Consider the following 72,089-nt stretch of genomic DNA (forward strand, 5'->3'; position numbering starts at 1 on the left):
TCTGCTCACTTTGCTGAGGCTCTGTGCAGTTCCGCACCTGTACTTTAACTAACCCTATTGACATACTTCCAGTCCATGGTTGCACATAGACTAAGAGCTTCAGCCAAAATAGTGGAGGTGTACGGTTGAGGAACACACACCTTGCCTTCAGGAGGTTCCGAACAATTTGTTTGGGTCAGACTAACTTGGACTCTATACTCAAAACCAAGTTTCACATACATTTGAATGTGGATAATACGGAGGAGGGTTGTTTATTTAACAGAGTCAATTGGATAGGTGGGGGTGTAACAATCATCTGCATCATCATTAAGTCTCGAACTCAAATCATTCCAATTGGACTTTTCATAGTCAGCTTTGGTGAATGGAATTGGACTAAGCATAGGAGAATGGATTGACCTTGGCATATTTTGACACAGCCAGCAATTACTGAAATTACGATCACGTGCATAATCAATCATAAGACTAATAGCCGAATTTACTTTTGGCTCAACAGGCTGTTGAGATTTGTCTTTAGTCAAGTCTTGCACAATCTGTTCAGTTTTAGCATCATCTTGGTCTTTGGCCGCTGCAAAAAGGAAATAGGGAGAAGCAAATTCATCTTCATACCTTGCATCAGCTTTACAAAATTTAGGTTTTCCCTTTCTTTCTGGATAACTAATATCCCATAGTTTACAGTCAGGGGAAGAATCCAGTTGTTGTTTAGTGAAACACCATAATTCCAGAGGTACAAGTTGAGGAACTTCGAGTGTAAATTTTACCTTCATCCTTCCTGGCTTAATTAACTCCGTCTCCACCAACCTCTTATCATAGGTGGCCCACGTCCACTTTCTCTTCATAAAGATGTCAGGTCTTGCAACATAGCAATCATTTTCTTCACATCTGTCAGTGGGACACTCAAAAACAACAGAGTTCACAGTTCGTTTTGTACGAGACAGAGCTGAAGGTGCTGCACCTCCAGTATTTTCTGGCTCCATTTTAGCAACATCATCACCTTGTTTTTCAGTTTCATGTGCATTTTTGTTGCTACTGAGCTTCAAAAAATTAATTACTCCGTCCTTGCATTCAGAGTCTATTACCTGGTTTGTTTCTCCAGGGCTCTCCCGCAGAGGGCACCCCCTCTTTGAGGACTCTGTAACTACGACTGTATCATGAGCAGAGAAGCCTCCCTGCTCTCCATCTCCTGAAACTTTCAGACCTGTAACTTGGCCCAGTCCACCTAGCAGGAGTGAAAATATGAGTAATCGTCTGATTACCTGCAATTGACCTGCACATCCTCTCCGGCAGCTGGGGGGGGCAAGTCTGCACCTTGTGGCATGAATCCATTCTGCCTTTCCTTCAACCTTTAATGCTGTCCTGGTTGTCAGCAGCACCTGGTACGGTCCTTTCCACCTAGGAGACAAAGACACTTTTTCCAGAGATTTGATTAGTACATAGTCACCCTCCTTAAAAGGATGAATTGGTTCCTCTGATGGTTTGGGGAGCCTCTCGGATACCTGCAAATGATATTTTCTCAAAATCTCTGTTAGTTTTTTCACATAATCAGTCATGAACTCATCCGTCCAGAGCAAGGTAGTTTTGTGTGGAGTTAAAGGGGGGCTTGTCCCTGTGGACATTGGCCTCCCCATCAACACTTCATGAGGACTAAGTCCTGTGGTTGCGTTTGGTGCACTTCGAATTGAATACAACACCAGAGGTAGGGCGTCAGGCCATTTCAGACCCGTCGCCATTACCGTTTTAGTCAGTCTTTCTTTGATAGTTGTATTCATTCTTTCAACTTGTCCTGAACTTTGTGGGTGATAAGGAACATGTAACTGCCACTTGAATCCTAAAATAGCTGACAGTCCCTTTGTGATGTGTGATACAAAAGCTGGACCTCTGTCACTATCTATTCCCTGTGGCACCCCGAATCTTGGGATTACTTCCCTTAGAAGACACTTCACAACAGTTCTGGCATCTTCTTTCCTGGTTGGGAAGCATTCAACCCACTTTGAAAATCGATCAGTTATGACTAACAAATACTTGTAGCCTTGACAACTGGGCATATGTGCAAAATCTATTTGCATATTTACAAATGGACCTGATGGGGGTTCTAAATGGTCATGTCGCACAGTGCTGTTCTGTTTTCTGGTCTGTTGGCATATCAAGCAACTTTCAACAAGAGTTTGTGAGACCTGTGTGATACCCGGTGCAAACCATTGTGAGCGAATAACATCATTGATCACCCCTCTTCCGACATGTGCTGGTCCGTGTGTAACACGTGCCAGAACATGTAGGAGAGCTCGAGGACAAACTGGTCGACCATCAGGGTGGAGCCACAAGCTAGACTCCGCATCAACTGTACAACCTTTTCTCAACCAAAGACTACGCTCCTTATCATCAGCGTGATTTTGCAACATCACAACATCATTAACGGAGGGTAGTGAAAATGGATGGACAGGCTGTGTGGAGGCACACTGACGTACCATGGAGGAAGAGGAAGTTGCTGCTTGTTTGGCTGCGAAATCAGCCATTGCATTTCCTCGTGAAACAGGATCATTTTCCTGACTGTGAGCAGCACATTTCACAATTGCAAGCTGGAACGGGCGCATAATGGCGTCTAGCAGGTCATTTACCAACGCATGATGTTGTAATGGCCTGCCAGACGATGACACAAACCCTCTCATTTTCCATAATTGACCGAAATCATGAGCTACACCAAAAGCATATTGTGAATCTGTGTAGATGGTGGCAGTTTTACCAGAAGCGATAATACAGGCCCTAGTGAGAGCATATAGTTCTGCTGCCTGCGCTGAAGGAGCAAGATTGAATCAGTTCGACAAGCTTCCTCGGATGGAGAGGGTATCAAAAGATCATCTGCGTACTGCAGAAGTGTTGAACCCCCTGGGAAGTGGAGGTCATCAAGGTCTCTTTTTACCGCTGCTGCGTACACTGTTGGACTCTCAACATAACCCTGTGGCAAACGCCGCCATGTATACTGTTTGCCTTTGAACGTGAATGCAAACAGATACTGGCTATCTGGATGCAATGGTATAGAGAAAAAAGCTGAACATAGATCAATGACTGTGTAGTGTGTTGAATTGGATGGTAACGAGGCTAAAATCGAATTAGTGTCTGGCACAATGGGAGCTGTGGGCACGACAATATTATTAATAGCCTGCAAATCTTGCACAAATCTCCATTCATCTGGACGATTTGGTTTTGGGATGGGCAAAATGGGTGTATTGCATGGACTGGAAGTTTGCACCAGTACATTTTGATCCAATAGAGATTGAATAACTGTTTCAATTCCAGTAATGGCTCTATGAGGCAAGTTGTACTGTCTGATAGCCGGCAATGTGACATTTGGTTTGAGTGTGACTTTATGAGGTGGAGCCGAATTCACAAAACCTACATGATTTTTATGTTTTGCCCATAAATATGAGGGAACCTCTGATAATTCTGATGGAGGCCCATATTCTGCAGGGTGAGGTGGCTGAAACAAAACAAATGTGCTCTCTGGTAACTGAGTGTTCTCACTTAATGATAACAAATACAGTTCCTCGCCCAAGTTTATTATTGTTTGGTTTTGAGAGGCTGTTACAGCTCCTCTCAGTGCTTGGCATCGAGCTACCATTTTACCAAGATGTTTTGCCTCTTTTCCGGGCGCAACAGCAACAGTGATGTGTGGAAATGAATCTTTAACATCAAACAGTGTATGTTGTGTGTCAGACAGTCGGATTGGAATAGCGCACCCCTGCGGACCAACAAACAAACATTGCTCACTCTCCAGCCCCTCTTGTTTGTTTAGGAATTCATTAGCCAATACCTTATACTGTTCCAAAGGGTTAAAGGCTGCTGTGCAATGACACGTCAGGAGAGGCCTCATGGCAGACATCAATGATGCACATGCTGGTGATGTTGTGGCGATTTTCTGAATGTTGGGCACTGTGAACATAGAAGACATGTTAAAATTTGGCAATGTCCAACAGTACAAACAATCAACAGAGGATTGCAAAAACTGAAATGCTTGGGCTGCTCTGTGATCAGGTAGAGTTAAAAACAGCCCTTCAGGGGTGCAGTGAATTGTTGCATGGAGCTTACAAAGCAAATCTCGCCCCATGAGGTTAATTGGGCTCTTTTCAGATATCAGAAAAGAGTGCTGTACATTTGTGCCTTCTACGCTTATCTCAGCTTGATGTGATAATGGCTCTTCATTAGGAATGCCAGAGACTCCGACTGTTGTGATAAATCTAGAGGTCGGAGTGCACACATGCTCAGAAGATTTTACTGTGGAGATAGTTGCTCCACTGTCCACCAAAATAGCAACATTATTACCATTAACTTGAACTGACATCATTGGATCCTCAGAGGGATTTTTGGAAATTTGAATAGTTGCAGCTTGAATGTGAATTGGTTGTTCTGATCCTATCTCTCCATGGCCTCCCTATGCTTGATTGTAATATGTCTGCGATGTGTGCGCAGCCGGCTGAGGTGTGTGTGTGTTAGGAGGAGGAGGATGGGGAGGAGGAGAGTAAGGGTTCGGCTGTTGAGAATATTGGGGCGCCTGTTGGGGTTCGTATATGAGGCGAAGCTGGTTTGGATTTATGGGATTACTTTGACACTCTTTGGCCCAGTGTCCCTTTCTTCCACATCTGCGACAATTTGATTTCTTTTTGTTGTACTTTCTGTGTGTGGGCTGCTCTCCACTCTGATACGGTGCCTGTTGCACCATCTGTTTAGACCTAGAAGTGGATTTTTCAGTAGTGAAAATACCACTCCTGTACATATCCATCAGCTTGCCTTTTGTTGTTTTCCAACCTATTCTTTGCCAATCTGGGGCTGACAGTTTGTATGCTGTGGAAATTTGCGGTTTCATATTTTGCAGCAAAATGTGAATGGCAAAGAGAGCATTCTCCTCTCGTTTCATTCCAGCATTATTATCCCACACTTGCATAAATCGCTGAAGAAATTCAGGCACACCCTCATTAAGACCTTGAACACAGTCAACCACTTCTGAGAAATCACACTGCGTTTTAGCACATTTTGTTATTGCTGTTTTAGCTTCATTGTTCATCCAAACACTCATAGGTCTGACTTGCGGCCACTGGCCATCCTCCGTTGCATCAGGGAAAACAAATTCATCCTTACACAGAGGCCAATGAGTGCCATATGTAAATTCAAGCAACATTTGGACATCAGGTATCAGACCGTTATACACCTTACATGTTTGAGACAACCACAGCCAGTACTTCTCAGCCTGTGTTATTGGATTTGGAGACTTTCTGGCTAAATCCAAAATTTCAGCAGGTGTCCATGGTTTGCAAACAGCTGTCTCCCCAATCATTATTTTAGGAGCATTAAGGAAACCTGACCCTGTGTCAGCCTGTTGTCTCTGTCTAGTAACTCTGGGTGATGTATTTGTACTCCCAGGTTTTCTGATTGTGGTACGGCAACGGGAACCTCTAGCACCTCTTGAAGCTTGTGCTCCAGCTCTCTCAATTTTCTCCCCGTCTGTGTCAAATTCTGATTCACCTTCACAGCTCTCATCTGATGCATTTGAGTCTCCAGCCTCAGTTAAGAGAGCTATCTTTGACTTTTTAAGCCAGTCTTTTGATTTCTTTCTTTCTAATCCTGATTGTCCAAGGCTACTCTTTTCTTTCGGCCTCACAGCCTGTCCTGTGTTATCTCTCTTTTCCCTTTCTTCTGCCTCCAGCTTCTCTCTTTCCTGTCTGGCCCTAGCTTCTGCTAGCTCTTTCTCCTGTCTAACTCTATCTGCAGCTTCTGTTAGCTCTCTCTCCAGTTTGTACCTTTCTGCTAGCTCTCTCTCCTGTCTAACTCTGTCTGCAGCTTCTGCTAGCTCTCTCTCCTGTCTGTATCTTTCTGCTAGCTCTCTCTCCTGTCTAACTCTGTCTGCAGCTTCTGCTAGCTCTCTCTCCTGTCTGTATCTTTCTGCTAGCTCTCTCTCCTGTCTAACTCTATCTGCTAGATCTGCAACTCCTTCTCTATCTGCAGTTTCGACTAGCTCTCTCTCCTGTCGAGCTCTTTCTGCAGCTGTTACTCTTTGTCCCTCTATCACTGCAGCTGTCTGCAGGAGGAAATCTGTATCGGCTGTGGCTTGCCGTAAGCTGGCCTGTTCATCTGTGTTACTGTGTCGGGCAGGATTTGTTTTAGTGAGCTTGGGATAGTTGGAGACTGAATGTTTACTTTTCTGTAGCTCTGGACGTGCAAATTCAACATCTTCCAAAACAGTTAGCAGTTCTTGCTAACTTTAGCTTGACGCTTTGCCCAATTGTGCATCATAGCTGTGGCACATGCACGCAAATTATCACCATGTCTTTGCTTAATGTTGGTCAACTCATTAGCTCTTGTCTGCAAAGCCGCTTCTAGCATAGGAATATGATGCGTCTCAACACGGGCAGCAATTTTCTCTATGGCAGCTTTCAACTCAGCAGAGCACTTCTCAGGCCTTTTCTCATCCACATGCACTCCATATCTCTGACGAGCCACAGTTATCCACACTCGCATGCATTCTCTCATGTAAGCATAGTTCCAGGATGGATTACCCCTGTTTGTGTTAACATTCCTCTCAGCCATTTGCAGTTTCTCTTTCGCAAACGACCCCTCATACGGCCACTCTGTGTCTGTCCAGTCATTCATGAGGGAAGAGAACGGAAACACAAAATGCCATCCTTTTAACCTGCCCACAACTCCTGCTGGCACATATGGAGAAAACATGTCTTGAAACTGTCTTGCTGGATCAGCTGGTTGTGCTGAACTTGTGTGTGCCTGTGGATTATCAGGTTGATTTGTCTGTTCCACATTTTCACTGGTGTTTCTTACTGTTTGACAATCTCTCTGTCTTCTAAATTTTGTTGAATCAATTTGTATGGTTTTAGACTCCAAACTACCACCTGCGCTGGACGTATCATTGCCCATTTTTTTTTATCACTTTACAACATCAGATAAAACATACGATTTCAACAGCATCTAGGACTCCAACTCCTCTTTTACAATAGCAGCAGTGTTGGTTTGAAGCTTAGAATATACATGTATACACAAAATTACCGGCGCCAAGGCTCAAACCGAGCCATGTTTCCCGAAGGACACAGAGCAGATAGTCCGCAATCTTGATTTAAGCGAGGTAGAGCCAATTACTATCCCCGAAAACGTCTTTTCTTACAGCTTAAATCTCATGCGGGTCCCTCTGTGTCGAGCTCAGCCCGAAGCTGGCCCAGAAACCAAAAACAGCCACAATGTGGCCCTACGAGGGGTCGAAAACACCCACCCCTCCTGACCCTCCAACACCACACACTCTGCTATTACAACCAATCGTTGTCAATCACACTGATTCGGATACAGTATCCATGTTTTAGTCAAATGGATATTTCGTCTGTGATCAGTGCCAATTGATGGGCTTTCTTACTTTTGTCAGTTTTCAAAATTAAAATCAAAAAGGTTCTTTTATTTTGATCTCGTCAAACAACGACATGGTAAGGCATAAATTCATAAAATTTGCACTTACCCAGTCGTTGTTATGTTGAGATCCTGTTCGTGACGCCAGTTTGATAGAGATTTTAATTATGCAGCCCATATAACAATGGAGAGAGAGTAGACAGGAGTCCAGGATGTCTTGTATTGAAAAAGGTTTATTTACTTGATCAAGGAGAAATGAGCGAATGATCAGTACACATTACATGGCCTGAAGCTTCCTTCAATTCTGAAGTTTCTCTCCTCCGGGGACAGACCTTAAACCACACAGATAACGTCCAGGGTTGAGCCATGCCCAAATATGGACAAATCCAACACATCTACAATATACAGAATTTAGTGTACTGGTCTATAGACAAAACATTGCTTAGACCTCACTCAGGACCTTTGTCCTACATCCAGCACTATATCAAAACTCTGACTGCAGTTGCCTCTACCCCATTCAGGGAAAACAGTCAAACACATATCTGACCTCGGCTGCTATAGCAACACTATCAGAATGCCTCCTGCTTTCCCCAAAAGGAGCAGACTCACTGTTTACCACTATCTCAAGGGGAGACAGTGTCTGTACTTATCATTTGGTGAGGCCTTGCTATGACCGCAAAGCCTAGTTTGACCCAGTGCATATTAATGATGGAAAATTCCCTAACAATATGTACAGCATATACGTCTGAAAATGTTGGCATGGGTTTCAACACAGTGTGGATTGGGAATTTTGTGGTTGCATCATACTTATCTTGGACATGGTCGTGCGCAGTCTCATGGAGCGGCTGTAACTCCGGTGGACGTTTGTTCGGCCATGCCTCCAGACTCGGGCTTTGGCTCCCTGGTGCAGTTTCCTTTGTCCCCAGGTTGCCTGGTGATTGCAACACTAGGCTGCACATTACTCTCGCAATTAACCACATCATTTTCGTCATTGTTTTTCAGTTTTATACTGCCCTTTGTCTCTTGCTGGATTTTGGTGCAATGGTTCAGATGATACCACGTCGTGCTTCCTTCGACCTGGACCGCTGTCGGAGTTGCTCTCACCACGGTGTATGGCCCTTCCCTTCTTGGCTCGTGCCACTTCCTTCGGAAGACCTTTATGTACACCTGGTCGCCTGGAATCACCTGTCTCTCGACCACCTGGTCCTCCGGCTCGTTTGCTTTTTCCTGCAAGTATATAGATCTATGGATGGCAATTAATTGGTTCATATAGTCAGACATTTCAATTTGCAGCTGTTCAAGGTTTGGTCCCTTGAAAGCATCTCTCAGGTGTGGACAGGGCATGGCCCGCCCTGTTAGCATTTCATGCGGTGTTAGATGTGTGCTTCTGTGAGTTTGCATGCGGTAGCTCATTAGTGCGAGTGGCAATGCATCCACCCAGTTAAGCTTTGTGCTAGCACAGATCTTACTGATTTTTGCTTTCAGGGTTCCGTTGATTCTTTCAACGATACCCTGGCTGGTGATACACACTTCCGAGTCTCTGTTTGACTCTCAGATACTGTAAGACTCCTTTCACTACCTTTTGAACAAATGCAGAACCGTTGTCTGAACTGATTTCTGATGGAATGCCAAATCGTGGTATCACCTCTCTGGTGAGAAACTTAATTACGGTATCTGCTCCAAGAGTTTTGGACGGTGTTGCCTCAACCCATCGGCTAAAGCGATCGACTATTACCAGCATGTATCTTTTCCCATGCATTGGTTTTATCATGTCTACATAGTCCATGACGATGTGTTTAAATGGACCTTCTGGGACGGGGATGTGTCCAGAAGGTGTTTTCACCCCCTTCCGAACATTGTTCTCAGCACAAATTTCACATTGGTTCAGTACTTCTTCAACCATTGCTTGCATAAATGGGGGCCAATAACCTTGTTTCCCTATCTTTTTTAACACTTCACCTCTTCCACAATGCACTATGCTGTGGGCTTCTGAAATCAGAATGGTTAGCAAAGTCACTGGCGCAACAATAAGTCCCTCATGGGACCTCCAAAGACCGTTCTCATCTTAAGCGGCTCCTCTTTCGAGCCATAGATTATGCTCAGTTTCACTTGCTTCTTTCTGTATCCATATAATGTCTATTGGTATGAACGTAAGTTCCAGTAACACACTTTTTGTTTAATTTTATTTATTTATTTTTATTTAGAGGCTGCTTTAGTAGCTTCATCCACGGTTCCAGTATCTACTAACATTGGAGTTAGCCTGTTCTCTATTTGAACCTGCAGCATTGGTTCTCTGTCAGCTGCTATGGTGACCATTGGCAACTGACCCTCCCCTTTAAGATTATCTGGGCTCCCCTGGTAACCATGGGTCGGGTCCGCCCAAGGATTGGCTGGACTCGTCCCCCCTCTCTGAGTGGCTCTGAATCTCCCCCTCCCATCTGCTCGTCCGGGGCTTGCCTGTGGGCCGTTTACTGCTCTGCGATGGGCGCTTGGATATTTTGTTTGTTCTTGGTTTGCAATTCATAAAGCTGGAGCTGTGCCAGCTTCCTCTGGATGTCTTTATCCTGCTCTCTTATTCTCTGTTCATCCTTCCTGTACCTTTCCACTGCGTGGGTTACATTATCACGAAATTGTCTGTGTGGCATGGTTGTTAATGCCACCACATCCCTCAGTCTGCTTTGGACTGGTGTGGGGAGTGCATCAATGACAGAGTCTCTGAACAGCGTTGTCAGCACTAGGCTCTGTTCAATGTTCTCAGTTTCTTTTCTCCACCTTGCCAGGTGGTTGTTTAGGTACGTTGCAGGATTGTCAGTGTCTTTAAGAGGTTCCCCCCTTAGTGCCTTGGGGTCGACGCGCAATGGATACTCTCTTCTCAGAGCCTTCCACAGCCCACCCTTATAGTGATCAAACTCAGTTCCATCAGCCCTATTGTTTATCATCCACCCACAGTCATTCTGTTTCAACATATTTTCCATAACTGGCACGCCCATGGTCTGGGCAAATACGGCTTTTATGTCGCCGATGGCCATGAGTTTGCCAACAGTGGCCTGCTCGAACGCCCGTATCCATTTAGACGCCCCATCATGAATATCTGGGAGGTTAGAGATCAGGCCCGTCAGATCGAGGGTTTGCCACGGTATGTAATTTCCCTCTTTCCCTTTCATTAAAATTGGAGCCATATAGTTCTCATTATTGTATCTGTCTGTTTTTTTCAGTAGCTTCCTGTCTCTGAGCGTCTTTTTTAATGGTTCTGTGTCTACTTCCTGTTCCCCATCCCCCTCACATTCTAGCTCTTCCTCTAGCTTTTCCAACTCATCCTCAAGCTCCATAATCCTGTCGCGACTTGAATTAGCTCTGTTTGGCATATTAATCCAAAAGGATTGGCTTTCTGTGCCTTCTCTCCTCCCTTTATAACAGTCTAAAATCGGTGGAGCGCTGCGTCGTGATTTCTTATCTGTGCTGCTATGTTTTGGAATCAGAATTTTCACTGGTGTTTTATCCAGCATGATTTCAATTTCCCTGCATGTTTTTCCCTCTGCCGCGCTCGCACTGGTTTGTGGCTCACTCGCATCTGGTTCTTTAGGTTTTGGATTTTTGATGACTCTGCTGTTGCCTTCCCTTGAACCTGTGGATTTATCCCTATCCTCTTCTCTTAGCCTGCTCTGTGATGTGCTTTGCACGGTTGATTCATCTAACTCACTAGAGCTGCTCTTTTGCGTTTTCGGAGTGGGGTTTTTGCTTCCACTCAGTGTGGGAGGTGCACCCCCTCCCTGCCCGTATGGCATGAAAGGCGGCATTATCTCCATGACTGGATCTGAGATGGTTGCGCCAAATTTAATCCACCCATCTAAGCTTGGATATAGTCCAGCTTCCTCATCTAAGTTAAGTTGTTTGCCTAACTGGCCCTCCTGTGCTTCCTTGATTTGTTTTAGTTTTAACAGCCCTTGTTTCAGATTGGTTCTGTAGTTTTTGCCTTCATCTTTGAACAGTTGTAGGACTTTTAGTTCCAGTGCTCGTTTTTTCTGGCGTTTGTTTGATTTGTCCTTGTATTTGTAGTCCTGAATCCTATTCTGTAAGAGTTCACACGTACAAAGGTCAAAGGTCCCATTCTGTGGCCAGGGGCACTGTAGGTCTTTGGTGCGTTTTTCAAATTTCTTTGAGATTTTTTGAATGTCCTTTAGCATGTCGGAATTTTTGTTACTTACAATCGCGATTGGTGTTGTAAGCATAGTTTCAGATTGTCACTTACTAACTTGCGTGTAATTGTTTAAAACAGATTTAACCTGTTGCTTTATTTTATCAATCTGATGCTCTTTTGAGTTTTAGAGTTTTTGAAAAAATGAAAAGTTTGCTTCTCTACTTTGAGTGCGCTCGCAAGGAGGGGCTGGGAGGGGCTTTGTAGCCTGCAGCTAGTTATTTTTAGAGTGGCTCCTGTCTGTGTCTCAGGCTCCTCCCCCTACACTGTCCTGGTCCCACTTCCTGAATTTCGTCAGTTGCTTCACAGCTGTTGGACAGTCAACTTCTTCACACACTGACTTAGCTCTTTTTGTACTCAACAGAAACACTTCTTCTGACTCTTGCCTTTAATCTTAAACATGAATCTTATCCTCCACACTCTTTACACGGCTACTACGCTTTTCTAACCAGTCCAGCTACGTAGCTCATATTATAATGCTCCTAACTAAGGGTTAACTTTCCTCTGGCTTAACGCCCCAAGATACACACACTGTGGTCGGCGCTCTTGGCTATCGGCCAAGAGTCTTACAACATCTGCAGATCACGTTCATAGAGATTCTTACAAGCACAGATTATACACACACAAATTAGACACATTCACTTAAATCTCTTGTATTTGTGTAGCTTAGTATATGTCTATATTGGTTTATTTATATTTATGCGCATGTAGTAATTGTAGTTCGGCTGCAGCCTTTTGGTCAATTTGGTTATAACTTTCCTCTGTATTGTTTAACTCTATTCAAATTTCAGCTGGGTTATTCTTTTACTGTTTGAGCTCAACGTGCACTTAAATTTTGCTTTATCAATTTTTCATATTTCACTTCATCTCACTTTGGCTTGAACAAGATTCACGGTACCACACACATGAACACAAAGACAGACACAGACACGCTCGTCACTTTTCGGACTGCTTTTGCTGATCACTGTCAGCTTTTACACAAAAACACAAACACGGACACGCACGTCCCTCTTTGGACTGCTTTTGCTGATCACTATCAGCTCTTAACACAAACAGCACGTCACTTTAGACTGCTTCAGCTGATCACTATCAGCTCTTAACACATATAAACCTTGCTGGTCTCTTCCAGACTCAGCAACCTTTTTCCCTTCAAAACCGACGGTCTAAAACCGCATGACTGCCTATTCCAAGGCTACCAAAAACCACTGTTCGGTCTATCGGCCGATTCACTGCTTTCCCTTCGGAACCAAAATTTGCGGTATTCCTTCTCACCGCACGTTGCCTTACCCCAGGCGTTTCACAAGTACGCGGTCCTCTTGACCCGTCTAAAAATCTGCCTTTCTTAGGCTCTATAACGCGGTCCTCTTGACCCGTCTCAAAAACTGCCTTACTCAAAGGCTCTATTTACCCCAGCTGCCTGTCAATTTCTGGCTGTTTTGTTTTAGACACAACGTAATCCAATCATAACCAATTGCATTTACTCTCCTAAGTAAGCATGTATTTGGCAGCTGTTCTGTGCACAGAAGTTGGTGTTTTCGGCTTCTGCTCTCTTTCCCCCGCCAAATTCTTTTTCAGTCTGTGAGAGAACGGAAATGTCTCCCAAGGGCTCGGTTGCGCAGAGTGAATTTGTTCTGGGTTTTTTTTGTTCCCTTAGAGGGGTTTGCTTCAATTCAGAATTAGTGTAAGGAATTTTATGAAACAAAAATTGCCTTACCTGTTAAAGGGCCCTTCACCCCGCGCAGGGACGCGCTCCCCGGAGACACCTCGAATCGTTGTTTCCCTTCAGAGACTACTGGAGTGACGCCAATATGTAGTAACTTTGATCGGTTACCTAAACTCAGTAACCTTAAAATATGAGACGGAGAACAGAAGTCGTCGAACAGCCAACTGGGATCTTTATTGTAGATACTCAATACAAACAACAAGATAGACCACGAACGGTAAAACAGCAAAACAGCCCCGAGGCGCGCCCTTACAGACCCTTTATACCATTGATTGCGTATGGTGTCGTGCGTCATTGTGTTCGTGCACCAGGTCAAGTTGACCTGGCATGTTCAGGCTAATATTCAGTTCCTGGAATCCTATTCTCAAGTGGTGGTGGCCAGATCTTCCTGGAAATGCTAGATATGGTGAAAAACAACTCCTTACAAGGAGTTGATGTGATCAACATGGTAAGGCCTGTTAAGCAATCTCATAACCTTTCGCCTCTACTGGTGTTTTCCACGTTCCCCTTTCTGATACACACAAATGTAGGATTTGCTCCTACACCTCATACTCTGAGCAGCATTCCAGTAGAGGTGCCACAGGAGTCTTATGTATGGAGTTTATTCCCTATCTTAATTCAAGAGCATATTAAATGGATTTGAGAGCAGTATTTATTGATTTTATTGGCACTCTTTCAACCGGGTTTATCCACTCCTGACCTGCGGTGCTGTAATAAATGTGGTTTCTTTCATTTTTTTGACCACTGTTGGTCAGTGTTTTGGTTTATGCTTTTGGTTCACTGTCAGTGCTCAGCTGTTTTAAGAGAGAAAGCTCTAAAAATCCACTCTACAAAACCCCCAAATATTGAGCTATTAATTATGTTTGAGGAGAATTTAGCAGCTACAGAACTGAATATTTCCCTCAGGAGTTGTTAGAGAGCAAAAACAAAGAGAAAAGAGAGTGAATATTGGACGTACAGTCACCGGTGTCATGACTCCAAATGAATGATAATGTTGATCATTTACTGCTGATGTGAAAATAAACAAGTGTTTTATGTGACACAGATGATTGTTTTGTGTTTGAACAGGTTAGAACGGGTTAGAAGGGTCGAAGAACAGCGAACGCACCCGTAAACAAACAGGGACAGTCTGATTGGTCAATACTAGCCGGCCTTCTATTGGTTGACAGCTTTGATCCACAAAAAATCCGAGAGCAGAGCAGAGATCCGCGAGCAAAAACTACTTGAGTGCGAGAGGAAGAACTCGAGTGCGAGCCCAGGAAATCTGTTCGAGCAGCGTTGTAACTGAGTGCGAGGGAGCAAATTTGAGTGCGAGAGAAGAGTTTTGAGAGAAAATTTCAGAAAATCTGAGCATGAAATCAATAAATACTGCTCTCAAATCCATTTAATATGCTCTTGAATTAAGATAGGGAATAAACTCCATACTTATGCTGATATGGTGAAGAGGGAACATAAACAACCAATGCCTGATGCTAACACTAACAAACGTGATTGTGAAATAAATGTTCCTAATGTGCCAGGGGTGTGTTATGCAGATGTTCAGGGAGACAGCAGTGATGAACCATGTGTACCAGGACCATCTCATGCTAACAGTGTAGAACAGAGACGTCCTTGTGATGAGACACGTGTGCTTGCCACTCGCAGCCAGGCTTCTGCTAAGTATGGATATTCCAGAAATCACCAGTGTACATGCAACTCTCTCACATTTCTAGCTTTCCTTCATGAGAATGAGAAAGTCACTCGTGCAGACCTGGACTATGTCTTGGATAAAGGTGATCAAATGTACAGGAATGCTAGACTAAGGTTCCCTAAGAGCATCCATCTGGCTATTGATGAGCTCCCAGGAAAAGCATCTGCACGTAGAGGTGTGTACAACGTGGTCTTTCAAGACTCCAGGTACGGCAGACTTGCAAACCCCCAAAACGCGTCTGTAAGAAACCTCCCAGACTTGAAGGCGGGTCTTCTGTGTTTGTTTTCAGACGTCCAGTATGCGTTGCTAATGATGAGTGCATTATGTATTGCAGTATTCAGAAACCGATCAGGCAGATATGGGTTCTTTGATCCACATTCCAGAAGAGCTAATGGTTTGCCACTAAACATGGGCCTGTACAGTGTTGGTACTGCTGTGATGCTCACATTTAAACATCTTGATGATATGGTTGACAGGCTTGTAAAGACTCATGAAATTTTGAGCACACCACTCTCCTGTTTCTATGAACTAACACCTGTGCAGTTTCACAATCAGCCCATGACCAGTAGGAGTGACACAATCCCAGACACAGACAGAACAACTCAGGCTGCTGCTGTTTCCCCTACCACAATGCAGAGTGATGCCCATAAGTCTCATACATCTGTGATAAACACTGATGTCATTGATGGGTCAGAGGAATTCACATGTCACACAGCTGCTGTATCACCCATCGAAGTCCACGATGATGTCCATGAGCCTCTGTCACTCACTCCAAACATGAACACTGATGATGCTGATAACATGCCACAGAATGTGTCCATTTCGGTAACAGCCATGAGAAAACAAAATGTTCCATTCATGTTCAGCAATGTCCAAACAGAACAAGAACCATTGATGAATACTTTTGTCAGTGATGTCTCAAACAACATCTCACAGGATATTGCATGTAAATTGACGAAATATGACAAAAATCGAAGGACAAAAATAATGAGGAGATTAGTGGTGTCTGCAAAAGCTCAAACTACTGATTACAAACTTGGGAAAAATGAAAAATGAAACAAAAAATACAAATACAGTGATGAATTCAGACAAAGGAGAAAGCAATACATCAACATGGGTTTACAAAACAGACAGTGGATTTAAGGACAAGCAGAAGCAGTACATTACCTCTCGCTACAGAAAAGACAGTGGGTTCAAGGACAAGCAGAAGGAGTACATTACCTCTCGCTACAGAAAAGACAGTGGGTTCAAGGACAAGCAGAAGCAGTACATTACCTCTCGCTACAGAAAAGACAGTGGGTTCAAGGACAAGCAGAAGCAGTACATTACCTCTCGCTACAGAAAAGACAGTGGGTTCAAGGACAAGCAGAAGGAGTACATTACCTCTCGCTACAGAAAAGACAGTGGGTTCAAGGACAAGCAGAAGCAGTACATTACCTCTCGCTACAGAAAAGACAGTGGGTTCAAGGACAAGCAGAAGCAGTACATTACCTCTCGCTACAGAAAAGACAGTGGGTTCAAGGACAAGCAGAAGCAGCACATGAGGCAGTACATAAACACTCGCTACAGAAAAGACACCACATTTAAGTTCAGACAAAAACAACATTTGATGCGGGAAAAGTATAGAAACAACCTCTCATTCAGGATAGTGCATAACATGAGATGTGCAATGGGAATAAAAAGAAAATACAGAAGGATGATTAAACAAACATGTCAGATTGATAACACTCTGATTACTGAGGCAATATCAGTTTTCAAGTCACAAATAAAGAATGGTCCCACTTATGTGTGCACAGTCTGTCACAAAGCCTCATTTCCCAATCAAGTACGACCATGCACAAGGTCAAAATATGTCAAAAATTCAGATGTGGTTGCCGCATGCCTGACTGGAAAGTATGTTCATAATTGTGATGATGGCTGCAGAAATGAACAGTGTAAGGTTCCTGATGAGAGAAAAAGAGAGTGGATCTGTTACACCTGCCATAATCATCTTAAAAATGGAGACATGCCGACTCTTGCTATGGCTAACAACCTGGAACTTGCTGACATTCCACCCGAACTATGTGATCTCAACATACTGGAGAGGCATCTCATAGCCAAGTGCATACCCTTTGCCAAGATCGTCCCTCTTCCCAAAGGCCAACAGAGAGAAATACGTGGTAATGTTGTATGTGTCCCATCTGAGGTACAAGAGACAGTCAATGCTTTACCCCGAATGAGAAGTGAGTCTCAAGTCATGAGAATAAAACTTAAGAGACGATTGTGCAACAAAGGACATCAACTATTTCAGACTGTAACGTGGTCCAGACTTGTACAGGCACTTCATAAATTAAAACAAATCCACCCACAGTGGAGTATGAGGACATATCTATCACGCATGAGGCTGAGTTATGTGACCCAACACTTCCTGATGAGAATGATGATGATGTAAATGTTAAAATGGAGGATGATGATTATGATGAAGATAATTTGATGGAAATTGACAGATGTGAAAGTATTGCACTTCATGAGACAGAAAATGATCTTGAAAATGAACAACAAAACACTGACATGCTACCTTGTAATGACCAATCACAAGAGCAGAGAAACAAAGCTGATCAGGAAGATGACATGCCTAATGGTGGTATTGCTCTAGAGCAATTACTTTACTTAAGCCACCTGATGTTGCAGAGGAAATATTGTCTTTTGGTGAAGGAATCTACTGTGTTGCACCTGCTGAAAGAAAGTTCCCTACTGGCCAAAATACATTGGATGAAAAGAGACGCATTAAAGTGACACCCAGTGGTTACTTCAAAATAAGGCTTTTCAGTGTTGATGATCGCTTTTCCAGAGACACAAATTACTTGTTCTTTGCACAAAAAGATCTTTTTGCCATGATGAGACAGCCGGGAACTCCTACATTCTTTTGTACATTTTCTGCAGCTGAAATGCGTTGGCCTGAAGTAATTGAGGCAATAAAAACACAGCAGGGTGAAGAAGTTGATTTTGATGAGCTTTGTCATGATCTGGACATAGATGAGAATAAAATATATGCCAACCCTGAAATCACTGCAGCCTTAAAGACAATGAGACAAGTCAACTTGGATGACACGATGCCTCTTCTTCATATAAAACAAACATTGAGCAGAAATGACACTCTGATCATTGTTCACCATAACACAGAAGGTTTGCCATCTCATGTGAATGACATCAAAAGCCATCATGAGCTGTGTCTTGCAGATGTCTTGTGTCTCACAGAAACTCGCCTACAAGGCTCCTTTGTTGCAGAGAGTCTCCATTTAGAGGGCTACAATATGTTCAAACGCAACAGACACTTGTCCTACACAAAGTTTCCACACATAGCCAACAGAGGTGGTGGTGGAGTTGCTGTTTATGTGAAAAACCACTTTCAAGTGCATGAAAAACAGTACATACATAATGTAACTGACCTTGAGTTTTTGGTTTTAAAGGTCGAAGCCCCAGTAACTGCAATGATTGCAGCAGTGTACAGACCTCCAGACTACAGCTTGACATCATTCCTATCAAACCTGGAAAGCCTTTTGGAGTCACTGGAGATCATGGATTGTCACCCCGTCATTGTCTGTGGCGATTTCAATGAAAATCTTTTATCCAATGCAAAGAAGCCAATACTAGAGCTCTTTCAGTCTAGGAAATACGTCCAACTCATTACTGCTGCAACCACAGAGAGGAACACATTGCTGGACCTCATTTTCATCTCTCAACCACAGCATTGTCTCCATTCTGGTGTCATTAAAACCTATTACAGTTATCACAATCCTGTATACTGTGTCATGTCCTCCAACAGTTCATAAAGCCCATCTCATTTCCAATGACACGTTTGAAGCATTTCAACAATGAAGGGGTTGTTTCATCTCAACAGCACAACACTGAAGAAGGAAGCCTTCCTCAAAGTCAACAATGACCTCCTCTTCCCCTCAGATTCTGATCACCTCAGCATTCACATCTTTCTCAGTATTGCTGCAACTTTTGAGACCATCAACCACACCATTCATCTCTCCCACCTTGTATCCTGTATCTACATCACCAATAATGCCCTGGCTAAGGTCATATCTTACACACAGACAACACTTCATTAACATCAACAACTGTCTCTTCTACATTGCTCATCTGTCCCAAAGCGTCCCCAATATTTCGGTTTTTGCTCTGTCCCAAAGCGTCCCCAATAGTTCGGTTTTAGCTCTGTCCCAAAGCGTCCCCAATAGTTCGGTTTTTGCTCTGTCCCAAAGCGTCCCCCAGAGTTTGGTTCTTGGTCCTCTGCTCTTCATCCTCTACCATCCCCTGGTAGAGGATGAAGGATGGAGTGAGGGAGGGAGGGAGGGAGGGTGGATCAGAGGAACCCCTAACAACTTAATATGACTGTTGTAATGTGCCACCTCCCCGGCACCGTGAGGATCAGCTCAAAAAACATCATCATGCTGCTGCACGTCATATGCTGCACCATTTTAAATATGAAGTGGACATATCACTGCTGGACCACACAGACACTTCTTGCCAGTCCTACTCACTCTTCAGGGCCAGTGCCAAGTTTGCTTCACAAGACAGCATGAGGTAGTGTTTTTTATTTAAAACTTCATATTAGCTTTTTGGTGTTTTGATTACGCTATTGTTCCTTCTGACTTTCATAGGGTGTTACTATAACATTGTCATTTATATTAACTTCTTCCTTCAGGTTAAGGCCTCTCCTCCTCCATGTCACTGTTGAGACACTGCCCTCACACCAAACATTGACCAGATAATTGGAGGCTGCAGTTCTACAGCAACGGGAAAGATTAAATAGTGGCAGCCCTATACATCTTCATGTTGACAGTCTATTCCATTGACAGTTTTTTTAAATGGACAGATTCAACAAACAATAACATTACAGAAGGCATTTGGGGTGGCTGTGGCTCAGGAGGTAGAGCAGGTTGTATCTAATCAACCGTTTATACTGTTTATATTTGTCATGTCTTATTATCAACTTCTCAAATATCTGTAAAGCACTTTAAAATGCACTAACCTGTATGAACAGTATCATATAAATAAAGTTTGATTGATTGAATTCTAATGACTAAGCTGAGTAAATTGTTAGTAATTATTTTCTGTGACATTATAAATACTTTTACATTGCTTACTTTAAATCAAAGTAATAATCTAACTTTATACAACAAATAATTATTACTGATGAAATCAACATCTATAAAACTTAGCTGAATCGGTTTACTGTGGAATATTGCATTAAAGAGATATGGCGGTTCATAAGTGGTATGGTGGTGTTTTACTAATATCCACAAGGTAATGCTATTACTGCCATGATTGCAATGAAAACTTGTATACCACATTTCACTTTAATAAAGACAACAAAATGGCAGAAATATAATGTGATAATGTTACTTTAGCACTCACTATGGGTAGAATTGTATGAAATGTTGCACACTTGTGCAATGTGAGTACAAAGTACAAAATTCCTTAACTTAATTGCAACACAATTCAGCATTGAAAAGTTATTGCCTATTAAGTGCATCAAGCTGTTCCTTCAAAAATTTGGTAACCAACTACAATTAAATGGTAAATGACACCCCAAGACAAACTCATAAGTATAGGTCAACTCCATCTGAATATATGGTAAATATCAACTTTGATGAAGATGAAAATATGTGTTAATCCTATTTTGATAGTCTTGAAGAAAATCACTCAAGTCCTTGTTCCAAGTTTGCTGTGGTGGTGGTGATTTTATTAGTATTCCAGAATATGGTGAGCTTACTGACACAGAGCAGGTCTGTGACATTAGACTGACCCAGAGCAGAAGAAGTGGAAACACTTTATACAGTAAAAATCAAAGCAGCGATCAACAAATGGTAAACAAAAAGGTGGGAATGATGGGCATTTGCATTCAGACCTTACAGTGTGACACAGACAAGATCAAGGGTCAACTCAGTTGGGTCAACAACAGGAGTGGGTACTGCATTCAGACAGATTCAAAAAGGTTGAATCAGCAGGGGTCAAAATCAGAAAAGACACACGGTTGGTATCTTGTTGATGAAGGGGTTGCTGCCAGATTTCACTTGATTATTAACTCTCTATCCAAATTTGTATGTCTTCTTCGATAGTGCCCATAGTTTTTTATTATTAGTCAAAATGTAAAACACACAATAACTGACCATACGGTGGTGCTATTGGTACCATGTTTTGATTTGTTAAGCATTATCACATAGGACAACTGTCCATGAATGGTGAATACTTTAACACTGACAATTTGAGATATCCACCTCAAATGATTCATCCGATAGACTATCCATTATACATTTCAATACTTTAAAAAAGTATAATAAATCATGGAAAAAAGGTTAAAATACCTTATGGACATGTATGTTTTTAAAAAAGGAGTTTTAAGAACAAACAGCATGTTAATAGATAGATGTCACAAAACCCTTGTTCACCATGGAATGTTCAATTTAAGAGATATTGAACTTAATAAATCATATGTTGGTGTTTCACTTATGGCCACAAGGTGGGGCTATTGGCTCCATGATTCACTATGTCGTGCACATTGACATGGAGAACTGGTGTACTAAGTTTCATTTCATTGAAAAAAAACAGAATTACAGAAATAAGATGTTATAATATTACAGTAGCGCCTCCTGTATATAGAATTGTATAATTTTACATAATGGTGCACTATCACTATATGTACAAAATTCTCAAATTTGGTGTTGATCCGAATCGGCATTGAAGAGTTATTGATCGTTAAATGCATCAGGCCACGCCCCCAAAAGTTTGCTAACCAATTACGGACAAACGGTAAGGGTTACCAAAAAATGAAGATAATAGCTGTGTTCGGGGTCCTCTAAACATGTTGTGTACCAAGTTTGATGAAGATTGGATGGAAAATGTGCCTAAAGTAGTAAAAAATGTATTTTTCAAAAAAATCAAAATGGCGGAAAAATTTTCTGGACGCAAATGGGCGTGGCCTATATCAGTCTACTTGGTACCATCCAAGGAACACACTGTGCAAAGATTGTTTGAATACGCCTTACAGTTCATGACTTATAAGCCAAAATGTAAAACATGTAATAACTGACCACATGGTGGCGCTACAGATCATTCTTTACAATATGTGAAGCATTTGCTCATGGGCCACCTGTAGTTGAAGTTTGAACACTTTAGCACTTTTACTTCTTGAGATATGAGCTTTCAAACATCGCTCCCATTGACTTTCCATTATAAATTTTAATGTTTTAAAAAATTATATAAAATCAATGGAATATGTTAGAGATATGAAAAGTAATAGCACACATCTCCTTATGGATATGTACAATTTGTCATTGAAACGAAGTTGATATGATAAATCGTGTAGGACTAGTTACGCTACGAAAAACGGCGAAATAATAAATAAATAAACTAGAAAATTTAGCAATTTCATAAGAAATTGCGTGTGGGAGCTGCAAACTGGCAGACGCATCCCTCGCAAACTGCCAGATGCAGCCGCTGCCACCATTCCTGTTATTGCTACCTTCACTGCAGATTTCTGTTGGAGCAGCAATTATTCAACATTTTGTGGCGCCACCTACAGGTGAAGTTTCATTAAATACCACAAAGGTGTTCAATATCCCCATCTGTACAATTCTGCTGTCATCATAGAAGGTTGACATTAAAAGATATGGAACTTAATAAGTCATATGTTGGTGTTTCACTAATGGCCACAAGGTGAGGCTATTGGCTCCATGTTTCACTATATCGTACACATTGACATGGAGAACTAATGTACCAAGTTTCATTTCATTGAAGACAACAGAACTGTAGGAATATTGTGTTATAATTGTGTGGGAGCTGCAAAGCTCCCACACTATGTTATCTTCGCTCTTTATTTATTATTTCGCCGTTTTTCGTAGCGTAACTAGTCCTACACGATTTGTCATATCAACTTCGTTTCAATGTCAAATTGTACATATCCATAAGGAGATGTGTGCTATTACTTTTCATATCTCTAACATATTCCATTGATTTTATATAATTTTTTAAAACATTAAAATTTATAATGGAAAGTCAATGGGAGCGATGTTTGAAAGCTCATATCTCAAGAAGTAAAAGTGCTAAAGTGTTCAAACTTCAACTACAGGTGGCCCATGAGCAAATGCTTCACATATTGTAAAGAATGATCTGTAGCGCCACCACGTGGTCAGTTATTACATGTTTTACATTTTGGCTTATAACTCATGAACCGTAAGGCGTATTCAAACAATCTTTGCACAGTGTGTTCCTTGGATGGTACCAAGTAGACTGATATAGGCCACGCCCATTTGCGTCTAAAATTTTTTTCCGCCATTTTGATTTTTTTGAAAAATACATTTTTTACAACTTTTGGCACATTTTTCATCCAATCTTCATCAAACTTGGTACACAACATGTTTAGAGGACCCCAAACACAGCTATTATCTTCATTTTTTGGTAACCCTTACCGTTTGTCCGTAATTGGTTAGCAAACTTTTTGGGGCGTGGCCCGATGCATTTAACGATCAATAACTCTTCAATGCCGATTCGGATCGCCACAAAATTTGATAATCTTGTACACATGGTGGCACTGTACCATTATGTAAAATTTGATACAATTTTACCAAATGGGGGCGCTACTGTAATATTATATAACACAATATTCCTACAGTTCTGTTGTCTTCAATGAAATGAAACTTGGTACATTAGTTCTCCATGTCAATGTGTACGATATAGTGAAACATGGAGCCAATAGCCCCACCTTGTGGCCATTAGTGAAACACCAACATATGACTTATTAAGTTCCATATCTTTTAATGTCAACCTTCTATGATGACAGCAGAATTGTACAGATGGGGATATTGAACACCTTTGTGGTATTTAATGAAACTTCACCTGTAGGTGGCGCCACAAAATGTTGAATAATTGCTGCTCCAACAGAAATCTGCAGTGAAGGTAGCAATAACAGGAATGGTGGCAGCGGCTGCATCTGGCAGTTTGCGAGGGATGCGTCTGCCAGTTTGCAGCTCCCACACGCAATTTCTCATGAAATTGCTAAATTTTCTAGTTTATTTATTATTTATTTATTATTTCGCCGTTTTTCGTAGCGTAACTAGTCCTACACGATTTGTCATATCAACTTCGTTTCAATGTCAAATTGTACATATCCATAAGGAGATGTGTGCTATTACTTTTCATATCTCTAACATATTCCATTGATTTTATATAATTTTTTAAAACATTAAAATTTATAATGGAAAGTCAATGGGAGCGATGTTTGAAAGCTCATATCTCAAGAAGTAAAAGTGCTAAAGTGTTCAAACTTCAACTACAGGTGGCCCATGAGCAAATGCTTCACATATTGTAAAGAATGATCTGTAGCGCCACCATGTGGTCAGTTATTACATGTTTTACATTTTGGCTTATAACTCATGAACCGTAAGGCGTATTCAAACAATCTTTGCACAGTGTGTTCCTTGGATGGTACCAAGTAGACTGATATAGACCACGCCCATTTGCGTCTAAAAAATTTTTCCGCCATTTTGATTTTTTTGAAAAATACATTTTTTACTACTTTTGGCACATTTGTCATCCAATCTTCATCAAACTTGGTACACAACATGTTTAGAGGACCCCGAACACAGCTATTATCTTCATTTTTTGGTAACCCTTACCGTTTGTCCGTAATTGGTTAGCAAACTTTTGGGGGCGTGGCCCGATGCATTTAACGATCAATAACTCTTCAATGCCGATTCGGATCGCCACAAAATTTGATAATCTTGTACACATGGTGGCACTGTACCATTATGTAAAATTTGATACAATTTTACCAAATGGGGGCGCTACTGTAATATTATATAACACAATATTCCTACAGTTCTGTTGTCTTCAATGAAATGAAACTTGGTACATTAGTTCTCCATGTCAATGTGTACGATATAGTGAAACATGGAGCCAATAGCCCCACCTTGTGGCCATAAGTGAAACACCAACATATGACTTATTAAGTTCCATATCTTTTAATGTCAACCTTCTATGATGACAGCAGAATTGTACAGATGGGGATATTGAACACCTTTGTGGTATTTAATGAAACTTCACCTGTAGGTGGCGCCACAAAATGTTGAATAATTGCTGCTCCAACAGAAATCTGCAGTGAAGGTAGCAATAACAGGAATGGTGGCAGCGGCTGCATCTGGCAGTTTGCGAGGGATGCGTCTGCCAGTTTGCAGCTCCCACACGCAATTTCTTATGAAATTGCTAAATTTTCTAGCACACATCTCCTTATGGATATGTACAATTTGACATTGAAACGAAGTTGATATGACAAATCGTGTAGGACTAGTTACGCTACGAAAAACGGCGAAATAATAAATAAATAAAGAGCGAAGATAACATAGTGTGGGAGCTGCAAAGCTCCCACACAATAATATATAAATAAAGAGCGAAGATAACATAGTGTGGGAGCTTTGCAGCTCCCACACAATAAAGAGCGAAGATAACATAGTGTGGGAGCTTTGCAGCTCCCACACAATTATAACACAATATTCCTACAGTTCTGTTGTCTTCAATGAAATGAAACTTGGTACATTAGTTCTCCATGTCAATGTGTACGATATAGTGAAACATGGAGCCAATAGCCCCACCTTGTGGCCATTAGTGAAACACCAACATATGACTTATTAAGTTCCATATCTTTTAATGTCAACCTTCTATGATGACAGCAGAATTGTACAGATGGGGATATTGAACACCTTTGTGGTATTTAATGAAACTTCACCTGTAGGTGGCGCCACAAAATGTTGAATAATTGCTGCTCCAACAGAAATCTGCAGTGAAGGTAGCAATAACAGGAATGGTGGCAGCGGCTGCATCTGGCAGTTTGCGAGGGATGCGTCTGCCAGTTTGCAGCTCCCACACGCAATTTCTTATGAAATTGCTAAATTTTCTAGTTTATTTATTATTTATTTATTATTTCGCCGTTTTTCGTAGCGTAACTAGTCCTACACGATTTGTCATATCAACTTCGTTTCAATGTCAAATTGTACATATCCATAAGGAGATGTGTGCTATTACTTTTCATATCTCTAACATATTCCATTGATTTTATATAATTTTTTAAAACATTAAAATTTATAATGGAAAGTCAATGGGAGCGATGTTTGAAAGCTCATATCTCAAGAAGTAAAAGTGCTAAAGTGTTCAAACTTCAACTACAGGTGGCCCATGAGCAAATGCTTCACATATTGTAAAGAATGATCTGTAGCGCCACCATGTGGTCAGTTATTACATGTTTTACATTTTGGCTTATAACTCATGAACCGTAAGGCGTATTCAAACAATCTTTGCACAGTGTGTTCCTTGGATGGTACCAAGTAGACTGATATAGACCACGCCCATTTGCGTCTAAAAAATTTTTCCGCCATTTTGATTTTTTTGAAAAATACATTTTTTACTACTTTTGGCACATTTGTCATCCAATCTTCATCAAACTTGGTACACAACATGTTTAGAGGACCCCGAACACAGCTATTATCTTCATTTTTTGGTAACCCTTACCGTTTGTCCGTAATTGGTTAGCAAACTTTTGGGGGCGTGGCCCGATGCATTTAACGATCAATAACTCTTCAATGCCGATTCGGATCGCCACAAAATTTGATAATCTTGTACACATGGTGGCACTGTACCATTATGTAAAATTTGATACAATTTTACCAAATGGGGGCGCTACTGTAATATTATATAACACAATATTCCTACAGTTCTGTTGTCTTCAATGAAATGAAACTTGGTACATTAGTTCTCCATGTCAATGTGTACGATATAGTGAAACATGGAGCCAATAGCCCCACCTTGTGGCCATAAGTGAAACACCAACATATGACTTATTAAGTTCCATATCTTTTAATGTCAACCTTCTATGATGACAGCAGAATTGTACAGATGGGGATATTGAACACCTTTGTGGTATTTAATGAAACTTCACCTGTAGGTGGCGCCACAAAATGTTGAATAATTGCTGCTCCAACAGAAATCTGCAGTGAAGGTAGCAATAACAGGAATGGTGGCAGCGGCTGCATCTGGCAGTTTGCGAGGGATGCGTCTGCCAGTTTGCAGCTCCCACACGCAATTTCTTATGAAATTGCTAAATTTTCTAGCACACATCTCCTTATGGATATGTACAATTTGACATTGAAACGAAGTTGATATGACAAATCGTGTAGGACTAGTTACGCTACGAAAAACGGCGAAATAATAAATAAATAAAGAGCGAAGATAACATAGTGTGGGAGCTGCAAAGCTCCCACACAATAATATATAAATAAAGAGCGAAGATAACATAGTGTGGGAGCTTTGCAGCTCCCACACAATGAAGTCCACGCAGCACGCTGGATGCAAACTAATATTAACCCTATAGCCTATTCATTATAATGTCCGTGGACATAAATTGAGTTATTTTGTCTTAATAATGATAAAATAATACACAAAAAAATGGTCAGATTGGGAAACTATAAATGCATAATGTCTCCTCGTTGCATGTAGTGTTAAAGCATTTAATGTTGTCTTTTAAAAAGCTTTCCTCAGGCTGCTTATTGGATGAAAAGCTAGAATGAAAACTAACTAATGCTGTGTCCGAAATCACTCACTACTTACTATGGGCCTGGGTCAAAATGGGTGGGCCTGTACCTAAAACACATTCTCCATTCATCCATCCATCCCTCCATTCTAACCTGTAATTTTGTTGTACATTCATTGTATAATGACAGTTTACCGTTTACAATGCAGACCAGTCAACCAGAAACCCCAGCTCGTCATTTAAAAATCAATTTTATTTTAATACAATTCAAATTGTGCTTACTTCTTGGAGGGAATATTTTCACCAGAAATTTTTACTAGAAGTGTAAAAAAATAGCTAGTCCTGTAATTACCGGATAAGGAAACCCAGTATCTGTGTCTCCACTGTGGTTGTCACCATCCGTTGAAATACTACGTATTAAATAGTGCGTCCTTTTTTAAATCACTAGACTGGGTTTGTCTCATGGGGTATTTCTTGGTTTGACAGTGACAGTGATCAGTGATCAGAGAGGAATTGTTAAGTGTCCACGAGTGTGACAGACGGTGTCCTGTCAGATGTACGGCAACTTCAATTGCATCCGTACTTTCTAATGGATTAACTATATTGTACCCTTCATTAGGCTACTTTATACCGAAGAAAAGAAGTAACTACAAGTAATATTAGTGTATATTTAGCCTAGTATTTTAATCAGGTTTAATCACAGAGTTGTAATGTGATGAATCCAGTTAATTTTTTAAATCGTTGGACAGCCTAGTCTTTTCTATGAGCAGTGGGTCTAAACCCATTGCTCCTCCCCGTAGACAAATGAGGCATTGCAGCTGGCTTTCACTCAAGCAGCTTAGGGGCTTTTCCAGTCGGGGCCTCATTGACCACGTCATCGCTGGGGGATCACATTACCCCCCTGCGCCCATTATCGGCCAGCCAAGGACCTGTCAGGGACCAGCTAAGGAGCCATCAAGGAAACAGGGGAACTTTGAAATGGCTTCATCTGTATGTGTGTGTACACATGTATGCACAGCTCCAGAGACAGTACAAATTATATTGTGCTGCGTTCACAAGTCAGAGAATTTGTATCGTCTTGCAGTTTTTAGTTTGAGCTCTTTGATATCAGCCTCAGTTTACTGTTAACTTTCCCATAGCCACATCAGAAGTGAATTGACTTACTCCAAATGCAATGCCAATATTTCCTACTGCTGCCACTTCACATTAAAAGTGTTCAACTGGTGAAATATATGCTGATTCTTATAGTAAAACAGCAACAGGAAATGCATTGTATTTGTCACCATAGTTAGCACCAAAAGTGATAGTTGATTATAAATGTGTCTAAAATTATTAGTAGGCTTCCTTAAAATGCAGTCAGTTTTGTTGGTTGTTCTGCAAACAGATACCCAGTTGCCTGTTTTAGCTGCCTGATAAGTGTTTGCTGTATTATTAAATTGCACTTGCCAAATTAACCAGAACTGAAATCTTAAGGATTACAACATAACAAATTTTTCCTTGCACATTGTTCCATATGATGAATGTTTGAACTTCATGTGCAGAAATGATGTATGATTTAGATGGCTGTTTTCACATTCATTTGCTGATGGGTGAAAGTTTGTCTGTACTCAGCTTAAATCTCAGTTTCAGATTTGTGATATCACAAATTAGTTCATACTGAGTGGTGGTCCAATATTCAATAAACACAGGTGTGAAGTGAATATGTGAAGTTGTCAGTGCATTGAGCACAAAGTTTTCAGTGAAATGGAGACGTGTTCAACAGTTAAACTTGTGAAATTAGTAATAATTGCTATACTAATCCTAATACTATTTAGGATTTTTTAAATCAGGGAGAATAAGTATATCAGAATTTTTATAAGGTATTCTGACTTTCTTATGGACTATGTTTGTATGTCTTGAAATATGTCTGGAAGGGACCTTTAACTACTATCTCCTCACTTTCAGTCTTCTTCAGGGAGGATAAATGCATACTTGCAGTTCCAAAAATGTACTTTCTTTATTAAATAATCCTAGTTTAACAGCAGAAACATTGTCTTTTCAATTCCATTTCTTTTCAGATATGTGCAACATCTAACAAAACAGCCTGACCACACTTCATGCAAATTAAATAAAGTGAGGTCATTTAAATTTTGAGTTGTGAAAACTGAATCAAAAAATTGGAGTGACACAAAATGATGTACCCCTACCACTAGCAGATTAAGTGAATATCCTTCTAAGTCTGTGACATTACAGTTAAAATAGTGATTATTTTTGGGTTACATACAGTAAGGTCACAGTAAGGTCCAACAGGCAGTGAGGAGGTATCTGGGCCATCATACAGCTTCAAGAAGTTGTTGTGACAATCTCCAGGGTCATCCTCACTGATTTGGGTAAAGGTGATAGTCACCACCCTCTCTGGGTGCCATGATGCCCCATTCACAGTGGGTATTGTTGGGATAAGTGCCTGGGTAGTTGGGACTTGCAAATTACAGAGTGCCACCACAACCTAGTAGACACAAACATATTGAGATGCTTTATCTAAAAGAAAAAACAAATGGTATGCAAACAGGACGATGGAAAAAATCATCCCTGTTTTATGTTTTTAGTATTTGTATAGTATTTTAGCAACCATGGAAAAAACAGAATCATCTACCACCAAACAATACATAAAGTACCACCTAGGATATTTAACTGTACAGTTTCTTCTCTATCACATAGAGCTTCTACAGATCTACATTCATGTGGGTCAAGAACGTCAATGACTGGACTTCCGGTTTGGACATGGAGTGGTAGGCTGCGTGGCATCAGAGCTCTCGATAGTCAAGTGTAAAACTCCCCGAAAACTCGAATAACTAAAGCTAGAAATCACACAGACTTTAATGTGAACGGGGAAAAGCTGGAATGGGAAGGAAAACAAGACAAACTCATACTAAAAACACGACGACAGACGAAACGGAGGAACCGCTAGCTAACGGTGAAATGGAGGAAGACGGCGGCCATGACACAACACACCTCATTGCAAGTGAGGCGGACATGGGGTCAGACATTGAAATCATCAGCAAGGAGATAAGGGATTTAAAAACAGAAATAAAAGATGCCCTTCGCTCATTTGGTGAAACGCTGAGGAGCGACGTGAAAAAAGACTTGGACGATTTCAAACAGGACATAAACCAACAACTTGCTAAAGTCGCCACTGAGCAGCAACTACAGAGCGGTAAGATCAACGAGGCTGAGTCGCGGATTGAAAAGCTGGAACATTGGGCACAGGAGGCTAACGACGCTCTTATCATTTCACTGCGAGAACAAAAAGCCCTGCAAGATAAGTTAACTGATCTGGAATCCAGATCGAGGAGAAATAATCTCCGTATCTACGGAGTTACGGAGGGAGAAGAGGGCGAATCTGTGGCCAAGTTTGTTCAAGACCTGCTCAGACGTGAACTCCACCTGCCGGAAGATTTTAACTTCAAAATTCAAAGAGCGCATCGGTCACTTGCACAGAAACCTGCAGACGGAGCCCAGCCGAGACCCATCATTGTGAACTTTCTGGAATTCTCCACTAAAGAGAAAGTCCTGAGAGAGGCATGGAGAAAGAAAATACAGCTGGGGAATAAAGTCCTGTCATTCGACCACGATTACGCGACAGAGGTTGTGCAAAAGAGAAAGGAGTATAACGCTGCAAAAAGAATCTTGAAGGAGAAAGGCGTCCGGTTCCAGACGCCGTTCACCAGGATGAGGATCCATTGGGAGACAGGAACTCGAGTCTACAACAGCGCCGGGGAGGTCAAGCAGGACCTAGAGAGACGCGGACTCGCAGAGAAGACACCGGCGACACCGACAACACCGTCGACCGCGGCGGCGGCGGCGGCCGGGCTGGAGTCACGGCTCCGCTCAGCCATGGAGTGGCAGCGTAACGAGGGATCCCGGAGGAGCTACTCATCAGCAGCAGCACGAGCCAAGGAAAAGCTGCAAGAGTACCGAAGATTCTTTGACTAAAGATCACTGATTACATAATGAAGCAAAACCGGTAGGAATATTCTGATAAAACCTGTGTTTTTAGTTGTCAGAATAATGGCTATGATGCTATTCCTATGCTAAAAGAAAAGAGACTATCTGAGGTCTGGGTTACTTAATTTTCTCTTTAAGTTCTAACGTTGGACTCATTTAGAATGACTATAACCCTCACTGTAGGTCCTGTCATTTCTAAGTTAGGCCCCTCTTTATCTAAGGGGGTTTTCCCTAGATCCACCAACGGGATCAGATCGTGGGAGGACGGAAAGATCCTCCTCTACTGTTTGGAAGTTCACCTGTTATATTTGACCTGTTTGTTTCATGCCACTGTTTTGGCATTGTTAGTGGGGCTACTGATGTTTTCATTTGTCTTTTCTTTTTGCAATAAGTGATGCAGAGTAACAACGTGAGAATAGCGTCCCTAAATGTGAATGGATTAAACAATGTGATTAAAAGAGGAAAAGTAATGGCAAAAATTAGGAAAGAAAAAATTCAAGTGATTGATTTACAAGAAACGCATCTAACTGAGCAAGAACATGATAAACTGAGGAAATTTGGATTTAAAAATACCCTTTTCAGTTCATTTAAGAAAGGTCCTAAGAGAGGAGTCGCCATATTAATTTCCAACTCTGTTAATTTTGAACTCATTAAAGAAATAAATGACAAAGAGGGGAGATATGTAATAGCAAAAGGGAAATTGGATAATCATTTGGTTACTTTGGTCAATGTCTATGTGCCACCTAACTCTGATAGAACATTTTTGAAATTATTGTTTGAGATCATAGCCCAGGAAAATGAAGGAATTCTAATATGTCATATTCAACATGATTCTGAATACTAGACTGGACACAACTAATAACAAGAGAACTAAGACTCATCTATCGAAACTTGTCAACACCTCTCTAGCTGAATTGGGGATGTTCGATGTTTGGAGAGAACTCCATCCGTTAGAGAAGGACTTCACACATTATTCTGCTCCACATTCGGAGTACTCCAGAATAGATTATTTTTTTATGAACACAATAGACAGATATAGAGTAGAGGAATGTAAAATAGGGGTAACTGACTTATCTGACCACAGTATTATTTACCTCTGATAGAAAAATTAATTACAAGACTGAGGCTGAAACCAAATTCAAAAGTCAAAGTTACTTTTATTCTTGCAAGAAGGAGCAAATCAACAACACACAGCTACCAACCGTGCACAGAGTAAGCTCAAAGGAGGCAGTCTCCTGAGCTGAGTTTTATACCTAACAAGTAACAAATCATCTTCTATCAACAATGTTATCACAATGCCAGGTGGTGGGCTGTTTTCCCTCTGGAACCATCCCGTGTTGTCTCTGTAGACGAGTCTCTCTCTCCCACCACTTGCGACCTTCGGCATTAGTCAAAATATCTCATAACATAGGATAGAAATTTACTGCAACAAAGAGCAAGTGTTAAACCCTTGGCCTTCTAACACTGTGGCCTCTAACAATCAAAAGCACAATAAATCTACTTCAAACATGTGTGGAATGCAAAGTCTAACGCATACACTTTTAATCATCACTACAGTCATATAAAAGTCACGCTAACCATTCTAACACATACTAACATCATGTATAAGAATACAATCAACAGTAAACTGAATATAATGTTGCAAACTAATTATGCAAATGTCAAAATGAATATAAGACATTTGGTGTTACTGGTTATAGAAACACAAAAGGAATATAAGAGATTTGTATTTTCCCATCATTCCCTCCTGTTTATACATGTTTCCACTGTATAAATCATCCTGGAAAATATAAAGCACACATGGTTATTTGCAAAATGAATATAGTCACAAATAACAGTAAAAGGCATGAAATAAAATGTATTTACACCCTCTTATTTAACTGCTCATTTAGGCTATGTTTTAGTAAACATTTGTCATCACCAATACCACTTCTCACGATTTTCAGTATGTGAGTCATTATGCCATCAAGTCAGTTTTCAGTAAAGAGGTCAACGTCAGTCTCAGTGAAGTAGATGTCAGCATAGCAGGGTGAGGCATGGCGACCAGGTTTGAGCAATTCCCAAACATCATCCTCATCAGGAGCTGGTCGTGTGGTCTGCAGCATGTGCCCCCCCACCAGCGTACCTACTGTCTTGGATATCAGAACTTTCAGACAAGGCAACACACAACATGCAAAGACAATAAATGTCATCAGAAACACTAAAACAGGTGTTATCAACTTCAGAAGCGTAGCTTTCCACCCTCCTGTTGTCAGCCACGCCCACAAATTGAATCCTCTAGTCTCCTCCAGGTCGAGGGCTTTCTCACTGGCCAAAAGATCATTCAGATGTGAAACAACATGTGTCATATTATCAGAATAGTCAGGGACATACGTACAACACTCAGCTCCGATCACATGACATACACCACCATTTGCTGCCAACGTCAAGTCAAGAGCCATTCTGTTCTGTACAGCAACATTTCTGAGCGCCTTCATTTCAGCTGCCATGGCACTAAAACCTTCCACCGTCTGGGCTGTCAAGTCTTCTACTTCTACAGCAATCTCATCAAGACGGTGTGCATTATTTACAGTTCCGTACCACGGCAGAATTCCAGACAGAAATTTCACTCCGCCGGAAATGCGCACGGCTTGAGTGTCTGTCTCCCTGCGCTGTCTAGATTGGGCAGATGACTTGTAGAAGTGGCTATAGTGTGTGTGATGATAGGTAAGAGTGCTGCGGACAGTCATGTGTGGGAATAATTTAGCTAAGAAACATTTTCCACACCATTGGGGTCTTAGCGCTTGATACACATGTTTCCCACACACCCATACATGTTCAGTGAGGCTACCAAAACCACTATCATCAGGCATAATAGCTGTAAAACTACTGCTACCATTATCTCCAGGTGAGAGGAGCTCCCGAGTCAGATTTAGTTTCTCGAGGAGAGGCCTGCTCATCAAACACGGAGAGGTGGAGCCATTCCTCCTCCCGCAAGTGGCCTGCACAGTCACATTACAGTGGGCCCGTCCCAGATAGTAAGTGGATTTCCTGCATCGTCTCTGAAAACACACACCTCCTGCTGGAAGCCAAGTGGGGTTAACTTCAAACAAAGGGTTAAATACCATAGGATCCCATCCAGACATATTCATCCCCCTTATCTCCCTCCCACTGCAGTCAGACACAGAGGCATTCAAAAGTTTCAGAGGTTGTGCAAGATTACATACTTTCATGTGTGTCATATTCTTAGACTTGTTAGTCTGTCACGTCTGTGGTATTAGTGAAAGCAAATGCCATCAGTACACCCATCACTTCAGATACATTCAGAGGCCGGGGAATCACAGGTACTGTATACCCAGCTGAGTGTGGCCACTGTGCACACACATAGCAGCTCTCATTGACCCCCACCTTCCTTGTGAAGAGATGTATTGTCTTGTACCACAGATTATCCTCTCCGGCTACATCGTCATCCTGTGTGAGAGCCCTAGTCGGTCGTCTTAGTCCAGTAATGTTAGTCTGGTTTCCTCCCTTAAGCTCATGGTAAGATTCGTATAAAGCAGTCAAGCTTGACACGGTCATCACAACTATAAGGCTTAAAGTTATGAAAACACAATTCGTCCCTCTCAGCCCACAAAGCCCTGGGTGTCTGTAAGGATGCCAAGGTCTAGGCTGCATGGTGTTGGTGATGCAAAGTTACCTTAAGGTTGCCAATCAGAACTTCAGCAGTTAGGTTTCCCCAAGAACCCTCCTTCCCGTCCCCCTTCTACTCCCCAGGACACTTTTTGGAAAACAGCCTGATTCTTCACCGGTTTGAGAGGAACGTGCCTAGAGCAACAGCCCCCCTTTGCAGCCGGTCTTTATGGTCCGCTGAGGAAACAGGGAAAACAGGTTAGACAGGTAATCAAGGCAAACTCTAGTCTGACAGTTCTTTCACCTTTTTACAATGTGATAAGTGTATCCAGGAAGTTCTCTCAGCTATTCTTATCGCTGTCGGTGTTGAGAGGAGCACTTGGTATGGTCCCTCCCACCTTGGAGAGTGCCAGTACTTCCTCTTTATGACCTTTATGAATGTCCAGTCACCAGGTTTCAGAAGTGGATCCTGGTCAGCTGTTTCCTGTGAAGGAGAGATGACGGAGGACGTAATAGCTTGTCTCTTTAACATTTTTGCCATATAGTCAGCTAATGTTGCCTCCATTTCACTGTCATCTCGAATAAATGGTTTTAATTCTGGCAATGCGTAAGGTCTTCCATATAATATCTCAAATGGTGAAATCCCTCTCACCCCTGGAAGAATGTGCATGTTTAACATAACCAACGGAAGACAGTACATCCAGTTCTTCCCTGTCTCGGTCATTGTTTTCTTTAATTTTGATTTAATAGTACCATTAGTTCTTTCCACTAGCCCTGCTGACTGTGGATGATACGCACAATGATTTTTTACACTTATGCCAAACACCAATGCAAGATGATGTATCACTTGGTTTACAAAATGTGTTCCATTATCACTATACATGATCTCTGGTATTCTAAACCTAGGGATAATATCTCTTGTTAACGCTTTTGCTACTGTTAATGCATCCTGATGTTTTGTTGGAAACACTTCAGTCCATTTTGAAAACATATCAATTATTACCAAACAGTATTTCTTTCCCTCACATGGTGTCAGTTCAATAAAATCCATACATATCTTTTGGAAAGGATATAGTGCTTCAGGTATTTTCCCTTGTGGTGGTCTGAAGTTCCCTTGTGGATTATTTTTAGCACAAATGGTGCATGCTGCACAAAATTTTTTAGAGTAATTTGTAAAACCATATGTGGTAAATGCCATATTAACTATAGATACCATCCCTCCTGTTGACACATGATTTAATCCATGAGTCAAAAATAGCATCGTATCTATATAATAGTTTTGGCAATATTAATTTATTTGCAGGTCATCTACATAACCCTTGGTCATCTTGTTTAGCATCATCAGTCTTCCATGTTGCTTTTTCTTGTGGAGGTGCAGTACTTTGTGTTACGCCCTGAAAACAGGGGGAAATAATCACAAAGAGTGATAACGGTGTTTCCCCAATGAGAGTATTTACTGTTATATTTCTACATATACACAATTTACAAACAACTTGAAATACTTTTACCAAAGTGTACATATGATTCACATGTGACAGAAACACTCGATGCAGTTGTTTGAACGTTGCACACAAACAGGGACATCTTTCACACACGCACGCACGCATGTGCTCAACAAAACTACTCTTAACTGAACTCAAAATATTCCATGAACACTCTCTTAACACACAAAAAATATTATAACATTCTCACAACCACTTTAACAGCGTGAATCGCTGACAGCATACCTGAAAACAGGGGGAAATAATCACAAAGAGTGATAACGGTGTTTCCCCAATGAGAGTATTTACTGTTATGAGGAAACTACCGCGATTTTCCCTGGGTACTGTGGGCGGAGATCAAAACAATCGATCCCAGACTCGCAGATCAAGATCATGTAAATCACTGATAACACTATAAGAATGGATGAATTAAACATTTTTTTAACATTTAACACTGTTTTTCCCATAAGATCAGTTTGACTATTTTAACAATCTATTTTAACAATCTTTTTTAACAACATCACATAAAATGTACTATTTCACCCTGTTACACACTCCCCCTCAACATAGATGTCGTCCTCGACATTCAATGAGTAAGGCAGTTACACAGTATGCAATTTAGATTCTCAACAGTTCGTATGTAGACACTCGGCCCACCCAAAGTCGTTGAATGTAACAGGTAATGTATAACAGTCCAGTATGAGTGTGTGTGTGTATAAACACTCTGTTTCCTCATAAGCCCATGAGTATAGTGGGATATGTATGTGTGAGCACTCTGCTTTCTCAAAAGTCCATGAGTGTAGTGGGATATGTGTGCGTGTGAGCACTCTGCTTTCTCAAAAGTTCATGAGTGTAGTGGGATATGTGTGTGTGAGCACTCAGCTGTTCCACAGTCCATGAATAAGGCTCACAACTGCATGTAAAAATGTACATTCAGCTCACAAAAAAAGAGTCCATGAGTGTATGTGTGAGTGTATGTGTATGTGTATGTGTATGTCAAACAGTCCATTAAATGTCTGTTGTTACCCGTACAGAAGCACAGGTTGATAAGTGGGGGCCTGGACAGAATCTGGCCACATGGTCACTGGTTGATGGGCTCTGTAGTGTTGCATTTGGTTACACCTACACATGGATCTGGCCGGGACGCCCATACTGTAGCAGACTGGATTACCAAACTCATTATAGGTGAATAACTTTGGTGGTCGTCGTTCCCTCCTTGGCCGCTCTTGTTCCTGTCTGTGGTCACTGTGACTTTCACGTGGAGGGGGTGACAGAGGTGGCGGTACAGGGTTGTCTCCAAGAATTTCCAGTCCCTCTGGCGTCTCATCCCCGTCGAGCAAATCAATCCTGTTGTGATCCTCCTCCAGCTGTAGCGGTCTTTCCTGTTCCTCTCCCTGTTTGTCATGTGCTGTTGTAGGTTCAGAGCCTGCTGACTGGCCAGTATGTTCCTCTTCATTACATGCCTGCGGCTGTGCATCGTGAGGAGGCTGTTGAGGTAGGTAATAGAACCAGTCATCCTCTGCGTCCTCATCACTGTCATCCTCTTGCTGAGTATTGGTTGTCCCCTCATTTGTCTGTTTTTTTCTCTGTGGTCTGGCGACTTTTAGGGGAACTTCCAAGGGCAGGTGATCGCACGGGAGTAAGAGATTACGATGTAGTATCCTGTTATCTCTCCCCTTTCCTTGTTCTGGTACAACTTCGTAAACTGGGGCATCCTTATTTACTCTGCGAACAACCTTGTGGATAATTTCCTCCCAATGGCTGCGTAGCTTGCCAGTTCCTCCTCTCGGGGTCAAGTTCCTGACCAGAACACGGTCTCCTGGTTCCAACTCTGAGCTCCTCACTTTGCGATCATGATTTCTTTTGCCTCTTTCAGCTGACTTTCTCGCGTTGTTCTTTGTGATCTCGTAGGCTTCCTGCATCCCTTCTCGCCACTTTCGCATGTACTCTCTGTGGTCAGGTGTACCTGTTGCTGGTGTCAAACGGAAGAGTATGTCGACAGGCAATCTCGGGGTCCTCCCAAAAAGAAGATAAAAAGGAGAAAAGCCAGTGACTTCACATCTTGTACTGTTGTATGCAAAAACCAACTTGTTCAATGAGTCTTTCCAGCTTGATTTCTCTTTTTCTGTCAGTGTTCTCAGCATCTGGATGAGTGTACGATTGAAGCGTTCAACTTGTCCATTTCCTTCAGGGTGGTACGGCGTTGTTCGCGAACCTAACACTCCAGAGGTCTTTTTCAGCTGTGCTAGGAGCTGGTTTTGAAATTCGCCACCTTGATCATGATGAATGCGCTGAGGGAATCCAAATTTCAATGCATAATCGTTGAAAAGTTTATCTGCCACGGTTTTTGCGGACTTAGAGGTTGTGGCGTAAGCTTGGGCAAATCTTGAGAAATGGTCAATAACAACCAAAATATACTCATACCCGCCTGCACACTTGTCAACATGTAGAAAATCAATGGAGACTAATTCAAAGGGCTGAGTTGTGACAATGTTGGTTAGGGGGGCTCTATTTTCTCGGCTGGGCTTCTTCTGTTTCAAACATGAACAGCTTCTAGCCACATAGTGTTCAATGTCCTGTTGCATGTAGGGCCAAAAGAAGCGTTCTCTCACCAGTGAGGTGGTTCGGTCAATTCCTTGGTGCCCCATCTCATCATGCAACTCCTTTAGAACAGTTGCCTTGTACTTTTCTGGCAAAACGAGCTGTGTTCGTGTGGCTGTTTTTCGACGCAAGATGCCATCATCATCCAAGGTGAGTTTTTCCCATTCACTCATCAGCCTTTTACCTTGCACACTGAATGATTTTAACTGTTTGTTTTCAGGTCTCTTATTTAACTGACGACACTCAATCACTGGGCCGATATTTTTATCTTCCTTCTGAGCATGACAAATCTCTGTCAGTGAGAGAGGCTGATGATCTGACTTGTTGATGTCTTTGCATTGAGCAGACAGAGCCATGGACCACACTGTGTTAAGATTTGGGTCTTCAACTGACTGCACTACTGCTTGTACTGAACGAGATGACATTTCCTCAGTACAGTCTTTCAACATGGTGTCGATATCCACTGGCATCCTCGAGAGAGTGTCAGCATCAACATTTTCTCTTCCTGGTCGGTATCGAATGGTGAGGTGAAAATCCGCTAATTCAGCAACCCACCTGCATCCAGTTGCATTTAGTTTCGCTGTGGACAAGACATAGGTGAGCGGATTATTGTCTGTGTACACGGTGCATGATGAGCTGATCAAATAGTCCCTGAACTTTTCACACACGGCCCATTTAAGGGCGAGGAACTCCAATTTTCCAGAATGAAAATGGTAGTTCTTCTCGGATGTTGTGAGGGCTCGGGACGCGTATGCTATTACACGCAGTTTTCCTTCCTGTTCCTGATACAAAACTGCCCCCAGGCCCAGGTTGGAAGCGTCTGTGTGTAGAACAAAAGGTTTGTTAAAATCAGGAAAGGCAAGGATTGGCGGCTCCACTAAGTGGTCCAAAAGTCCCTCAAGCAAGTGTTGATGTTTCTCTGTCCATACAATGGGCTGGCTGGAGGGCGCTCCATTGTGTTTTCTTTTAAGCTGTCTTGTTCTTTTACCACGTTCATCAGTCTTTTGTACATCAGCAGGGGTTCTCATGAGGTCGTAGAGAGGGGCAGCGATTTGAGAGAAATCACGAATGTACTGACGATAGTAACTCAGGAGCCCCATGATGGCTCTTAATTCTCCCACAGTGGTCGGTGGCTTGTCTTTTAAGGCTCTGACAGCTATGGTGTCAGCAGGGTCAATTTTACTGCCCTCTGATGAAACGACCCGTCCGAGATAGCGAACCTCCCGTCGAAACATCTCACACTTGGCCGGCTTCAACTTTATGCCATGCTCTCGCAATCGCCTTAGCACAGTTCTGACATTTTCAACATGGCTTTCAAATGACTGACTGAACACAAGGACATCGTCAAGATATGGTACACAAATCTCATCTCGAACCCCTTCAAGACATTCTTCCATGCATCGCTGGAAGGCAGCTGGTGCGTTCATTAGGCCAAAGGGGATTCGAATCCATTCATACAAGCCCCAGGGGGTGACAAAAGCAGTGAGGTGGCGACTCTCTTCTGCCATGAACCCCTGATGGTAGGCTTTCCCCTGGTCTAAGAGTGAAAACCACGAGTTGCCGCCCAGGCCATCCATAATGTCTTGCACCCTGGGGATGGGCTGACGGTCTGGTACAGTCTTGCGGTTTAACTCACGGTAGTCTATACATAGACGTAAGCTTCCATCCTTTTTTCGAACACACACAACTGGGGACGCATAGGGGGAGTTCGACTTGCGCACCCAGCCTTGTGTGATGAGATCATGTAGGTAGCTCTTCATCTCTTGATACAATGGTTTTGGTACAGAGAGGTAAGTTTTGGCCACAGGCTCGGTGTCTTTCAGTGAGATGGCGAGCTGCAGATTCTCAATACAGCCGATGTCATCATCAGAGTTAGAGAAGGAGTCTGACTCTTCTTTTAACATTTGTTTCACTATTTCTTTTTCAGGTGGGCTGAGATGGTTCAAGTCGACTGGGGGATCCCATTCACCACCAGAGGCTTGTTCCTTCCTTACTCCCACATTACTCACTGTTACTGGAGGGGTGGTGCAGAGCCGTTCAAAGACTGTCGCTGGGTAAACTGCTTGAACTTGCTGTACTGTCCCAATAACAGTTCTGCCAGTGAGCACTATGTCGTGATCTGTTGGATTTTGCACATCAACAATTATGAATGGCTTTGCTGTCTTCCTCAGTGTCACAAGAGTATCAGTGAACTCAAGGCCCTCTGGCCACTGTGGATCAACACTAGGCTCAAAAATCAGTGTCGCTTCCTCTTGCAAAGGTGCTGTCAAAACGCGACACTCTACTTTTACAGATGTGTGTTTGGGGACATGCACTCTCTCTCTGGTCGTCTTAACTACATACTCGTATGGATGTTGCTCAGCAGTAATTTGTTCTACAAAAACTTCAGCTTGATCCATCCCAAAGCCAGGAAAAGCTGCTTGGACAGTTTTGATTAGCTGCTGTTTATCGGTGGCATTATCCTGCTGCAGCTCAGTAGCAACAATCAGTCCAATAACATTTGAACCAATGATAGGTTGAGCAAGACTGTTACCTTTAATGATCAGGGTGGGAACAATGACCTCTGCTGTGGGGACTCCATCTGAAGCTAATTTAAATGTCACCTCTATCCATCCTGTGTATGGCATGTCTCCCCCATTTGCTGCGATGAGGTTTAAAGTTTCATCAGCTTCAAGAAGTTCAGAAATGTCCCTCAATGTTACATGTGGTAAGTGCTCTGTTTTCCATTGTTCACTCATTACAGTCACTTGTGAGCCAGAGTCCCACAGAGCTCTAACCTGCTGGCCTTGGATATGGCAGTCAATTAGATATTTCTTTCCAACTAGCGGTGCAACTTTGACTTGTTTTCTTTTCTGTGGTGTGGTTCGGACTGTATTGCATGAGGTTGTGGAGCATTGATTCCTGTGGACTTCCCACTGTTCTTGTTGACATGCCTTAGAACAGTATAACACACGTTTACATAATGCACATTGTCTCAGCCTCATATTTCTTCCATGTGCACCACAGTGTGCACAAATTTGGGGCACTGTTGAGACGGTCACTCCCTGCCCCGCTGGGGTAACCCTTGCCCGTTTAAACCACTCCCTCTGAATTGACCTGATCTTCCCATTCTGCAACCGACTGAGAAGTGTTCACTACTGCCACACTTGAAGCAGTGAATGCAGTCTTCAGTATTTGTCTGCTGGCAAGCATAACATCTCCCTCTACGGCGTGGTGCAGATGTGGGAGGAGCATGTTGGTTGCCAAACCTTTGGTTGAGTGGAGGATAGCCGTGTTGTGCAGCGGGGACAGGAGCAGCCCAGTGTCTCTGTGGTGGGTGATAGTGGACTGATGCTGGCTGATGTGGAGTGCAGTCTGGTGCAGCTGATGGATCTGGGTGCTGCCTGGGTAAGTAAGAGGGCTGCTGCATAGACTCTTTAATGGAAGCCACTTCAGCCTTAAGTTCTTTTAAGAGGGACATGTTCGCTTTCATCTCCTGCAGTTCTGTGAGAAGATCAGTTTGATTCTTACCGTGACTTGACTGGCTTGTTTTCTCCTTCTTTTCAGCTGGAGTGTGGTCAGACTGAGCAGAGTGAACGGCTACAGGTCGCTGTGGTGTTGTCATTTTTTTCTTGTCTTGCCTCTCACTTTCATAGGCACATGCAGTATTCAGTTTCTCAAACAGGAGTTCATCAGAAACACTAGCTTGCTCTAGATATGGCTGGAGGTCCCGTTTGATATTATCGTTCTGCAAACCAGTCATAACTGAGTGAAGGAACATATTCTGCACTAGCACTGGATCATACCTTAAGCCTGACTCTGACTCTTGTGAGGCAAACAGAATCTTCTGCCTTAGATCCAGAGCACGGATGAGGAAGTTTTGAGGAGTCTCTTTTGTGCCCTGGACTTCAGATGACAGCTGCTTATATAACTCTGTCGCACTCTTTTCTTGGTAATGACAACGAAGTATCCTTCTCAATGTTGGTAGGGTGAGGTCGCTTTTCCCCTCTAAGTAACTGCGCAACTGCATTCCTGGAACAATGGCTCTTATGACAGCATCAACAATTTCCGTCTCTGGGAAGCCTTTGAGGAGGCCATGCTCAATCTGCCGGGCTAAGCTGGAAAATGTGAGGCGGTCTTTTTGTCCTGGTTCTCCAATTTGTCCAGATATTTTAAATTCTTTGTGCCAGGGGATAGGGGTTTGACCTAGACCTGTACCTGAGGCTGATGTTCTATGAAGGAGTGTGGCGACCTGAGCCTTATGTTCATTTCCTCCATTAACACTTCCTATAGGGGGCAGTGGCTGTAACTGAGGGGGCCTGCTTTCTGGTGATGTGTTGCCCTGTGTTTTGTCCTCTCCATTTTGCTCTTTATTTAGTGGTGCTTGAGGCTCAGTGACGTGCTGAGCCGTAACTACCTCATCACAGAGCTCACTTATTTCGTCTTTGAAGGACAGGAGCTCTGCCATTCCCATATCCTCAAGTTGCTGTAACTCCTCCCTCTGCAGGTGGTTACTTATCATTGTGATTAATGATGCTCTATTTTTTCCTGTCACATGTTCAAAGTCTGTTCCAGCAATAGTGAGAGAGTCGCATAGTTGTTTTAGCTTGTCTGCTGGCAGTTTACACAAAAGTCCAATTATTTCCAACTGCAATGTCTCTATCTCAGTTGACTCCATTGTCGCTGCGGCAACAACTCAGTGTACTGTAGCAATAGTAGCTTGTGTGCTAAACCTTGGCAATAGCGCTCCTGGTGCCTTAAGTTCACCTCAGATTGCTTGTGCTCTGTGTTGTAGACACTTGAACTGCCACTGTGTAAGTCACTGGATGCTGCCTGCCTGGGTAAGTTGAACGGGACTGAATGAGAGCCGGGGACGTCTGTTGCTGGCAGAAGTCAAACCGTCTCACCCGATCCCAGCGGTGCCTCCAAAATGTTACGCCCTGAAAACAGGGGGAAATAATCACAAAGAGTGATAACGGTGTTTCCCCAATGAGAGTATTTACTGTTATATTTCTACATATACACAATTTACAAACAACTTGAAATACTTTTACCAAAGTGTACATATGATTCACATGTGACAGAAACACTCGATGCAGTTGTTTGAACGTTGCACACAAACAGGGACATCTTTCACACACGCACGCACGCATGTGCTCAACAAAACTACTCTTAACTGAACTCAAAATATTCCATGAACACTCTCTTAACACACAAAAAATATTATAACATTCTCACAACCACTTTAACAGCGTGAATCGCTGACAGCATACCTGAAAACAGGGGGAAATAATCACAAAGAGTGATAACGGTGTTTCCCCAATGAGAGTATTTACTGTTATGAGGAAACTACCGCGATTTTCCCTGGGTACTGTGGGCGGAGATCAAAACAATCGATCCCAGACTCGCAGATCAAGATCATGTAAATCACTGATAACACTATAAGAATGGATGAATTAAACATTTTTTTAACATTTAACACTGTTTTTCCCATAAGATCAGTTTGACTATTTTAACAATCTATTTTAACAATCTTTTTTAACAACATCACATAAAATGTACTATTTCACCCTGTTACATTTGCATATCTTTTTTTGTTTTTTGTTTTTTTTAATATTATGATTTAATTGTGAAATATTATACTTGCAGATAGCTATTTTAGATGGCAATTTTATTGCCTCTCGTAGCTGCAGAATTTAAGTCTTTTCCTAAAAATGATATCATTGTCTTTTAATTAATGGCTTTGGAGCCTTTAAGATCACCTTTTTTTTTTTCTTTTCGTTTAGTATCTAGGGATCTACCTGCTTGAGATAAATTGTATCCTAGATACTTTACTTCAGTTTTCCACAGTTGTAGTTTATTTTTGCTTACTTTATGGCCTTGCTGTGCCAAGAACAATAACAACGCTAAAGTCTCAATTTTACATTGTTTTTTTGTTTTTTTTTTCCTTTGAGGTAAGCAAAATGTCATCTACAATCTGACCACCTTGCGGTGGAGTAAATTTAGAAATATATGCTTTGCATGGCCTACTTTAATGGATATTGTCTCTGATAAGGTCTATACGAGCTTTTAGGTATTATTGATATAGGTAGTGTGTCTTTCATTAATCCTACATCAGCTGGGCCCGCAGACCATAATGTTACTGGTATTTGTTTAAGCTCCCCCTCCTCTTTTGGAGTCAGGTTGAGCATAACTCAGTACTGTTTTGGCTTTTCAATCATGTGTACAGCTTTTACTGCCTGTGTACATTAGTTCAATTTTTTTACAATAAGTTTGTAATCCTGGCAAATAATATACATGAGGATCACTGCTTACTGGTACCCACTGCATGTTTGACATTTCAACTTTTGTTACAAATATTTCCACATCCCTCCATCTGGCCTGTTTTGGCTTTGCTAAGGAAACATGAGGTGTTCTGCATCCCTGATACAGCTTTCTGTCTTCCTCAAGGAGAGAACACACAACCCCCATGAATCCCTTTGTGTCCCAATATAGATTAGTGAACTTTAGCTTGCTGTTTAGCTTTTTGAAAAAGAATTTTTCAAAGTCTTCATCTGGCCCTGGGATGTCCAGTAGGGGCTGGCTCAATTTGCGGCAGCGGCATTTCTTGCGGCACCCAGAGATGCCGCAGCTAGATGTCGCTAGTAGGCACTTTCCGTGGCATTTTTTGCGGCATTTTCTGCGGCATTTCTTGCGGCACCCACAGATGCCGCGGCTAGATGTCGCTAGTAGGCACTTTCCGTGGCATTTTCCGCGACATTTCTTGCGGCACCCAAAGATGCCGACGTGTGTGTGTGTGTGTGTGTGTGTGTGAGAGAGAGAGAGAGAGAGAGAGAGGGAGAGGGAGAGGGAGAGGGAGAGAGAGAGAGAGAGACATCCTACATTATTGGACAAACGGATTAATCCAGGTGTGTCTGACCTCAACTTTTGGTCAGACACACCTGGATTAATCCGTTTGTAGGACGGGAAACCAGGAGCAGGCTGAAATTCAGTAAGTAGTGGATGTGTGCATAAAGCACATTAATCTTCAAATTTAGCCCACACTTTCAAGTCCATTTTATCTATCAATTCTTGATTGAAAGTGTCATAGTCGGTCTTTTTTCCAAACACAAATGTGAGGTGTTCTGCTGGAGAACATTCGTCGTAGTCCTCGTTCCACACTTTCAGTTCCTCCAGCAGGTCCTTTTTTTCTTTGTTGTCCATTGAAAGAACCGCTGGCAGTTTCAATTGTCCTTCAAAGGATCTCTTTTTGCATCAGTCTGCAGCTGCCACAACATCGCGGAGAAACACATTTTGCTGCAGTGAAGATGAAAACATGGTCCAGGTATGGATGTCATTCTCAAATAGGGTTAAAATTTTGAATTTTTTAATTGCACACCATTAACCAATAGAGCCTAGTTCATAACTTGTACGTAATAAGGAGGACCTGTAAGGTGTTGCTGAGGTGATGAATATCTCAATTTCCAATAAGTTACCATTGTGATCTTTTTCCGGATAAGCAACAGCAGATAGATGTATGGATTTCATCTACCAATTTTGTATTTGTTTAGATCCACTTTTATGCCTTTACAATATACAATAATGGATCTGGCAAAATGTTTAGATATCTGTGACATTTAATATTTTTGATATATGGTGTCTCTAAATGTGCTGTATGGCTTCCCCCAATCAGCACTCACTACTGATCAAGTTAAGTGGGCTATAACATAAACCTGTAATACAAAATTACTTTTTCATTTCACAATAAGATGCAGCAGTACTTTCTGAGAGCCAATATGTAAAGCTCTTTTGTTAGGTGCAGAAATAGTAACTTGTTACCTCTTCCTCTGTGTCTGCTGTTATCATATCTTCAGCACTGGAAAATAAAAAAGAAATTATATAGGTTAAGTGTATTGATGCAAAACCACTTTATGCCACAACTAGCGCCATAAATTATTTACTGGCACAAATTTGGCATCTACACCCACACTGCAAATAAGTTGTGTACCTTTGCTCTTCCCAGGTAGTTGAGCACTCCTGAAGCACTTTTTCAGCTCGATATCGGCACATGTTGCTGCTTGTTTGCAACCACCGGATCAAAACCTAAAAACCAAATAACAATAAATAGAGTGAAGTCACGTTTTCATTATGCTGTAGTTGTGGTATTATTTTAATTGTCAAAAGCCCATTGACACTCATGGCTCCTACAGGCATATGTCATCAGTCACTCACTATTCTATCTTTTTATATTTATCTATTTATATCATGTACATGTAATTTCTTGAAGAGTTGACAGAGTTGTCGATTGGACTGAGTGGTTCTATTTGTCTAGGTATGTCCATGAGAATGTAAGTACTGTGGATAAACTTTGAGAATAAGCAGTGGTTGGAGAAACATGCTTGTTATATTGCAGTATGTTAATATTAGCATGTGCATGCCATGTCCTCCTTTGTTAAGTTATGCGGTCCTATAAATCAGACAGTATTATTCTCTTGTCCCAGAATTTCCTTTGTATGACTGTAGAAATTGTTATTAATCTGTAGAGTTCCAGATTGTGTAGCATTCATTGCCAATTCAACCATATGTACAATGTGTATTGTTCATTAAAACTGAGGTAATTTAAAGTGTAAAAGATTAACCACTAGAGGTTTGTGTTATATTAATCATAGTTTTTTTGTTTGGTTTAATGATGACAGCCTTTGTATGGTTTAAGTTAGATATTGTGTCAGGTGACAAAATCATTAAATCTATAAGTTTGACAGTGAATATAATTACTGAATCCATTTATGTTCAAACTTTATATTTCATTTTCTTTCAGAACCACATTGGCATAGAAATGAAGTGCCTGAAAGGAAAACCGGGATCCCGTCACATACATTCTGGGCGATGTACCTAGGCCAATATCTGAATCCTTACCAGCATATACAGTCCACAGTCCACCTAATTAACTACCTTTTAATCCTCATCCGCTTACCTCTGGTAAAAGGACCTCTGTGATGAATAGCTGTTTCTCGGCTCCTGTTCCAGGCATGGACAGTAGTTTCCCCAACCGATGGATAATCTGTTCGGTCTAGCATAACAAGTAAAGTAAAATAAAAATCAATATATAACATGCTTATAGGACATTAATAATTCAAACATTAAGGGCTTTTTGTGCGAAATTGGCACACAGACATATTGTAAATTGTCAAGAAACTTTTTATTTACGGATCCACTATCCCCACCAAAAATAAATGAATGTGTCAGTTAGGTCATGTAAAACTATAATAGCCTATATTAGTTTATAATTTGTTATAAACATTTCTTTACACACAACTATCTTCGGCACCCAAGTTCTCTGTTATCTTTCCTCCTGATTATGAATTTTTCTCTTTGTTTTTATATGAACTCTTGTCTGGTGTTGTTTTGATAAATGGCTGGAGTTATTAGTCTCTTCATTGCATTGTCTCAGTTCATTTTGGAAATTAATAAAACATATATTTAAAAAAAAGAATTGTTTGTGTATATGCTTGGCTGTTTAGCTGACAGATATGTTCCTGAAGCCATAAATGTTTGATTAAACATTGTAATTCCCAGGGTTTTATTAATCTCATCTGTGCAGTGTAGCTGTTAAATAATGTGATATCATGTCATTTTTGTTTACAGTGTGTTGAATTTTAGCTTAAAACAAACAAAAAAAGTAAGAATAACATGAGTACACATGGGCAATACAACTTACTTTCAGGTCTTCAAATACAGTGTGATGTTCACTGTACAGCTTTTTTACAGCTGGATCGAACCCCCTGTGTGTCCACAAATAAAATCTGTTGGACAGAACCTGCCCACTTTGCAGTTTTTTCTCCAAATCCTGTGGAATGTCAGATGTAAATTCACATTTAGATTAAGTTTTAACTGGCTGTATTACAATCAGGAAATGGAATTTTCGAGACAAAACATAGTAACACTCATGGGATAAAATTGACAATAATATGATATGTTATTACCTTTATCTCTTGATCAGGAAGAATTTTATCCATTGCAACAGACTTCATTGTGTTGTCTCTGTTTTATACAAGGAAAACCAAAACCAAAATCAGACCAAAAGCTTTGCATGATTTACTTACACATAATACACTTCCAATTACCAAATGTTTCTAATAGTCAGTAGAGTACACTGTGTACCTATATATACTCAGATGTCTGATAAGGCTACATTTATCCATATAAAAATTGCTTCAATAAATATTTTTCTATGTGTAAATACGGTATTTAATTGTAGTTTACTTTGTTCTTTATTTAAGCAAATGCTTATGTTCTCCATAGTATTTCCTAATCACTTATAGTCACAAATATGTGAAATATCTTTACTCCTTAATATTACAATATAAAATATTTATAAAGTATACCTCCCTAATCCTCTTTTCCCACACTAATCGCATTGCCTTTAATGACTGGAATAGATCTGAGATATACTTACATGTGTTGTGCAATGTTGCAGCCGCAACATTGCACACTGCACTTCCAAAGACTTCCAAGTCTTTGGAAGTCCAGTCACCTTCCACACCGGCACACTGAAAATGCAGCCAGTTTTTGCAAACTGTGCACTGCACCCATTGGTATTTTTTGATGTGTTCATGGAAAAAACTGGTGAAAAAGTAGTGAAAAAATGACAACATGAACAATCAAGTTTGTCAATTGCAAATATTCCTTTGTTGTTACATATTATAATTAGTGACTTAAATGTTCTTGTCAAATGTGTTTTGTGTAAAATACCTACAGATGTGTTGTCATGTTTTAATTCCTACACACCTCATTGTACCAGTCGCTCGCTGGAATAAGCAAGATTTTGTTTTCCAGGCAAGACAATGGCTGCTTGAGTGTTTTTCTTTTGCCTCCACTTCCTGAAGCTTTGCTTCTTTTTGTTCCACCTTCAACAGGTCTTCCTTTCTTGGTGGGAAGTCCTGTACAACAAATACATCCCATTTGCTGTAACCATTTCTGTTATTCCCAGTATAGATATTGACATATTAATAGATCAATTAGTCTAACCTTAGCATCCAGGTTCGTAATCATTTGGGTGGCATGGTGCTGGCGGAGAGTCCTGCACTGGTTCAGGGTTAGGGCTTCCACAGTAACCTCCAGATTTGTGACCTCATTTTCAGCTGCCTATTTGGTATCATAAAGAACAATATTAAACAACGCACACACCACACATGCACTTCACAGAAAGAAAAGCTGCTCCCAGAATTGGCAACTTACAGAACACACAAAAACTCCACAATTGACTGAGTCCTGTTGCTTCCACTGTGAAGGGTACTTTACGCTCCAACCTTGGAGGCCACCTGATAATCTGAAGACATTTCTACAAAGGAACATATTGTTTAGTATTACCATGAAATCACATTTCTAATAAATGATAAATGATGCATGAAATGCTACTCCTTTACCTGAGGAGATCCATGTCAACGTCTTTGACAGTTGTGTAAACTGTAAGTGAGTCATAGATCCGAATTTCTTTGACTGTGAAGTCAAACACCTACGAGACAAAACATGTGCCATCAATCCATATCAAAACGCATAACAAATTTGTAGCTCAGCTGACATGTAGGTCATGGTATAGGTTATTACTTCTGGTGTTTCAGTTTCATTTTATGTAGATTGATGACAAAAAGGAAAAACATTTTGGCCAAAAATATCACACTGAATTATTTAACCATCATATTTTTTTAAAGTCAAACAATAAATTCAAAACAAGTAAATTATGGTGGCTCACCCAAAGAATGAAGTGGTTCCCTGTCTCCGGAGTTGAATGACCCACTATTCTGGGAAGAAAGATCTTGTCTGCGACCTATAATACACCAACATCAGGTGAGACAACACATTCCATGGTAATAGCAGATGTGCTTTGTTCATTTCAATGTATTTTCTTCTATCATGCAAATAAAAAAGAAATGAGAAAAGGACCTACTGGAATGTGCTTCAGAAGTTCTTCACTGACAGATTTATTTTTTTGCCATTCACGGTGCCACAAAATGTAGTCAAACTGACCCAAAGAAGCACACTAAAATGGAAAACATGGCATTAATATCTAAAAAAATTAATAATAAGACATTACAAATCATAGGTAAGGAGGAAAATGAAATGTATTACCATGTACTCTTGAGCCAGCTGTGCTACTCGATAGTTTACAGCCTGGAAATTCAATATAGGATACTTTTTATAAAACATTTGTGTAATAAAGAAATAAAAATATTATAAAAATAATTTATCTTTTCTTACATCGTCAGTCAGCCATGGCATAGACGGTGAGGACTCTCCAAACAACTCTGGTGGGCAAACACTTCGAAGGTCCTTTATGGACATTGGAAATCTCCTGGAGCAATGAGCCAGGGTTTGATTTTCATCCCGACACCCAGTGAACAGTTCCTTCAATTTTGCCTTAATAAACACATTGTAATGGAATGGGAAGTGTTAACACCTATAACTTAAGACTTTTAAGTACCAAATAAAAATAATTCTGAGTTTCATTACCTTATCTTTATCCACAACAGCATATGAGAGTGCTACAAATGAGGATTGAACACTGTTTGCAGGTTGGGAAACCACAGGGGTAGACTGAAGATCTGCTGAAAAAATACAAGAATAAATTTGCTGTAAAACCCATTTAAGAATGTTATAACTTGTATGTTGTTGTTGTATCCACAGAGTTGCAGAGTCAGAGGGTTACACTCTTAAAATTTTGTCTTGTGTACTATAATACTATTATCAATTTGTCTGTAATATTTTAAACTGACAAAAATTACCATCAGACTGGAGTCCAAGCATCCCATGCAGGCCAATACTCAACTGGGCACTGCACAATGCCTCCATTTCTGCCTTAAAGCCCCTGTTTATCTTTCCATTATGCAGGTCAATCAGCACCCTCACAGTCTGCTTGAAGTGTGCCTCTTTCATCTGGCACAATGAGTATCTTACAGAAGCAAGTTCTCGATTGAACTGCTCTGCAACTGAAGAGTTAACTTCTGTTCTCAGTGTGGGACAGATGTTGAGGCTTCTCAGCTTTTCTTCAGGACGTTTCTGGTTCTTCTGATGAAAGCGATCGTACAAGGAATATCGCTCACTTGTTCTAGTTATGGGATGTCTCCCTGACATTCTATCATTTTCTGGCAGTAGTGGGCATGGGAATGGGGACCTCAGGTTGTTAACCCACTGCATTTCAACCTCCAGTTCCTTCATGGCTGCCAGTTTGATGTTGTCAGCAGTTGGGGCACATAGTCGTCCATCATTAGGCTGGAAAAACAACTGCTTTGTCCGATTGTTGGTGTGCCGAGCAACCTGTCCAGCAACATCAGAAATGTAGCATGTAGGAAAGTTTTTGAAGCTGAGCAGACCATCTGTGTGGTCTCTTGCTGACTCCGCCCAAAACAGGAAGTTAACATAGTACACAACACCGTGTACACATGAAAAATGGAGGACACCACCTGAAGAAAAGACAATGAAACATTAAATGCTACATTAATGTTATTGGAAAATAACAGGAAAACACACAAAAAAAATTCTAAGGTATGACTTACCACCTGCTTTCTGTAACTTCACAAAAAGCTTCGGATACACATCCTTAAAGTTCAACAGTTCCTGAAGCATGTTCAACATATCGGCAATGGAGCCCTCAAAAGACACACCCAGGGCATAACAAGCCTCTTGTAGTTCTTTTTTCTGAGGCTGCAGAAGTTCAATTGTATCATAAGAAGGACATATTAGATCTACATCTTGCGTGCACACATACACGTGTTTAATTTATGAGGATTGGCAATACTTCATGGATTAGCACAGATTAATACCTTCTTAGAGTTGATGATTCCAAGTATTATGTCCTCGTTAATTTTTTTGGCGGGGTGTTTCATGTCATCTGTCCTTTTTTTCAGGGCCTTTTTCACCTCAGTTTTAGGGAGAATATTTCCCACTCTGGTATGCTCTCCCATCCAAGGTGCCAATGTAGAGTGACCAACCGATTTAGAATAAGGATTTGTAACAGGTGTTCCTATTATTGAAACATATGACATTTAGATTTTTTTTAAATAAAACTTTGTATATGCAGAAAACAATTTCCCAAATGTTTATGGATAAAAAAACTTAATTATTTAAAATGTAGAGTTTTGATTATCTAGAGAAGTTCCAACCTGATACGAGGCCTTCTGCTACGAGTGTCCTGTCCAGATCCGACCATGCTTTGACAATGTCAACTTCAAGGTCTTTCTCTGTGATTGTATCTGGATCAGGACGCTTAAATGTCCCAACTACAAGTGAAAATTTGCAAACAGTTACAAAGGTATGAAACCGCCACAACATTTCAAAAATATAAATTTTCCACTGTATTAAAGTATTCAAAGTATTCCACTGCAACACCATTCCGAAGGAAGTTATTATAAAATTATTTCTTGCCAAATACTGTTTTATTGATATGGGTACAGGATTTTACATGTACATAGCTTATCACAACTTGCATCATTAGTAGATATTTAAAATACATTGATTACATAAAACCAAAGTAATACTTATGTGGGACATCAAAGGCCAATTTCCAGTTAGCATCTGCAATAACTACTGCAGGGTGGTACCCACACTGGTAGCAGTAGAATTCATACTGAAAATCGGTCAGGGACAGAAAGTGGTGGAAGGCTTTCCGAACGGTCTGATGGTGGTAGCGGTTCTCATTAAATAATGAGAGAGTGTCCAGCATGCGTCCACTGGTTGTCTTGTTCTGCAATTAAAAGTACATTTTTCCTCATCACTGTCTCTATGTATATGTATATATGTATGCCACACATCATTGCCACACAGGAAATGTATTTTACAAAGGTTTCATGGATGCCTTACCGCCAAACCAGACAGCAGAAGTTGACACAGTGGCAGTGTTAGAAGGACACGGTTATTAAAGTTGTGGAATCCAGAAGAATACTCCTGGAACCTCACAACATTTTTACATGCTGGACACTCCTTTATGGCAACAGAGACACCTGTTAATTGAAAGAATTGAATTTTAAAAGAAATTGGGAAAGCATTAGTATTCTAACATTCATTTTTTGGGATGTTAAAGCTGTACTTGATGCATGTAATAACATGAGTGTGTTAAAGATGCTAAACTTATTACTTATAATTTTGTTATTTTTTTCAGTGACTAACCTTTTTGGACATATTTCATCCCATATACCACAGCTTGGGTTGTCACAATTTGGGAGGGATTGAGTTCTGGAGGAGTGGGCCCTGGACAGTAGGGGCAGGTATTTTCGGAGGGGACAAAGCAAGATGTTGGTTTGTCCTCCTCAGTCCTCAGCTTCAATGACAACTTTTCTGGGCTTGGGATTCGCTTATGTTTGGTCAGATGCTCTGTTAATACACATATTTTTTGTGTATTTAAGTTTTCGCTGTGGCATGTTGTGGTGCTCTCCTGCATGTGACTTTCTAAGTCGATGACTTAGAAAGTCACATGCAGGAATGTCGTGCAGTTGAATGTCAGAGGAGGCCAATAGGGTGCCAGGCAGTTCCTGGAAGATCCACCACATTCCCATCATGCGGTGGATGCAACGATGTGATCTTCCAGTCCCCCGACATGGGCAGTTCCACTGCCCGGACACTGCATCGAATGTGACCCTGGTGCGCCCAAATCGACACCAGTTGTCGATGTGATTCGTGAAAACTGAAAAAAAGTGCCATCGTTGGGATCCCCCTTTTTCCCCAAAAACGGGGAAAACACTGTCCACCCCACTTTGTGCTGCTGCAGTGTTTAGTTCTGCACATTTGTCACCCCACTCCGAGGACATCAGCCCTTTAGTTAACATGTCCTGAAGTGAAGTACTTGTCAGGACTGCAGGCTTGTTATAGGGGCTTGCTATCGATGTTTTTTCAAGGTGACAGCATTCCTTCCCAGGGTTCCCAGAACACCATGCAATTTGCATGAATTTTCTGCATTTTGGTACTTCGCAGTCTATTTTTTGCAAATTTATGGACTTGATGACGTGGATGGGGAACATGGGGCTATGGTCATACTTGGGGGTTACATAGATGCCATTCTTTACATCAACGCACACCATTGGTGTACAGTCAATGTCATGAACCTCTTTGATGTGGCGTTTGAGGTTTTTTGGAGCAGTAAAAAAAGATGTGCAGTGTTTACAACCTAAATGTCCAGGCTTGGACTTAAGAACTGGTTCCTCTGTTGAGTCTGTTGTCTTTTCTGCTTTTCTTTTTTTAGGAGTGAGTTGCTTCTCTGCTAAAAAAAAAAAAAAAAAAAAACAATTTTAGAGGAAAATAACAACTGATAAGCATTACAAACAATGCCCTAAAAGGATGGCATTTAGCTGGTTCTGTGATTGTGAGTTAGAGACACACTAACTCATTATTATTATTATGTACAATGGGAAGTGTGCATTTATGACATATATGACATAGCAGGTGAAATTACATCACCACAACACTGTTGACCATTTGTGAAACAACAATATATAATTATTAAACCATAATTTGTATGTTATTACGAATGAATGTTATTCTTATTTATCACAATCAGACAAGCACATAAATGCAGAATGGAATATGGTTTTAGTGTATGCTTCTGACATATACATCTATTAGACTCAAAAAAGACTGTGAACTATCCTTTTATCAAAAAAACATTGTGTGAAAACTACTGTAAGCTTATCTGAATTGTAATTTAAATCCTACAACTTTTTAGACAGTTTATGAGAATGAAATAACAAATAGCAACATTACACACTAAAAATTTGGGTATTACCTTTTTTCTTATGTGAGTCAATACCTGTGGGAGATGGACATTGTGAATATGCAGCACACATCTTATAAAATCAAAGTAGACATTTTACAAGCTAAAAAAACGTAACTCGAATCAGAACAAAATACAACAAAAATTATTGACTACTGTAACTACAAAACATTAGCCTATTTTCATCATTGATACTGTTATTGAGAATAGCTTAATTAAGCACCATTGAGATGTGCACCTCATAATATTATGTCTCTTATATTGTATTGAATATTATAATTGATTGTTCTCATGGTCAATTATTTCCGTAGATTTCATTGCATTGTACATTGCAGCCTACCTACTCCCTTGGTTTTACTGTAACGCTTGAGGTACTATAAATTACACCATACAAAAAGAGTATCCTTTCATATTTTTCATCCCACTGATGACTTAGCAGCAAATCTCCCTCTCATTTTGGAGAATTTGCCCGAGAAGTGGTGATGTTTCAATTATTGCAGATGACATAGCAGAACACCTACCATGTCTGGTTTTTAAATGTTTAAAGAATCCAGCTGACCGTGCAAAAGGTCTATTTACACAATGGGCAGTGATAGTGGCATCTGGAATTGTCTTTGCAGTCCCTGCAGAAGCAGCTCACCACAAATTTCTCTAGAAAAAGTAATTCAAACATTAGTAAGATGCTTTACTTTCTCCACATAATTAATAATTAAATAACATAAGTTTTAACTGTACTCCATACCTTCATTGTGTAACAAAAAATGAATTGCATCATTGTGATGTTTTATCATGAGGTGATGTTTATTCGCCAGTTCCTTCTTTTCACAGAAGACACATTCAGGACCAGCGCAGGCCAACAATGAGGCAACATCAGAAAACATCTGATGTGAACCTGTGAAGAACAGTGAGAGTGTTGGTTACTAAGCTCCCCTCCCCCATCACTTTAGGTCGTTGCTTCACAATTACTATGGTTGCCGTTCTCACCTTCCATTTTGAGTGTAGGCCTAGGCAATTGTGACAGTGAAAAACAAAACAGGCAGGGCAGTAACTGAAGACTCTGTGGATATAATAAAGTGAATGGTCAGCAAGAAATGACAATCCATTAATATATAGCCTATTTGCCAAGTCATGTTTTTACAAGTGACACTTTACAAATTAAGAATTGGGAGGCATTAATTATTACAGTGTAATAGGGTATTTGTTAGTGTTGGCTTTGGCTATTCAATATAAGATGAAAAAAAATCTCTGTATAATTGCTGCAAGACACTTATAGAATAGTAATGGCGCCGTGTTATTTTGCGTCCCATTAACCTGGTGTTTATCTTTCTATGAGTAAACAAAACGGATATTGGTGTTATGTAATAGGTCATTAATATATATATATATATATATATATATATATATATATATATATATATATATATATATATATATATATTTGAGTTATGTGGCTGTTTAAGCTACACGCTGCATACTATGCAAAGCCTTTCATTTGAAAAGCTGAAAACGTAACAAGCTTGTTATAAGCTAGTGCCTAACTACTTTGGTGAGAGGGGGAGGGGGCCTTGCTAGAAGTTTTAAATTTGCCTACTTAATTGTCAAATTACTTGAGTGGAAATAGCAGACGCTTTAAATTATACAACTAAAATCAAGGCACACATTTGACTAAATTGATTATGACTTACCTATGTTTCTCCAGTCGTCAATGTCTCTTTAGGGATTTGAAATACAGGACTGACAGTCGTACGCTGATGTGACAAATGAGTGGGCAGTCGTCAAAATGATTTGACACGCTCTCGGGTTGCCAGGTGTGACAGGTAACTCTCCAAAGTAGGTTATGATATTTAAAAATGCGGTTTTATACACAATTTTCCATAATTAAAATTTTAGTAGGCCTTGCCTCTTATTATGTCACATATCTCCAACACTATAACAAAAATACACAAATCCGTTTATCAGTATTATAGACCAATTGCCTAAAAAGCTGATGTTAAAAATGTGACGCAGTCTCATTGTGTCATAAAGTGTCACAAATCTTATTGTAAGTATTGCCTTAGCACACGTCCATTTTAGTTATAGTGGATAAAGAAAGATGAGGACAGGGAAACCCAAACATGGCAACCATTCTATATGTATTCTTTAGGCTACGTTTAACATGTGTGGCATCAAAACATAATTATTTTCTAACGTTGACATGTCTGTAAATTGCCATCTAAAGCCTAAAACCATGCCACAGTCATGCAATCATTTTTAATGAAGTCTGATAGTCTAGTCTGCGGTTATTTATTATAACCCAAAGGAAATTTTATGTAGGCATATGTGGCATAACATGGTAATAGCACTTAACAACATGAATCCTGAGAAAAAACAAAGTTTTATGCAATAAAATCATCCGAGGATAAATATACAATATGAGAGGGCAACAACATTAGCAAAATGCTGTTTGATATGCATACAAACATTTCCAAAAAATACAGTTATAAAATCGCTCAATAATTGGATTTTAGAAATAGTCTATGTAGATTAGTATATGATTATGGTATATGTAGTATAGTATAGTATAGTATAGTATAGTATAGTATAGTATAGTATAGTAGAATTCAATACAGTAGAGTAGTGTCGTGGTTAGAGCGCATGCCGCATGCGCAGCTTACACAACTGACGCAGCTGACCCCTGGTTCGAATCCCGACCGGTGCGGTCATTTACTGCATGTCACTCCCCCATCTCTCTCCCATATGTCCTGTCTACCAACTGTTTAATAAAGGCGTCTGTGCCACAAAAAATGTAAAAAGAAAAATTATACCTGTAGTCCCACTCTAATTCAAACTTGAAAATTGTTAACATTAAACCTATCCTCCCAAACAGTGTCATCAGGCAACTATGGCATTGTAACCCACCGAATAAAACAAATAAAACTTTGTGATATTCATATAATAAAGGACAAAATAAGTTGCATAGTATTTATTTTATTTTTAAGTAAACAAAAAGAAAAAAATCAGGACAGCAATTTAAAAAAAAAATAAGTAGGCTAGCTAACTTAATAATAATACAATACTCTAATACTAGTAGTAGGCTAGTATTATTATTAAAATGAACTTGGAAAACATACATACATACATACATACATACATACATACATACAAACAAACAAACAAACAAACAAACAAAAAACAGTCCAGAAAGCTAAAACATACAAAAAAGGAACACAGACACAAAAAGAAACTAACGCAAAATCACCCACACAACAAGGGAAGTACGCTACAAAATATCACATCAAAAGTCAGTCAGTCATGATAGAGTAGGCTATTTTTGTAAATTAAGGTGATAGGCTATTGAATGAACATATAAAATAAAATCAACCTATTGTTTTCGTGTTAAATGTAGCTAAATCAAGGACGTGGTATATGCCAAGTTGTTTGTTTGTTTGTTTTTGCTAATTTCTTGTGTGTTGTTCTTGTCCTCTTGTGCGTTGGCTACTGGATGCTGCCTGGGAACATAGTATGTATGTTTGTATCCCAGTTTGGAGACAAATGCACTTGTCTCAACTAAACAGTGGCATAAGCACACCTCCGGGAAACAGCGACATCTGCTGCGACATCCCTGATGACCAATCCACCAAACCGTGGCACAAGCATTCGCACCTCCCGAGGCGGGGGCATACAGTGACACATACACTGGCACAAATTGACACGGTGGCACAAGCATTGGCACTTCGCGGCACATCGCGGCACAAGCATTGACAGTTCCCGGCACACGGAATGAAGTGGCCGATGCGGCATCAGCCGCGACATCTCTGGGTGCCGCAAGAAATGCCGCGTAAAGTGCCTACTACCGACATCTAGTTGCGGCATCTGTGGGTGCCGCAAGAAATGCCGCAAAAAATGCCACGGAAAGTGCCTACAAGCGACATCTAGCTGCGGCATCTCTGGGTGCCGCAAGAAATGCCGCGGAAAGTGCCGCTGCCGGCGGCAGCCAGCGGCACTTTCTGCGGCATCTCTGGGTGCGGCAAGAAATGCCGCGGAAGATGCCGCTGCCGCAAATTGAGCCAGCCCTCTCTCGGGATGTGGTTATCTTTTGTTTTGTTTTGTGCTCTTGGAGAAATTTTGTCTACAAATATATATATATATATATATATTTTCTCTCTCAACTCACTGGTAACAGGACTGGGCCCAGTCGTCACCAGGTCCAGACTGTACCAATAGGTTGATTCTAGTTGCCCTTTTAACACTTCTAACCCCGTGTCTCCCACCCTTACTCCCACAGATACAGGTTCAGTGTGAATGACTCCTCTTGGTCAGTTACTTCGTGCAAAACATTGCCCAGTGAGACAAGCTTCTAGGCTGAGCTAATGTCAGTCCGGTCTCACTCTTGGGGTCTTATCCCAGGCTTTTCACGAAAACTTTTTAGACACACTTTCCCCTTGGTGTTTGTGTCACCCCTATCCCTCGCTCAATCATTACATCTCTCCCTAACAGATTCACAGGGCAGAGGGTTGATATTGCTATGGATAGTGTAACCTTCCTTTTAGTTTTGAAATTTTCAATAAGAGTGGGAATTGTTAACGGTTCCGAACACAAATGTCCAGTTACTGATTTAACAAAGATTACTTTTTTAAATATTTTTATTAAAAGTCAATTTTAACTGTTCTGAAGAAATAATCACTGTTCTACAAGCGCCGGAGTCGCATAAGAACTTTATTTATTTATTTTATTATTTAATTATTTATTATTATTTTACCTCTTTTACCTCTTTATAAAGAGAGTTTCTACTGTTTCTTAATTTAGAATATCTTCTATCTCCTCAACTGTGTGTGTGTGTGTGTATATGTGTGTGTGTGGGTGTGGGTGTGTCTGCATGACCTGAATTTTTTGCAGTCACTGAGGTGGTCAGTCATGCCCACTCGTCGGATCCTCCTCCTCCTCCCACAGGCTCCATCCTTTCCTCCTTTGCCTCCTTTCCTGCCTCTCCTCCGTTTCCCTTTCCCCCTCTTTCCTCGTCCCCCGTGGCCACCCCTCCCTGCCGAGTTGCCTCGGTGGTGTTTCAGAGAGAGAAAGGAAAAAAGATCAGTCATATTTATTTTACTTTTCTTTTCCTTCTTCACACGTTTTGTCTCTGCTTTATCTTTCAAAACCTTTTCAGCGTGTACAACATAATCTTTAATACTCTTCACAGAGCTTGTCTGCCACCCCACCAGGTGTTGTTTTACAAACCCAGAAATGGCTGGTTGCAGTCCCTGTAAGAAGACAGTTTTTAGTAGCTGATTGTAAGCAGAGCCGACTTCATTAATATCAGTTATTGTGAGACCACTGTTTGCATCTAGCACTACTTTCAGTCGTGCAAAGTAGGACATGACTTCCTCATTTTCATTTTGCCTACAGTTGTATATTTTTATCCAATCTACTCTCGGTTTTGGCATTTCATTCATAGGATAAGTATCTTTAAATATCTTACCCGGTCCTGTAGCATGGGCCTGCGGCTGGGCCTCCTGCTGGCTCTCCTGCAGGCTGTTTTTTCTTGCTCTGGGGATTTGGTCGGAGGGGTATATGCGCTCTAAGCGCATGTGGCGACCGGGTCGAGGCGGAGGAGGTTTGGGGTTTAGAGGGGAAGCAGTGGCAAATTCGGAGGTTCTTGCTGGATTGTAGGGAGGAGGACGATCCAGGACGAGGTGTTCATGTCTCATCACTGTTTCCTCATCATAGTCCCTCTCGGAAAAATGGAGAGAACATTGTTTAGTTTTATCATTTAGTTTTTTCATTTCACTTATCTCCTGCTCATGCTTTTTCTTTAGCCCTTCCAATTGTTCGGCTTTTCCTTTGATTTCAACCATTTCTTGTTCATATTGTTTCTTCAAAACCTCTGATTGGTTTACTCTCACTCTCTCTCTCTCTGCCTGTCTCTTTTTTGCTTCCTCTAACCAAGCTTGTGCTTCTGGATAACCTGCCTTTCTCATCCTTTTTGGGTTATCCTCACAATCTTTCCTGATGCTTGCCACCAAATTGGCACAGCTCAACACTTCCAGTGTTCCCTTAAACTCATACTTCTTCTTCCATTTTTTCAAATGACGCACACTATTCTTATCTGTGCCATGCATGAATTTCACATCTCCCTCATACTGCCCCTCCTCATTTGAGTGGCTTGACCCCATGTAGTCTTCTTCTCACTACTGTGTCTCTTCAACAAAAACAACGAAACAACAACAACAATTAACAACGACACTACAAAAATGACAACGACAACAATTAACCTTATTATTGCAATAATCTATCTTTTCTTGCCCTCAGCGGCACACTGTTGTCCGCGGCTCAAAGATATCTATCTTTTCTTGCCCTCAGCGGCACAGTCTTGTCCGCGGCTCAAAGATTTTGCCCTTTCGGCACACACTTATCCAAAGTGTTCAAAGAGAAACCGGCTAGGTAGTTTATTTCATTAGTGTTCCCACACACTTTGAAGCCTCCAGTTCCTGTCACTGACACTGAACTGGGCTAAATCACCCCAGGTGATTTTTCCCAAAAGCAACTTTACCGACCTGAATTTGATCGTCTCAGTCTGGTTCTCTAGGATTTCGTCACCCCGCCTCCTCTCCAGTTGACACCGGCCTCCAATGTTTCCAAACTGTCGTCTTTAGAGGACAGGGCAGAGGTCTTTGTAGCAGAAGGAGTCTCACTCCCCCCCCGGGGGTTCGGAGCACCTGGAGGGAGGCAGAGATGTTGAATCCGGCTCTGAAGGACCAAGTATGATAGAAAAATTAATTACAAGACTGAGGCTGAAACCAAATTCAAAAGTCAAAGTTACTTTTATTCTTGCAAGAAGGAGCAAATCAACAACACACAGCTACCAACCGTGCACAGAGTAAGCTCAAAGGAGGCCGTCTCCTGAGCTGAGTTTTATACCTAACAAGTAACAAATCATCTTCTATCAACAATGTTATCACAATGCCAGGTGGTGGGCTGTTTTCCCTCTGGAACCATCCCGTGTTGTCTCTGTAGACGAGTCTCTCTCTCCCACCACTTGCGACCTTCGGCATTAGTCAAAATATCTCATAACATAGGATAGAAATTTACTGCAACAAAGAGCAAGTGTTAAACCCTTGGCCTTCTAACACTGTGGCCTCTAACAATCAAAAGCACAATAAATCTACTTCAAACAAGTGTGGAATGCAAAGTCTAACGCATACACTTTTAATCATCACTACAGTCATATAAAAGTCACGCTAACCATTCTAACACATACTAACATCATGTATAAGAATACAATCAACAGTAAACTGAATATAATGTTGCAAACTAATTATGCAAATGTCAAAATGAATATAAGACATTTGGTGTTACTGGTTATAGAAACACAAAAGGAATATAAGAGATTTGTATTTTCCCATCAACCTCAATATCCATCTAACTAGGAGAAATAAAAATACACTCTGGAGATTAAATGTGGGTGTGCTGAATAACCAGAAAACACAGGAGGAGGTTAAGAAAGAAATTAAATGCTGCATTGAGGACAACCTAGACAGCCCAGTGGATCCTACCATACTTTGGGATACGGTAAAAGCTGTAATGAGAGGGAGGTTAATAGCGAGGGCAGCTTACCAAAAAAAGACTAGAGAGGAAGACTATAAGAAATTGGTTAAACAATTAATAATACTGGAACAGCAACACAAAAATAAAAAAGACGATCCGGCTTTACAACAAATAATCAATGTGAGACGGCAGATAGATGACATCCTAAGTCAAGAGGTCGAGAAAAAACTAAGATTCATTAAACAGACCTATTACGAATCTGGATCTAAGGCAACTAAATATCTAGCAAGAAGACTTAAGGTCCAGCAAGCTTCTCACACAATACATAAGATTAGAGACCCTGTTACGAAACAATTGCTGTTTGAGCCTGAAGAAATAGAAAGTGTTTTTAAAGATTACTATGAAAACCTATACACCCAACCCACAGCAAAAAGAGAGTGTGAAATGAAAGAATTCCTTGATTCCTTGGACTTGCCTGCTATTGGAAAAGAGCAAAATAAAAAATTAATTTCCAGCATCACAAAAAAAGAACTAGATGCCGCAATTAGTAGATTAAAATCAAACAAAACGCCAGGTAGTGACGGATTCCCCAGCGAGTGGTATAAAACATTTAGGGAAGAATTATCCCCGCTACTTCTGAATTCCTTCAACCAGACACTGACAGAGGGCAAACTGCCTCCCTCTTGGAAAGAGGACATAATCTCAGTTATTCCAAAGCAAGGTAAAAATAAAGAACTTTGCGAATCCTATAGACCTATTTCAATCCTAAATGTGGATTATAAAATTTTTACTTCAATAATTTCCAAAAGATTTGAAAATTTTATGTCTGACTTGATAGACGAAGATCAGTCAGGTTTTATTACAGGTAGGCAGACTCAGGATAACATCAGACGTATTCTGCACATGATAGATCAGATCCAAAGACAAGGCCTGAGAGCAGTACTAGTGAGCCTCGACGCAGAAAAGGCCTTTGACTGTGTCAATTGGAGGTTTCTGTATCAAGTTTTGGGAAGACTAGGGATTCATGAACAAATTATACAATGTATCCAAGGCCTCTACCAAGAACCAACTGCGAGGATAAAAATTAATGGACACCTAACTGACAGATTTATTTTACAGCGAGGAACTCGCCAAGGATGTTGTTTTAGCCCTACCTTGTTTGCTATATTTATTGAGCCGCTGGCACAATTGATCAGACAAAGTAACAACCTAAAAGGAATCCATATAGGACAGCAGGAGCATCGGATAGGGCTCTTCGCTGATGATGTTATTGTGGCTCTTCAAGACCCAGATAGAACATTTCCTAATTTGATGTCGATATTAGAAGATTACGGCAAATACTCTGGCTATAAATTAAACATAACAAAAACACAAATTCTTACACTAAATTATTCCCCAGGCCGAGAAATTAGAGAAAAATATAAAATAAAATGGAATTCGAAAGTAATTAAATACCTGGGTGTGGTATTGGCAAGAGACCACATTAAAACATTTGAAATTAATTATAAAAACATTAACAATAATATCAAGACAGATATCGGGCGGTGGTCTGCTTTTAACATGGACTTTGAGACACGAATCGAGGTAATAAAAATAAATATTTTTATTACAAACTTGGCCACAGATTCGCCCTCTTCTCCCTCCGTAACTCCGTAGATACGGAGATTATTTCTCCTCGATCTGGATTCCAGAGGCCTGTACTACGAAGCTGGATTAACCTATCCAGGATATCTCTCCGTTACCTGGATTGACTTATCCAGATATTCGCAGTCTAGGATAAGCTTTACTACGAAGCTGGTTATCAACTCGGTAAATCAACCCAGGGTTTTCCACTCTGGATCACTGCACGCTCACATAAAGGGGAGGTGTTTGCAGCGTCTGACCAATCACAAACATGGAGAAACCCTGCAGAGCAGACTACTTTACCATGGAGGAGCAGACAAGTATTCTTCATAAATATGAAGAATTCAATCACATCATCCAGGCCAAAAGCAACTCTGATGCTGCAGCAAAAGCCAGGAAGCAATGCTGGCAGAAAATTGCCGACTCTGTTAATGTGTAAATTCACAAGATCATACAATATTAATTTATCAGACAATATAAACGGACAGCACTCTGATCACACAATGCCACTTTATTACGGCACAGACGTTTGGGGCAGATCGCTTCCTCAGTGCCCTTCCTTTCATAGAGACATTAAGTTAGTTTAATATTCAACATTCAAAATACAAACCTATAATGCGCTTCAACCATTTGAGTGAATGATGTCAAACCAACTGTATAACATACAGAATAATATCCCTCATGTGCCACAAGGATTATTTTACAAATATATATTTTCGTCAATTTTTTACAATTACAATAAATAAATACAGTTATTATGCTCCCTGACACTTTGATCTCAGGATGTCAAACCTACAGAATAATATCCCCCACGTGCCTCAATGATTATTTTTTAAATATATATTTTGGCCAATTAAAAAATTGCATCTATCCCTAAAAACTCTTTCTCTCCTAAGCGCTCCTCTCGCGATCCGCGTGTTGACAGGATCTTTTAAGAATGGGCAGGTCATTTTCTAAGAGAACTGATTGGTCAGGAGGTGGTGCTTTTGTACTCATTGATCTCTTATCCAGAACATAACCTGCTCCGGAGCAGGTTAGCCGTTCAGCATAAGTTACCATGGTGATTTACCCCGGTAAGAAGTGAACCAGCTTCGTAGTACGGAAAACCCAGGGTTAACCCTGAAGTTATCTCGATAAGAGAAAATCCAGCTTCGTAGTACAGGCCTCTGATCAGTTAACTTATCTTGCAGGGCTTTTTGTTCTCGCAGTGAAATGATAAGAGCGTCGTTAGCCTCCTGTGCCCAATGTTCCAGCTTTTCAATCCGCGACTCAGCCTCAGGACTGTTATATCTTTTCCAATCCATCCCACAGATAATTCCAGAATCACAATTCAGACAGTGGGATACACTTATTTCTAGATTTATCTGGGCCGGTAAGAGACCGAGGGTCAGGTATAAGACACTTCAATTACCAAAAGAAGAGGGGGGGCTGTCCTTGCCTAATCTGAAACAATACTTTTACGCAGCTCAAGTAAAGTTCCTGGTTTCTACATGCTGCCCTCTATATCAGGCAAGATGGAAAGACATAGAGGCCCAGATGGAAGGTTTCCAGATCCAGGCAATATTAGGGGACATGGGAAACAAATTGGCTTGACAAAGCAAAAATGAAATTATTAAACAAACATTGACAATATGGAACAAGATGGTAAAAGAATACAATATGGAGGGAGACATCAAATTATTAATTTGGCCTGCTCTAGATCCCAGATTCGAACCAGGAATCAGTGATGCTGGATTCAGGCGATGGTGGGACAGAGGCCTCACAGCAGTATGCACAATAACTCATAGGGGGCTCTTAAAAAGTTTCAGTGAGTTACAAAAAGAATTTGGGCTGGAAAACAAAGATTTTTTTCGTTACCTGCAAATTAGAGATTTTTTCGATAAGAGAATCAAACCAACATTGTCCAGAGAGGGCAATACAGTGATAGATACTCTAACTGAAGCCTATAAAAAGAAGAATAAAAAAATAATATCTAAAATATATCAAGGCCTTCAGAAACAGAATGGGATCAACACAGGATACATTAAAGCAAAATGGGAGAAAGAACTAAATATAGAAATACCAGAGGAGGACTGGCGTTCTCTGTGGAGTGCACAGCATTCATCTACAAGTTCAAAGAAGTGGAGAATATTTGGCTGGAAGAACTTGATTCGTTTTTTCATTACACCTCTTATAAAAAGCAAATTCTCTCAATCACAAGAACAGTGCTGGAGGCAGTGCGGAAACATGAACGCTGATCATTCCCATATATTTTGGCTATGCCCAAAAATTCAAACCTTCTGGGATCATGTATGTACTACTGTGACAAAGATCCTGGGATACACAATCCCTAACAATGTGACGGTCTGTGTCCTAAATGAAAATGTGGTTCTTAAAAATGACTGGTATCTGTGTAAAATACTGCTGATGGCTTGTAAAAAAGTTATAACAAAATGCTGGTATAAAACAGAACCTCCAAGCATTAACCAATGGATGGACAAAGTGAAGGAAATGTGTTTAATGGAAAAGATGACTTTCTCTCTCCGATCTAGAGGAGCAACCTTCTCCAGGAAATGGGAGAAATGGACTGCTTTTATCAAAACAATTGAGGACACTACACACTAATCAAGTAAAGACACTGGACATTATATATAGGTCTTTCAACTGAGGAGCCCCCATGTTTTTGTTTTTGTTTTATTGTCTTGACAGTCTGTTGTCAACTTGTTCATTTCTGAAAATACTAAATAAAAAGTATCAAAAAAAAAAGAACGTCAATGACTATCACTGTATACACCTGCAGGACAAGCTCCATGATCTGGAAAATAACAAGTAATTGTTAAAGTCTTATTTGGAAACAGTCACAAGTACTGTATGCATGTGTGCCACCTTCAAATGTATAGTCATAATGGAATAATCATTTGATTGATTTTGCTCTGAAAAAGGCTAGATTTAAATGTGTTTTCACTGTGGGTTCAAAAATAACTTTATACAGTGTAGTTCTTTCTCTTGCCACAAGAGGGAGTATTCACCGAGGTAAGCACCTGTAGATGAGCTGCAAGACTTTTGTTACTCTGACAATGAACATAATTTATATAAAAACACTTTGAAATGCTGGACTACATAACGGTCAGTGTTCTTTTTTCTGACAGGTTTGTGACAGGTGAATCTGATTTGCAGAGTGAGACTAGTTTCTCCTATGTACCTCATGCCACATGTTTTGCATGTGATCATGTAAATACACATTTTTGGAGCGCATCGAAGCATAGTGGGCAGTAGGAAACACTCTCTGGCCGGAAACATCATAAACCCATTTTTGTTGTTTAAAAATAGACTGTGAGGCAGTCTGTGGTTGTTGGATATAAGGTTCAGACTGGAGCCACATAAACCACCAGGACGCAGAATTGCCTTGACTTAATATTTGTTTATCATTTTCAATGCTTGGGTTGAGAGGTGGTGTCACCGAGCCATGCTTAATGAGCTGAGGTCAAATACGCATGGCAAGGTGAGCACCACCAGCACACACACACATGCAGTCTGGAGACAAAGGGGAAAAGGGGGAAGGCCTCTACTGGGCCTCTATTTGTAGAGTGAGAGGGACAGTGGGAGGTGCTCACATGCATATCTCCTGCTCTGCTCTCCTGCAGACAGGAGTGCTCCACCTTGGAGTTTGTGACAGCCGCCCCCGGATTTGTGCAGCAAATACATTCATTCACTTCAATCAGTGATTTTAGGAAGTGGGATTAGTCTGGCAACAGGTCGTATGTATTCTCGTCCCCGAATACTTGCCTTGGCACTGCGAACCTTTCAATCCTTTCCAGGGTATATCTCAGTTATCCTTCCAATGGGCCATGATGCTCGAGGATACTGGGGGTTAACAATCATTGCAACCTGACCTGAATCCAAGTTTTCCTTGTCAGATTTCCATTTTTGCCTGGTTTGTAGAGTAGGGAGATAATAACAAATGAATGCTGTCCAGAAATGATCTGCCAATATCTGGCTGTGACACCATGTCCTTCGGCCAAGGAGTTCACTTGAGCAGTAGATTGCCTGAGTAAGAGAGGAGTCAAGCCGCCCCATCAGCAACATATTTGGTGTTACTGGGTCTGGATCAGCAAGGTCAGAGGAGACATATCCGAGTGGCTTTGAATTAAGGATGCCTTCAATTTCAACCAGCACTATGTGCAGGACTGTGTCTGTTGTTGTTTGCTTTCCCAATGCAACATAGAGGGCCGATTTAACTGATCTTATTTCACGTTCCCAGCTTCCACCAAAATGTGGGGCAGATGGAGGATTGAATTGGAATCTCACCTGTGTGTGGGCTAATTTTTGTTTCAAATCCGATGCCATTGCCTGGAAAGCATTTCTTAGCTCCGTCTCTCCTGCAAAAGGGTTTTGCCCTGCGTGAGACAAATCTTCTGAAGGCCATCAGAAATGTATCTGCATCCATACTGTCCAGCAGCTCAAGATGTACAAACCCTGTTGTTAAACATTTAAAGAGTATGCCCCACCTTTTCGCACTTTTCTGTGCGGCGGCCAATTTCACTGTGAAAGGCCCGAAACAGTCCACGCCTGTGGACCAGAATGGGGGCTTTGACAATCGAAGGCGGGCTGGACGAAGATCGGCCATTTTGGGAATAACTGGTTTGGTTCTCCATTTCTGACAGTCTTGACATTGATGTTGATGCTGGCGAATGGCTTGCCGACCACGCAGAATCCAGTACCTCCGTCTCATTTCTCCCAGGACACGCTCAGAGCCTGGGTGCAGTAGTTTCCCATCATAATGCTTTATAATGAGTCTGGTGACATGATGTCTGGGATCTAAGACAATTGGGTGAATAGTGTCATGGTCAAGGGTCTCTGCTCTTCGGAGTCGACCTCCTACTCGTATAAGGCCGAGTTCAGGGTCATATTCAGGAGACGGGGAGTAGTTTGCTATTCCTTGGAATAGATTTGTCACCTTTAAGGGCCTTTATCTCCTTAGGGAAACACTGATTGCGCTCTTTGCAGGAGGTGCCTCTCTGAGTCGATGTAGCATTGGGCCAAGTTTGAACTGTGGTCCGCCGCCCCATAAAGCATCGTCTTTGTTTCCTTTATTAAGACATCCCAGCTGCTATACCTCTTCAGATCCGGAAGCTTTGTATCATTTGACATTGTTGTTCCACAGAACATCGATTTCCTGATCTCCTCAACTGGTTCTGGTTCAGCCGGTACAAGTGGACTGATTGGCCAGCAGGTGGCGTTTAACAGGATCAATGGTGGGCCCTGACCCCATCTGTGTTGCTGAGAGAGCTCTAGGAGAGTTTTGCCCCATGTAAGATCATCTGCTGGGTTATTCTTTGAATCAACATACCTCCAGCTCCTTGTGTCAGTCAGGGTCTGAATCTCAGCTATTCTGGTCCCAACAAACACCTTGTAATGGCAGGAGTCCGAGGTCAACCATGACAAGACTGTTGTTGAATCAGTCCAGAGTGTCACAGACTGTTGGGGAATAGTGAGCTCAGAACTGAGGAGATGAGCTAGCTGAGCACCTGCTAGAGCCGCACATAGCTCGAGACAAGGGATAGAGAGTTGACGTTTTGGGGCTATGCGAGACCTTGCCATGATGAAGCTAACATGGATGTGTTCAAGTTTATCTTTAAACCATAAGTAGGCAACTGCACCGTAGATGCGCTCTGAAGCATCACAGAACACATGCGTGTGGGATTCTGATGTGGCTAGGTTAATGCTGGTGGGCAGATAACAGCGAGGGAAGTGGATGTCAGGGAGATTTTCCAGCTCCAGCTCTCCATTGCTTCAACAAGTTATCTGATTTGATGAATGATGGGAAAATACAAATCTCTTATATTCATTTTGTGTTCCTATAACCAGTAACACCAATGTCTCATATTCATTTTTTACATTTGCATAATCAGTTTGCTACTTTGTTAGGTATAAAGCTTGTTACTCAGAGAACTGCCCTCTGAGCTTACTCTGTCCACGGTTGGTAGCTGTGTATTGTTGATTTGCTCCTTCTTGCAAGAATTAAAAGTAACTTGACTTTTGAACTTGGTTTCAGCCTCAGTCTTGTATTTAATTTTTCTATCATACTTGGTCCTTCGAGCCGGATCTCAACATCTCCGCTTCTCTCCAGGTGGCGACCTGAACCCCGGGGGTCAGTCTGGGACTCCTTACTGAAATACCTCCGCCCTGTCCTTACTAAGAGGACAGTTTGGAAACATTGAGAGGCCAGTGTCGGCTGGAGAGAAGGCGGGGTGACGAGATCTTAGAGAACTAGACTGAGACAGATCCAATTCAGGTTGGTAAAATTGCTTTTGGGTACCTAGACGGTTTCTCTTTGAACACTTGAGGACAAGTGTGTGCCGAAAGGGCAATCTTTGAGCCGCGGACAAGTGTGAGCCGCTGAGAGCAAGAAAGGATAGATTATTGCAATAAAGTTTTTGTTGTTGTGTCGTTGTCATTTTTGTAGTGTCATAGTTATTGTTGTTGTTGTTTCGTTGTTTTTTGTTGAAGAGACAGAGTAGTGAGGATAAGAAGATTAGATGGGGTCAAGCCACTCTAATGAAGAGGGGCAGTATGAGGGAGATGTGAAGTTTATGCCTGGCACAGATAAGAACAGTGTGCGGCATCTGAAAAAATGGAAGAAGAAGTATGAATTTAAGGGGACGCTAGAGGTTTTGAGCTGTGCCAATTTGGTGACGAGTATCAGAAAAGACTGTGAGGATAACCCAAAAAGAATGAGGAAAGCGGGTTATACAGAAGCAAAAGCTTGGTTAGAGGAGGCAAAAAAGAGACAGGCAGGGAGAGAGAGAACAAAACAATCAGAGGTTTTGAAGAAACAATATGAACAAGACATGATTGAAATAAAAGAAATAGCGGAACAATTGGTAGGGCTAAAGAAAAAGCAAGACCAGGAGATAAGTGAAACAAAAAACCAAGATGATAAAACAATGTTCTCTCCATTTTTCCGAGAGTGACTATGATGAGGAAACGGTACTGAGACGGAGACATGAAC

This window comes from Scomber japonicus, chromosome 17 (assembly GCF_027409825.1).
Source record: "Scomber japonicus isolate fScoJap1 chromosome 17, fScoJap1.pri, whole genome shotgun sequence".
Classification (NCBI taxonomy): domain Eukaryota; kingdom Metazoa; phylum Chordata; class Actinopteri; order Scombriformes; family Scombridae; genus Scomber; species Scomber japonicus.